The sequence below is a fragment of the Salarias fasciatus genome, chromosome 12, assembly GCF_902148845.1.
Source record: "Salarias fasciatus chromosome 12, fSalaFa1.1, whole genome shotgun sequence".
Classification (NCBI taxonomy): Eukaryota; Metazoa; Chordata; class Actinopteri; order Blenniiformes; family Blenniidae; genus Salarias; species Salarias fasciatus.
The window spans coordinates 13056089-13123667 of record NC_043756.1 but is presented as its reverse complement, the minus strand read 5'-3'; the positions used below and the strand labels follow the sequence as shown (position 1 = coordinate 13123667).

The following is a 67579-nucleotide window of genomic DNA, read 5'->3' as shown; positions in this document are numbered from 1 at the left end:
GCGTCCAGTGCAGGGTTGCAGGGCACAGGAGTCGCTTCCAGCTGAGTACTGTTGAAAACAGAAAATAGCCTGGACAGGTCGCCTCAGATATGTTTTTTGAACTGCGGAAGGAAACCAGAGTTCCCGGAGAAAAGCCACACATGCTCAGGGAGAACATGCCAACTCCACACGAAAAGGACCAACACATTTTAGTGGTTGTAATATTGTTACAACGTATTGACATTATCATTTGCAAATGACCTTACATTGATTTGCTCCATGCTATGTCACATGCAGCTGACAACACTGTCTTTTATACAGCAGGTAATTGTAGATCATGAGGTTTGGTTATATCTGTTGATAGATCATGGAAAGGTTTAACAAGCACTGATTCAAATGTCACAGACATCAGGAGGCCTCGGACCGGTGCTTCAGTTTGAAGTAAATGGCAGCGTTTTTTGATGGGAATTAGATAACCTTCTGATTAAGATAGCCAGAATTACTCCAAGGCAAACCACGACAGCCAAAATATGAATAAGAGAGTAAAATATTATATATTATATATTAATACAACATCAGTGCATCCATGTTGCTGTCAACAGAATTCAGTAGGTTCAGGATCAATCAGGCGCTCCTCCTCCAGTAAATCAGTTTAATGCATTCGGTTGATACTATTGATAAAGCTAAAAGTCCACAACGGCACACAGGAAATGAAAAAAGTAACAGCCCAGCAACTTGGTACAGGTGCGACCAAACCAACGGCCACACCGAAACGCCGTTCACTGTAACCACATCACTCTTCTTCATGATAGTTAAGAGAGTTCTGCGTAAGAACCGACTTGACCCAGTTTCGACATTCAGCAACGCACGTCATGATTCCCAGTCTGAAGTTTCAGTGGCTGCCAAACCTTTGACCTGCATAGCAGCTGCTTTAGCAAATGTGTACGTTTAGAGGGTTACATCTGCACTCTATTTTCTTTTCTTTAGTAAAATATGTGTCCTCCGGTTAAGAGGAAGTGGTTGCACATCATATGATCCGTTTGGGGATGGAGAGACCTGCCTGACTGATTTCATATCCTGTGGCGACTGCAGCAAACTGGAGTCGCTCTGAAGGAAGTCATCAAGTTTACTCAAACTTTTCTGATTTCTGAAAATGTAACAATAACTAAATGTCGCTGTGCACGAGCCTCTGCATGCTCTCACACTGGAAAACATTTACAAAGACACAATTCTGCAGAACAGGGTATCAAGTACCGTAGCTTGATCTTAACCACACTTAAAAACACAAGTACGGTTCTGACAGTATTTTTATTAAGGTGAGTCTGCATGCACAAAAAGAGGAGAAATACAGCACTAAACACTTTATTGCAGACGTTTTTAAACATTATCTTACTGATTTTTTTAGATTACATTTGCAATAGTTGTGTGATGTGGCTCTATGGTGTGAAGGAAGCTGTACGCTATAGCTACTCACCGAGGCACCAAAACACCTAACGAAACCACATCAGAGCCCCCCCGGCTACACCAGAGAAGGTGTTCTTCACTTTGTAAACATTTATTCACAGCCGATACTCTCAGGTTCTCGCCCCGCTTTTCATCATCCGAGACTAGAAATAAAACGGCCTTAGAAAACAGAATACAACAAAGGTCGCTATTCAAGTTTCCAGTGATATTAAAAAAAAAAAAAAAAAAAAAAACACTAAAAGAAAGATGAAGCTGCTGAAGTGCTGTTTATGTCTGTGGGAACAGCCATGTTTGTTGAACTCACCACCAATGGAAAAACATTATTATTATGTTTGACAAAAAGACACAAATCCCATAAAATTCTCTGAGACTCAAACCCTTTTTCAGCTCGGATGGATTACACAGCAATGTAATCAAAATAAATGGGATAAAGAGGACGGAAGGAATGGATGGGAGGACTAGAAGAGGTGAAGGAGTTTAGAAGTGAGTGCAGGCTACACGCAGCAGCAGGGCTGTGATCAGCAGGGCCGGGCTGGAGGCCGCGGCCCCGGCGCTGTTTCGGTGGTGGTTCCCGTGGCTGTGACTCCTGTGGGGCCCGTTGCAGTCGTCGCCGAAGCAGCACTCCATCTTGGCTCCGGAGCTGCCGCCGTGAGCCTTGTCGCAGAAGGCCTTGTAAGAGCAGGACTTCATGACGGTGTCTGAAAGAGGACAAGATGTGAACAAACTGAGATGTGCTGCGACTCGCTGAGCTCAACAAACTCTTTTTTTTTTAAGACACACACACACTGCCGTTCTGTGGTTATCATGAACAGCTGGGACGACATCCAGCAAATGATGAGGGGGTGCACAGCTGGATTCATGATAGAGAGTAAAGGAAAATCCTTTAGACAAACATAATTTGATACCTAAAGTTTGCAGGCTGAATCTCCATCACCTCCCCAGAGCGCCATATAAAGTGAATCAGATACCGGCTGTGCACGTGATAGAAACGAACATACACACATGTCTGGGGTGTTGGAGGTCAAAGTAAACCCATCAGGGAGAAGGAAACAGTCACCCCAAAGAAAATAAAAAAATGACTCATTGTTCTAGATGACAGTGAAGATGACGATGACTTTGTGAGAGACGCCCGTCTGAAGAAGAGAACCAGGGGATCTGTGTGCAGGATTGCAACACAAAAAGAACCAGGTGTGCAGTTCATGATATCTCAGTAAGTCTCTCTCTCTCTCTCTCTCTCTCTCTCTCAACTCTAGCAGTCTTTCTCTGCCACCATGCATGCACACAGACACGCATGCAGACATCACTTCATATCTTTAGAGCTGAAAGTCTTTGATCCAATGCAACGCATCAAAAGTCCTTTCAGAGTGTGAACACAAATTTTTCTTTTACTTAAATCCACAGTATTTTTATTGGCAGTTGTGTAAAGTGTTATCAAAATAACTGAAGTTATACCTCAGTGCAAAGTTTTAGTTCTAAATGCTAAATGGTGGAGTGGTGGGTCGTGCTCTTCTCTCTCTGTGAGAACCTGCATGGTTTGGTTTTAAGAGGGGCTCTTTCTACATGGCATTTGCATATTCTACACTTTTGTGCTTGGGTTTTGTTTGTGGTTTCCTCCCACAGTTCAAAAACATGAATCTGAGGCTAACTGATGCTCTAAACTGAGTTTAACTGTGAATATGGCTGTGTGCCTCTGTGTTTGCCTTGTGATGGACTGGCAGCCTGTCTGGGGGAGTCCCTGCCTTCACCCACAGTCAGCAGAGATCGACTTTGATCACCCATAGCCGTATTTTGTAAAACACAGTCCGTAAGATGGATGACTGTTGTCATCAGAGATGTCCCATCTGTCACAAATAAGTTCTGCAACACAACAGCTGGAAGCAGCTCGTCATCCAGCCGAGAGTCAGGAGGATTAGATTTGCTGTACACCCCTTGATGAGCTTTTGTAGACTTTAAAAGCTGTCTTCATGATTTCTTGAGTAACTTTTTGAAGATTTGAACATATTCAAGCAGCAGGATGTCAGCATTGTGCTGACCTCTAGTGAACAACTCACATTACTGTAATAAAACCAAACCATGCGTGTGTGTGTGTGTGTGTGTGTGTGTGTGTGTGTGTGTGTGTGTGTGTGTGTGTGTGTGTGTGTGTGTGTGTTCTTGTATTTCTATCCTTGTCGGGGCCAAATGTCCCCACAAGGATAGCAAAACGTGGAACGACGTGCCTTGTGGGGACCTTTTTCCGGTCCTAAGTAGGAGAAACAGTGTTTTCTTGACCATGTTGTTGTTACTGAAAAAAGTAAAAGTGCAAAAACATTTCTTTAGGGTTAGGCTTTGTTGTGGTGTGGGTTAGGGTTAGGGTAAGGGTCAGGGTTAGGGGCTAGACATGAATGGGAGTCAATGGACGGTCCCCACAAGGATAGAAATACAAGACTGTGCGTGTGTGTGTGTGTGTGTGTGTGTGTGTGTTTTATACTCACTGGGTCCTGTGATGGTGGAGCATGCATCGGCGTACTGAGGGCAGGAGGTGGAGCCCTGGCGGTTACAGTCGTCCTCATTGGACGCTACGCACGTGTGACACTTGAGTGCGTGGCCTTCACAGACAGAGCAAGACAGAGCATCTGGATTGAGACTAAGCATGCAGGTTCACTGGCTTGTGCGAACATAAAGACGAAACTTGTTTGCTTACATGCACACACACACACACACACACACACACACTCACTGACACTCAATGGCAGGCAGAAGGTTTTCAAGAATTTTATTTCGCAAATTTCAAATCCAATAGTTTACTTTCGTTTACAAATTCTTTCTCCCCACAAGTTAAATGTACAACACTTTCATTGCTGGATATCATCAAAAGAAAGATTTGCCACATTCAGAAGAGATAAATCCCATCATTCATATCATTGATCTAATCCTGTTATCACCTCTGTGTTCAGTCTGTCGTCTCCCACTCGGATAAATGTTACCCTGCTGCCGAAAACACCCACAAATTCCAGAGGAAAGGAGACTTACTGTGGCAGAGCAGAGAGATGAGCAGCAGCAGAGGGAGAGCCGTCTTCATGGCTGTGTCTCTGAGAGTACAGAGGAGTGGATGAGCTGGAGTGAGTTTCTGACGGAGGGGACACCAGCGGCTGAGGTGGAGGTGAAAGAGGAGGAGGAGGAGGTTTAGTCATGGGAAGGTGTCTGAGGGCATTAAAGTCTTATCCTTGTAATCTCCATCTATGCTGCACAGCCAGCACCCTGAAATAATGGACTTAACCGAGCGAGCTTTCACAGAGAGACACAATTATAGGTCAGCGTTACGGAGCTTTCAGTCCGATCAGTCACAGAATTTACAGGGAATTGGTTCGATTTTATCATTTAGACTCAACAACACAGCTATTATACCAAGTGACAGTTTCCGAAGGATGGATGTTGACCGAAATGCGTGTGTAAAAAGTAAGAACTGGTGTAACGCTCAAGCTGAGGCCAGGACACACAAACTGACAGCCCTACGTGCACACATGCCCACGTGGAGCACGCCTGCAGCAGTCAGGACGGTCCCCATGTCAGCCGTGCAACTGTCAAGGTACAAGTCGACGGACACAACGGCATGAGAAATTGTATTCATGTTTATTCAAACAAATGTACACATTCACTCTGCTTCAATACAAGTGTGAGATTTCTAATCCACAAACTTATACAAATGGTTCAAGAATGGGGATAAAGTTACAAAATGATATTTTGTAAAATGAAGACAAAAAACAATAAGTAACATGACATTAAAATGGCACAAATATATGCTGTGGCACATCAGTGGGTCTGTGCTGGAAGCAGATTTACTTTGTGGTAAAGTACATTGTAAACAAAGCATCAACAACAGTGATCCCCTCCACAGAACAGAAAGGTGCAAAACCCCCAAACTACTAACTCCTTCTGTGTCAGATCCTCTACTTAAATATTAACAAATCTGATATATTCTTAAATATTGAGGCAAACTGTAGTTTTTATTATCCTCTGAATACACGTTTATCTGTTCGAGACACTCGGTTTATTTTATTAAAAAAAGAGAAACTTTATCTGATTTAAAAGGCAGCTTTTTAAATGTAAAAAAAAAAAAAATCATAATATTAACATTGGATGAAGCACATTCGAATCATTCCTTATTGGACTTCCTGGTTGTTTTCATGATGATTGAGTCAGTCGTGGCATCCTGAATCTGTAAGAACAGTTTGCTGGTTCAGTACAAGAATGATCAGCTATTTGACGATCGGGAAGCTGAGAGGAAAAACATGGCGGTAAACATGAATGACTCGAGGAATGCCGTGAACACAGGCATGGCACGTGACGCTGCAGACAAAACCTGTAAAAAAACTAAAATAATCTTGGATTCTTTCATGGTGAATGTGGTCAGTGAAAACAAAACTAGAGCAAGCAAATATTTTTAAAATGCCACTGTGCTTCATGACTCCTTAACATTATCTGGGATTTGAAAAGAACAGCGCTTCAGCAGTTTGCCTGTTTTGACCAGATACAAAGTTGTCATCATTGAGATTTTGTAGATCGAACAAACTAGTGCCACACAATATGTACAATCACAGAAAAGTCTTTGATTGTCAGGTTATTCTGCATCTCTGTGATTGATAAACATTCTGCAGCTACTCAAACCGTCCACAATCAAAACGCGTTGTGCAGCAAACCAGATAAAGTCCATCAATGACTGGTTTCGATGTCACTCTTTGACAACCGAAGGCCTTTTAAGGACCGCCGTGATTTCCTCAAATAACCCTAAATCCTTCCCTCCGCCAGCTCTTGTGCAGTTTGGCCTCCTTCTGCCCAAACATCGCCCCTGAGCTTTACTCTTTCAGAATAAAATCTGTTCACTTCATAGAAAAATACATGTATTGGTTGTATTATTGTTATTATTATAAAGTAATTAACGTCTAAAGGCCATCATACCAGAAGCCCTACTGCAACTTCACAGCAAACAATTAAACATGACGTCATCCTACGAGGGGAGTCGTTGGGATTTTAGCGTTTAAGCCGCTGGGAGTCTGAGATGAGTCGCAAGCGGGTTGTTGTTCACCGACAAACAGTCAGGGGCTCCAGATGGCTTCAGAACAGGCACAAAATGTGAGCGAAACAAGGTGAACACGTATAAGTTACAAGCACAGAACCCCGGCGGTTCTGGTCACATGTAGTGCAATTTCACTTGAGAGGGAGTTGCTTCAGACGCGTGTACAGCGGGGGGAGCAGGCGCTGAGATGCAGGGCAGGCACAGGGGACGACGGCGGCTTCTGTTCTGGGGGTCATGCACGGGACGTCACGGCAGGGCAGGAGGCGGGGCCTCAGTCCCATCGAGGAATTCTCAGTCGACTTTCCCCATCTTGGCAATCAGTTCATCACAGATCTTTGTGAGTTCCTCAATCTCTTGATTCTGTTGACACAAAATGCAAATACATGATATTTACACCTCAGTGCCTGTTGTTAAACTGTGATTTTCTCGTGTGGTTGAGTGAGGATGCGTTTGCAGCACGGTCCTGATACCTTCTGCTGCAGGGCTTGTTCCAGAGACTCGTTCTTCATCTGCTCCTTCCTCAGGCTGGCTGTCAGCGCTATGCTCTCCGAGCTCGCCTTGGAACGCACCTGAGCAATCTCCTCATTGGCCCTGAGAGGGAAAACTCTTTTAACACACGATCTCTAATGTTTTCCTTCTCTAGCTCGTTTTAGCAGCTTCAATCGACACGTACTTATCCAGTTTCTCCTCAGCGTGGATTTTCAGTGTCTGGTATCTTTGCTCCTCCTGCTTGACTCTGGCCAGATACTCCTGAGCACACTTCTTCAGCACCTCTTCGTTCTGCACGAGGAAACACATCAGACATCATATCAACATTCTGTACACTCCGTTTTAAACTTCATTAACATCATAATCTATTCTTCATCTAATCTTCTTTAGTTCTTGTGGTTAAAAAAAACCAAACGAATAGTGAAGTTTGTGAAACAAGCTGTTTTATTCAAACGGTTACTTTGTACTTGCTGAGGGAGACGCCAGGATCTGGGAGCAACACATAATCGAGTGACCTTCAATATAAACCCCACTTCCTGTTCTTAGGACCACTGCTCCTAATCGCAGGCCACCATCCACCCTTACTCTGACCTTAATCCTCCTGAAGCTCGCCACTTTCTGCAAGTATCAGCGAATCATTGCAGCATTTGAGATTGACGCGTCGTACAAATAAATACACTCTCTGAATATGAGCTTGCTCTAATGTTTCTTACTTTCTTAAAGCCCTCCAGGGTGCTCTTCATATTCTCATAACGCCGGAACACGTCAGACAGAGAGCGCTCCACAGAGTTCAGGTCGGCCAGCGCCGCCTCCTTCTCCATGGCCAGAGCATGCAAAGCCTTCTGGGAGCTCACGTTGTTGCGCTGCTCATCCTCTGATTAAAGAAGAAGACAATAAGGATAATCAATTCACTTATTGCTTATATTAAGACCAGTGAACGTAAACAGATGGATGCTAAACCGATCGTTTTTTATTGATGGTGATTAATTCAATGTAATCAGCACAATATGAAACAACACAAAGTAACATAAAATAAATTCAGCTACCTCTAAAATGTCTAATTCGTGGATACACGTCTGACAAGATGCTCAATGTCATCAGTAAATCTTTTGTAATCATTTTGATCAAACAGGCCAACTAGTGATTTAGGTCCATGAGAAAAGATATTCTCTGCCACTTTGAGGGAACAATTAAGATCAACACCAAAGAAAATCTGTCACAACATTAAAAAGGCGATTTAACTCCAGAAACATGTTACTATCAACGAGTCTCATATTCCTTTATGTCCCTTTAGCATCTCCAGCCCTTCAGTCTGAATGTATCTGAGTAATTTTCACTCACCGATCATCTGAGCGATCGTCTTCTCATATTCTGTTACAATCTTTCTGTAAAGACATGGCACATAACCTTAAAAGTGGTGGCAACAAATGTGATTTAAAAACAAATGACTTTGCTGTTATAAACTCAACAGTATGACTACTGCCGTCTCGTCTTCATCAAAGCATTTGTCATCATGTTTTCTAACCTCATCTCTTCCACCTCTTGTCTGCACTGCTCATATTTTTTCTTCCAGTCATTGGCTTCGGCCTCTTTAGTGATGATCTGAAAGGAGAGATTTTGTCGTCAACCTTCTCCACATTCTGCACAGATGACATATTCGCTGTTGAATGAGAGTAATATGGATGATTACCTCCTCTCTAATGAGGGTTAGAACAGCCTGCTTCTCTGCTTCACTGATACAGATGGAGTCCAGGACCTGACTTCCTGTTTTCTGCATCTCACTTCCCCCTGAGTTGCTCTTCAATTTGCACGTGTCTTCATACTGTAGAGAGCAGAAGGAAATCACTCATGTCCTCCTTCATATATTTTGTAGTCCAAGCAGCAGCAATAAGAACACAAAAAATTCAACACCTGGTTTATGGCATGCATTCACCACACTTATAATTTATTTATTTATTTTCTTTGTGTGTGTAAATAAGTTTCAGGTGGACAATTGTATCATTATGGAATTAATTTCTGTTCATCACTAAAACAAATCCATGCCTTATAATTATTCCCCCGCTTTATCCAATGCCATTTCTCTGCTCCTGCAGCCATCGCGTCTTTGGCTCACCCTTCTCACACTTTTCTGCTGTTCCTCTGTCTCTCCCCTCTTTCATTTTGTCCTTCCCTGGATTATGACAGTCACTCTGTAATCTCCTGAATGATAATCTAAATCCATCTGTCACCCGAGTCGATGAACATGGTGGCGGACTCTAAGTAGCTCCGGCTGTCCTGCTGCACAGCGCAGTCGTCACATGAGACAAACCATCACACTGATGTTTTATACATGTTCTAATTCCTTGGTAATTTACAGTAACTGGTCTTTGTGATGCATTTTCTTTTTTTTTTAAATTCACTGTGTGAAAATATTGAATTTATGTTTGGAACAGATGGAGGTTTAAAGAACATGAAGATCCCTCCACACTCTGTAAACTGGAACATGTCTGGGCTTGTGAACAGTTTGTTTTGTGCTTGGAGGGTGAAGCTGACCTTTCCCTGATTTAGGAGTGATTCAGCTCCACCTAGTGGTCACTGAGCAGGCATCTCTCTGACAGATGTAGTTACCATTTAGAAGAAACTGTCAATGGCTGTGAAAACGCAGCTTTTCCATGATGAATCTCGGTTGTACACATTAGATGAGAAAAAGCCTCACCGCAGAGCAGCAGTCTGACTCCTCAGGTTTAGACATCACGTGGCCATCTTGGACTGGAAGTAAACAACAAAGTCACCTTTAGAGCGCCTCTGGATAGGGACGTTTTAATGTCATCAGTTTTACCAGCATTATAACATAATAACAGCATCGTACCAGAGCAGGCCTGGGACTGGGACAGCTACTGTGTTCAGAATTAGAGAAATTGAGAAAGACATTCTTGTGATAAGAATTGCAGAAGTGTAACGGAGAGGCAGGTGAAATGTACTAAAAATCGTTACAACATAACCGGGCAATGGAAAAAAAAAACCTGCGTGAAAGGCAGAAGTTCACAGGCCGGACGGACATTTTAAGAACTCATGTACAATTAAGTGAAATCACAACGCAGAGTTAAGAAAAATTCAACCAATCATGACGGTTTTATAATTTATAATATATGAAAGATGAAGAGTGGTATGATGTGTTACAGCAGCAATGTTCAACTTTGTGGGGTTTGAGAGTCGTGCAAATTAGGAGTATAAAAGAGGGGCTAAAACTGCTATTATTTGGTATTCTGGGGGATTTCACAGCAAGCGGAACCACCGATACCCAGGAAGAAAGTGGTTAATTTGAGACAGAAAATCTTCTCTGACAAACAAATACATCATCTTGTTGTTGTGAAACTTCTGATTTGATGATTTCAGCTATTTTTTTCCTCAGAGTTCTCCTAAACTTCCCATTTTGACATTGACTCAGGGGCAATTTTCCCTTCTGGAAGTTAAAGGTTCCTCTCCCCACTCACTCATGAAAGCATCATATATCAAGCTGAAGATGACTGAAGGCATCTTGCGATCGCATCATCTGACTGTTTTGTTTTGCAAAGGTTTACTTCAGGAATGCAGCTTATCTCCAAGCAGCTTCCACAGTGGGACATTATAAAGCAGCACAAAGGCATATGCGGGGTTAATAAATAACACTGTCTGTGTAGCAGCGAGACAAAGATGACCTTATCGCGGTCATGCTATTGATTGTCCATGGCTGACTGTTTGCCCGGAAGGGAACTGAAGCATGCTGACTAAACTGTAACAGTAATCTGCTCTTCGTACAGAGTGTTTCACTGAGAAATGACTGGAACAGTGTGTGTGTCATGACTGGGTGGATGCGAATTACATACGAGCATAAATTATTCATCAACATCATATCTGCCTGTGTACTCACTTTTTTGATCCTTGTCTGGTTTGACACTGACACTGCTTGCCAACTTCTCCTCATCTGTGGCATGGCCGCCATGATGCTCATCCTACAGCAGCAGCAGACGTACTCATCACAAACAGAATCGAAGGAGGCAGATTTTATCAGTTCAAACCACTGTAGAGCTGAAACATTGTCAGGGTGCCTACCTGTGCACTGAAGTCCTTCTGCATCGGCTGGATCTGCTTTGCTCTACACGAGTTCCTGAGGGCGAAGATCAAAAACGTCATCAGTGCGAACACAAACCAGAACATAACCCCGCAAAGATGCCCATGTGAACCGGTGCGATGACGGGAGGAGAACGGAGGAGAGACAGAAAGCCTTACAGATGGATTGCTTAGCCTGACTCTGTGTGCTCAGCTAGCATGCTTTGCTAGAAGTGCAAAATCACGCAGGGGGGAAAAAAAAAGCAGATTAATGAAGGAGGTGTTGGAGGAATTAAAACGAGTCGATGAACATTTTCACAGAGTATTAGCGGGGATTACAGCGTTTCCACCAACACTCGCTCTTCTCAACTTCTCAAATACATCCGTCACTTTTCCCCCACTTTCGCTGTGTGATTGAAGGGGATTTCAGACTGGATGAATGGATTTCTAACAAAAGGAGCTGCAGTACACACACACACACACACACACACACACACACACACACACACACACACACACACACACACACACACACACACACACACACAGAGAGAGACCTGCACTTTTGGTTATGCAGTACTTACAACAGAACACAGAGGAAATGGACTTGCTCGGCAGTCCTGGTGCCACACAGACGGAAGGCAAACAGAATGAAAGGTTTCCACAGATTTAGGGAGGAAAGACACAGGAGAGGATGTGACAGGCCGAACATGAGGCGAGAGCAGGGTTATTATAGTTTAGTAAATTCATATGATCAAAATAACTGAAACTAAAAAAGTGCTGCCAAACTTTGAATAAGTGTATTTAGACTAGATGCACTTAAATCGGCCTGAACCATCATGGAAGGAAGAAAAATATCTTTCTCATTGACAACGGTCCTCTTAGTCAGACATAGGAAGAATCATCTGATATAAAAAGTTATGTCTTGTACCAAATATTGATTGGATTGATGAAATAATTTCTCTATATTTGTAATAGAAATATTACTTTTTCTCTGTCAAGTTAATCTGGGTTATCTCCAGTTTCCAAGCAGTGTTGGATTGCAAAAAGCAATACAATAATAAAAAAAAAGATTAGGCCACAAGAGGGCGTCGTTTATCAGTTTATTATTGTTCATTAATCTACTACTCCTCTAAGATCATTCATACCAAGTAAAAATATAATAAAAACAGATAAAAAATAAAATTAGTTTTAGTGTCAATAATCAACAGATTAAAAAGTCTTGAAAACTGAGAAAAAGTGAGGATAAACACCTGAACTTCTTAAATAAAAACAATGAAAACTATAATAACATTGATGAGGAATGAATGAGTGTCCAGGAGAAAATGAACAGATCAAAAGCCTTCTGAAGATACAAGACAGGCCACCTCAGTCAGATGAGATGAAAATACTTTGCTGGCTTCAGGTTTATTGTGCACAATAGCGAGCATTCACTACTGTTCCCAGCAGCCATTGGAACAGTGACGTGTTTGTTCAGCCTGAAGGTCTGTGAATCATGTTTGTTCATTTTCAGCTGTGTAAATGGAAACGAGGGCGGTCACGTCTGATGACTGGAGAGGACGGGTATCTGCGGAAGAGTATTGATACTCACGTGATAATGGCGTTGCCGGGGTCAGAGGTCAGTCTCGTGTTCAACAGCACAGCGTCAGAGTTCATGTTCCCGTTGAGCAAATCGGGATCCACGCCGCTGTCCCGACTGAAGGTCAAGTTTGAGTCCGGGCTGGAATCGGACGTCACCGGAGCCTGGTCGTCCACCTCCGAAGGATCGGGTTTGTTGAGCGGAGACACGACCGGCAGCGACGGCGGCCTGGCGGCTGGAGGCTGGGGCAGCGGGCCGGACGGCGAGACGCCCTCTCCAGGAACCGGTTTGGCACTCAGGGTCAGATTGAGGTTCTGGTCCACACCGAAGCCGGTGTTGCCGGGTGAGGAAATGGTGAGGTTGTTGAGGGAGTCGACGTCTTCAGATGAGGCTGTGCCAACATCTTGGTTTGAGTTTCTGTCCAAAACCTGGTTGGTAACGTCAGGGAGAACTGTGGAAATAGTGCAGGGGTAGGTAAGTTTATAGCATTTTAAGTGCAGACTGTCACAAATGTTTGACAATTAAAAATCCCAAGAAGCTATAAAAGTGATCACAAAACTGCTGCAGGGAACTCCAAAACGTAATGAGATCAAGATGTGTGAGAGGGACTGAACGGCTGTTACTGCGGGCCGTTTAGAAATGACTGAAGGAATGTTTTGTCAAAACTCAAAAACAAGGAGGTAAGAGAAAACAAGCAGGAGAAAACAGTTTTTTTCAGCAGGAAATACTGTGGAACAAACAAGAGACTTGACATATGGGGTAAATGTCAGTGAGAGGCCCATGGTAACACTGATTCTAATTAAACATTATAAAGGAATAGATATGGAAAGAAAAGCTTCTTCATCAGGGATGAATGCTGAATTCATCAAATTTACAACAAACTTTTAAAAAGCTCTGATGAAAACAATGATTTACAACAATTTAAGCACTACTGACAGAGGCAATAGACATGAATTGCAAACCCATTACATTTCTTTTAGAGTTGGGTTTTTTTTTTCTCATTTCTAACTTTTTTTAACCTTTACAGAATCTGTTCATAGCTGTAAAACATACACATTATAACATTTCCCGATTCTTCAGGTCGTATCAGGAAGGGCGATTGGGCAAAAAAAATCTCATGAACCACTGTGGCGACCCTGAAAGGGAGCAGCCGAAATGCCACCGCATAACATTTCGTTGGTTTCCTGCTAAACGCTTCAACATGTTCACAAGCTGTGTCTGTATACTTCTTGATTACTGCAGCTCTTAAAACTAATATTTAATTTCTATATAAATAATCTTCTATTTTTCAAGATTAAAGTTTGGGAAATTGTTGAAATATAAGTTTCTATATACCACCCAGCCCTATAGCAAACATTTAAAATCTGTCAGACATTTTAACACTATTCCAACATTAGTGTAACAACATCGTTGTCTTGGATCGATCCTCAGACTTTATCTGCTATATGGAAATGTTAAGCTGACGTGAGCGATGAAACAACTCCTCCTCCTATTGAGGAGCTTAAAATGGCTTCTGGTTTCCTCTCAAGAACATTTCCCTTCCTGCATCCTGACACAGTCTCATTAACAAAGAGCTAAAGGCCACAGTGGCAGACCGGGCTCAGCTCAGCCTGACTGCTGCTGAAACACAGGAATCTCTGTCAGGGAACAATATAACCATAAAGAACACACTCAAACCCACACAAGATAGTGAAAAAAAAACTTTTCCTGTATTTCTCTATAATGTTCTCACAATGTATGTGAATGAAGTCGTTATAATATCAGTTTGATGAATAACAGCTACATATGACCAAGTCCTTCCTTATTATATAAAACACTTAAGTCATGTGTATATAATATTGCTTTCCCATGAATCGTAGGTAGTTTTATACCCACGGCATAAACGCCCTTTGGAGACAAGGAACAGATGTAGAGGAACCACACCCAGTCATGCAGAGTACACACCGCCATGTGGCCTAGCAACAAAAACAACATCATTACAGTTTCACAACGCGAAGAAGAAAAGGGGAAAGGACACCGAGGGGGAAGTAGAAGAGAGACTAACCTACAAGTCGACACAGAGCTGTCTAGAGTTTCATCCATGCCATAGTTCAACGCTACATATACTGCAGTTGGAGTCTGGCACGTGAACAAGCAGCTATTGCCCCGAACCATTTCAGTCTGCTAATTATAGGGAGTCTGAGGATCAGTTTCTCCTCACAGTTGATCTTTTATTTATGAAACTAGCCCAGATTTTGTAGCTACCACATGAACGCTTTAGCATAAAAATCAGACAACTGCGGTCTGAAAACTATATTTACCAACAAACACAGGAATCTTCATGGAATTATTTTGTGAAGGCTCCGCCGTACTGCCTTTCATTCTGAATAAAACATGTTTCATTCCCAATAACATCACTAAACCAAGCGAACTGATCTTGTCCAAATACAAATATTGTTAAAGTATCGATGATTGAGAAGAGAAACAGTGAATTACATTTGTTTTTGTATAAATGAAGGCATGCTAAACTTCACAATAGCTCAGGTACGGTACCAACACATTAAAATGTTCTCAATGCAGATTACACAAATACACACTTTGCTGTTCAAACATAATTCACACTTCAATCACGAAGCATTAAGTGTAATCACTGCTGTCATAATGAATGTGTCAGTTCACTGAAAATACAAAAAAAATAAAACCAAAAACACAAACACTAGCCCGCCATCATTAGGAAAAACAATTGATCTCCATGAGTGATTTGTGTATTTATGTGAAATGATGATAACAGTTGGTGTTTTTCTCTTTGTAAACATCTATGAGCTCACTCTCAGTTTCAGTCTTTATCTGAATAAATCAAAATATTTTAGTAACATAAACAAGAAAAGTATTTAGCCAGGCAACAATCTCAGAGTTGTGAGAAATGGGGTTGGGTTTTAAATGTTTCAACAATAGATAGCAGAGATAAGTGACTCCTTGATTGTGCCTGTTATCAATTATAATACATCTAAAAAAGGTTTGTCAATGTTCCAATGATGATTTAGCTAATGTTCATGAAGAGAGGATAGCAGATAAAATAATAACTTGAAGGTTGAACTAGAAGGCAGCGGATGGATTCGTAGACAGTATTCATATATGATCTGTCAATACTGCTACAATTTGCAACACGATCCAGTGCCAAAGTTTATCCACTCGGAGCTGAGTCGCAATGCTGTAATGTATGAACAGAAATAAAACGATGAGCAGGACTCCCTAAAAAAAGAAAGGTTGGGGCATCATTGAAACCATTTAGGTAGGAGAGTGTTTAACTGACTTGAAAGCTCCGGCTGAACTGAATTTCCTCACCTGTGTGGTTTGAGTTGTCCAGTTGGCCGAGCAGCTTGACAACGCCAGGAGACTCAGCCTCCGGGGTTTCAAAGTTTCCCTCAGAGTCTGAACTGTGGGAGAGAGATAAATAAAGTCAATTATTCAGGTTAATTCTAAGAAAATATCGCTATAGATCCTGAGGAGGAGCCTGTTTTTACATCTATGAACAAACCTCGGTCATGTGTTGCTTGTAATGGTCATTCTAACAAACAAGAACCGCCTTTCCAAAATCTATTTTCTTGAAGTGAGGTGAAAACAATACATCTCTGAGTTCAAGGCTGCTAAAAACAAACACAGTGGTTTTATTTTAAAGGAAGTCAGGAAAAGGGAACAGAGAGGAAGTGTGGCCATCCAAGGCCACCTGCATCCTTTGCTTTGCTCCTCACTGTGTGTGTGTGTGTGTGTGTGTGTGTCTTCCTAAACACCCAGCCGTACATCAAAATGTCCGCACCGTAATGAAAAGCAGCACAGAGGACAGAGCTCAGAGTGCCGACACCCGGCCACACTTCGCCTCTGATAACCAGTTCACACTGACACATTCACACACTCTGGGGCCTCTGCACAGCACCACCACACACACAGCTAATCCTAATATACATAACCCGCCCCCCACCGTCCTGCTAACACACAGTGAATCACGTCCCGGTGATGGCCCCAGTGGCTGCAATCTTGGATGGTTACTTAGAAACTAGAAATGAACAGGGAGGGCGATCAAAAGCGCTGGAAACTGTGGCTTCCCCTCCCCCTTCTCCCAACTCTTTTTCCAACTGCCAAAAAGCCTTCACACGCAAACAAACCAGGCCTTGACGGTCACATCCTCGGTGTCTGGCATCTCAAACACACAAGGCGATAAACACAAAGCATCGACTCACAAAACAGAAGTTTGAGCTCCTGTATTTTGACAGTGAATCTGTTTTTAGCCCATGACAGCATCACACAGGCACAGGACAGCCTCGGCGGTATCTAACTACCACCTGTCAGACTGTGAGTAATCAGCGTTGTGCCAACTCCTACACTCGTTATAAATCTGCACGGCGAAGAAGCCTTTTCTGTCCGATTACATCTCCTGTTCAGCGCGTCATGTGTTCACATGATGACACAAAGTCCTCTTACTTGTCCTCTCTGACATTCCTCGCTTCATCCTCCCCATCGTCGTCTGTACCTCCGGTCACTGCTGACCACGTCCATTTGGCCCACTGAACGGGAGACAGCCAGGACATCCCTGCTGCGGCGCGTTAAGTCGTAAACCTGAAGACACCAAACTTCCTTTTTCCTCTGGAGCGGCTTAGATTTCCAGCGCTGTCAGTAAGATTCACTGATCTTCCACAGTTTCAAACAGTTAAAAAAAAAACAAACAAAAAAAAAACGAACGGCTGTCAGATCAGCGGTCTTGTTGATTCTCTTCTTCTGTTCTGGTTCTCGGCGCTGTGTCACTTCCTCCTCCCGCTCAGCCTCTTAGCCCTCTCATCCTGCTCTGGCGAGTTGTTGACGCTCGTCGAGAGCAACGTGTCTCGCGCTGCTGCAGCTGCCTCTGTAGCCGCTTTGCTCTTCACAGCTCTGACTCACACGGTGGCAGATTACTGGAGCATCAGTAGTCACTCCCCCCTCGGCTCCCCTCCTCCGTCGATGTGGACAATCAGCTGGTCTGCAGACGTCGGCCGGCCGCATGCTCCCAGGAGTTTGCTTCTCCCCACCTCAGACGCTTTCAGGGTCTGACAATCGGGAGGGAAGAGAAGGGGGGAGCGGAGACCCCAGGCTTCCTGTTTAAAGAGGCGGCGAGAGGTTGGCGAGTCTGAGTGGAGCAGACGGCTTCAAGACAGAGCAGATGAGGACAAAGCAGAAAGGAGGCAGACGGAGAAAACAACAGTCTGCATATCTGATTTGCGGTGGTGGCGTCCCGAAAGGTGCAGCCAGAAGACAAAGAAAATATCACATCTGATTTCATGTTACATAATAACCATTGCATTACCACATGCTGCAATCTTCCTGTTGTCTCCTTTAGCTGCCTTGCAGTGTAAAAATTCATCGCTGAAGATCACGAATATTTAATGATTACTATAAACTACCATACAGGAAAACCGTGACTATTTACACCAGGCCAGTTTTTCAGATATACGGCCATCTTTATTTTCTTGTTTTAAAACATCCGTGTTCTGTGTTTTTGTCCGACGGCAACTGTTATATATTAGATGAAAAGAGACAATAGCATTTGTATCAAGACAACAGCTGTCATGTTTCATCTGAAGGACAGATGGAATATGGGCTGAGAACTCTGTGGTAAAGCGGGCTATGTGCAGCCAAATGGAAAAAACCCAGGTCAGACAGAAAACTAATCAATACGGTAAACCCAGATTCAGCTGTGATGTGATCGCTTCCCATCAGGCCGCTGGAGATGTTACCAAAATGAAAGATCTCAACACTGTTCACACATGTAAAGCTGGTTATATAACTCTAAGTCCAGGCTTTTCACACTGATACATATCTCTCTCTCTCTCTCTCTCTCTCTCTCTCTCTCTCTCTCTCTCTCTCTCTCTCTCTCTCTCTCTCAGTATCTAGGCCAAATGAAATGTGTTCTTTGAAAAAACACGGACCATGACTAATCTAATAACAGGGAAATGGTTTAGCCGCTGTGAGAAAGGTACACAGGAAAAGGAGGAAAAAAGAATGAGCTTTTTTTAAATTTTCACTTTGAGGTACGCCTCCTGCTGTTTACGGCTCGAACATGAAACACACAAGGAGGCAGAGACAGAAGCCGTATGATCAAAATGAGACACACAGGAAGAGCACACACTCACACATAACGCCACGCGCTGATGAACAAAGAGAATGAGGCCTTGTTCAGTCTTTGCTACACGGAGGGATAAACAGAAGCGGGGCACAGAGAAAGTCCTCATTAAAACAACGGAGAAAGAAATGAAATACCGGTTAAAGTAATTGGAATGGGAAAAAGGAGGAGAGAAAAGAAAAGGGAGATTTTAGCAGGACAAGAATTTCAAACATTCGTTAGTGTTTCTTTTTAGAATTCTTCACATTGTTTCCTTTGACTGCTTTGTTTCTTTATCGGTCTGTTCGACGAGCCGGGAGGACAAACCTGTTTTCCCTGAAGCAAACAAACCCTTCAAACAGAAGCACGGCGTATAATGGACATCCTGCGCTGCACAAACTGTTTGCTCTGCTAAACCTTGCAGTTATAAACTGGCCTCTGGACACAGAAAACGACGGGGAGACGGGACTCTCCATGCTGGAGTGATGAACAGCATTCAGAAAGAAGGAAATACAAAGGGAAAAGAGGCAGCTCTTATGTAATAGCCTCAAACCACAAATAGCACACGCAGCAACAGTGGCAAAACCCACACATACACTCGTGCATTATCCCAGGCTGCCATCTTAGCACGCCGAGCGGCAGATTAAAAGACGCATCGCACGAAGCACCCCTGACCCCGGCTAATAGGAGCGTTCGCTTTCAGTTAATCCCTCGTGAATGCACATCTTTTCTCATCAATTACAGTTTGACTGATAGCAGCATGTGTGGTTGAGGGCTAAAAATAAATCAGCTGTGATAAACATGCCTATGAGCAACAACGAAGGGGACGCAATAATTGCTTGTGTGTGTGTGTGTGTGTGCGTGTGTGTGTGTGTGTGTGTGTAAACTGAGAAGGAATTAGAGAGACATCCAGACTATCACCAACTGCTTTTCGCTGCTCTTCATCTCATGCATGATAGTAGTTAATCTCCCTGAGATTAGACTTCAAAACCAAGCTGTAATAAGTGTCGAAAATTAAAAATGAGTGGATCTATTTTTCCTGACATTTGCATCAAATTTTCTTTGAAGAATCCTGATCGTAACTAATAGCTGCACTAAAGGATTTTTACTGATCTCTATTACAGAAACAATCCCAACTTATAGGCTTGATTCCTCACGACATTCAGTGAGCAGCTTATCATTTGTCTTTGTGGGAAAAAAGGTCAAGATCTTTCACAGGGCATCTGAGATTCTCTCTGTATCTGAGGAAAGTTTCCATAAACAACATGTGAGAATGACAAATGTAATCAATGACAAATAGACTGGTTACTGCACAACATATTACTTCATCTGCATGGTTTTACATTTGCATTTTACACATAATATATATGTGACATAATGTTAGGATGAGTGTTTGTTTCATGATTAAATTAATTTATATTAATCTAAATGTGTTTTTCTTTGTTAAGATCACTGAAATGGCAAAGCACTGGAATTTTTTTCTACCATCCTCATAATAAACTAAACATTTCTATTCTCAGGACTGCTTTAAATAACAAAGCTCTCATTGTGTTTGAAACCCAAAACTTTCAATTTAAAGAGGGAAATCACAGCTTTTGTTTTTTTTTCTTCCATGCTTAGCTTCAGTCTCTTTTAAATTACAGGTTAGATTCAAATCCATGCACACAGTGTTGTTCCTAAATGATCTTCCTTTGATCAGTAATTACCCAGCACAGACACCACAAACAAAATAAACATGTTAAAGTCAGCAATTATAGAGTAGGTAATCCTGGTTACAGGCTCACAGGAGCTTCAGTCCTGGAGGGTTATTCCTCTTCTTGTTTTAGACGTATTTCTACTGCAACTCGCTTAAATCTTATGACAGTTCCTTCATGAAGCCACGTATAGTGTCAGGTACTGACTGCAGAAAGTCAGAAAAACACGTAAGCCAGTGACTCACTCACTACAAACACACACAGCTCTACAATGAGCTAAAGTAACATGGCATAACAAATGTAATAATGTGTGCTATGATTTAAAGAGATTTAATTTTCCTTAAGTGTCCAAAGGTGAGTAAAAGATGTGTTGGAGGTGTGATTCCCTCTGACTGGAACCCCCCCGTGTTACTGTAAAAATAAACACAACTTCAAAGTCATAAATCTGTCTTGTCAGTGGGATACCAGGGAGAACAAACCAGCAGTCTATCCGAACAAGTAATCTCAAGGCAACAATGGCTTGATCATGATGTTGACTTCTGGCATGATGTGGCTCCATCTAGTGGTTTTTCATCAATCTCCATTTCCAAAAGCCAAACAGAGCAGTCGATTCTGTCCCCTCTTCAGGGACAAACATAAAGGCTGGGTGAAAAGTAAAAACAGTAAAGTGCATGAAGAGATGACAGTGAGGCTCAATCCTTCAGGATTTAAACAGAGCTGATGGGATTTATTGTTCTATCATTTCAAATATTTGAGAAGAAGTCATAGGAATGTAACACTGTGACCACATCGATCTGTACTCTACACAGAAGTATGAAGGAAGGTACGAGAGATTTACAACATCTTTCATCCACTTTAAAGTAGTTATGAATTTTTGGGTCAGTGTACATATGAAAAGCAGAGATCTGTTATACAAACAGACTGATACTTTAAACACTTCAGCTTCAGCCACTTCCCTATACCCAGAGCTTCTGTATTTTTATGGAGAACAACCGGCCAGATCTGCAGCCAGAGCTGAAACTAGCAAAGAGTCATTAAGTGTTGCTGTAACACTTTGGAATAAACTGAACTGACAGAGGAATGATCAAACAAGAAGAGAAAGAACGAGGAAAGGAGAGAGGACGAGAAGGGACTTCTAACCGAGAGGAGTCATGTCGTGATACCATCCCAGCTATCGTCCGTCACTTTAACAAGGAGACAAAGGTGCACAAAATCCAGACAATGGTGCATGTACATCAAACACATGAGCAGGCACAGCAGGTAGCTGACACGCCCCCGACTGTTCTACTGTACGTTTGCATTGTCATTCACTTTCTTTGCCTTTTATGTCTGTTCAACTAGCATTTAATTCAAAGTTTCACACACAGCACAGCTCTTTTCATTCAGCTGCAGGCCAAACAATAAAGTGCAATTAAACTTCACAAATTCATCAGCAAGTTTCTCTTTGATGCTGGGAAACGCTGCCACTCAGGGTTTCTGCATCAGTGAGATTTGTGCCCTGCCTTGCTGTATTAACGAATTTGCACTGTAATAGTAAGAGATGAGCTCTGAATGCAGGTCAGCGCTGCTGTGTGGATGTTCTGTGGTTTCTGGAGAGCAGGAAGTCCACGGTACATCCAAGACTGCTCCACTTAAGCTATGAAATGGATGATTAAGCCAACTAAATTTAGACTAAAAGCTGAAGGCTGGAGTCCCACAACACTCTTCGGCTCTCCAGTTTTCCCACTGGGAGGACCCCACCCCCAGCCTTACACAAACACAGATGGATGTTGGAGACTACAGTATGCATTAGGAGTGAACTCTCTCTGTCACTTCCTCAGTTTTACCGTCATTTTTTTTTTCCCACTGCATTACTGCGACGACCGCTGTGGGAACGCAGTCGAATTTAAGAAACGAGAGCCTGAATCGAATTTTCTAAAAATGGAGATGAAAAGCATCACTTGGGGGGGGGGGGCAGCGTGAAAGGATCACTCTCTGCTACAAAGGATCAGAGAACATGAAGAGGGGGGAGGAGGAGTGGTGGTTAAGTGCTTTCAAGCTCTGAGAGACGGAACATCTTTGTTCATCTTCTTCACATTTTGACAACAAGGTTCCACACGGCAACAGTTCAAACATCACCCGGCGCTTTAAGGATGTCACACAAGCACACAACACAAACCAAACAAAAAACAGCGGTACCTGCTCAACCAGAGACAAACCGCTCAGCTTGTATAATTAACATATCACTTTAGAATTAGGGTCAGGGATGCATCATTTATAGCTGGCAGCAGCGATATCTCTTTCTTCTGCTGCGGGAGCTAAAAACTCGATAACTGCCTGCGCTGTAAAAAACAAGGAAAGCTTAGACTGCCTTAATGTCATGAGCATGACCTGCTCAGCTCCTCATTAGACCCTTCAGCCCGTTTCATCAGCTGTGTCACTGCTCTCGCTCTGCAACTTTTCTTCTGATTTGAATACCTAAATATTATTCAAACTAGTACAGAAGAACATGCCCTTGGTTTTTATCTAGTAGGGAAAGTCATTTGCTTATAATCAATTTGACATTCAGTTTTATTTGTCCTGCACCGACTACAACCTGGCCATAATAAAAATAATGTCACATGAGCAAACGTAAGGTGACAGCAGACATAAAAGAAAACCTCACTTCACACAGAAACACAGGAGTCACGTTCAAAGAACAAATTTAACATTCAGAAAACGACATTTATGTCCTTATTTCCCACTCCTGCTTTCCTTCTACACGGGGGCGTTGAGTTCACGAAAGACAACACAATGTAGGAAACCAAACGGTGGAATTGATCGAGTGCCCTTGACCAGCTGCACTCACTGTGCTTCTTTAAGCAAGTTTCCACACACACACACACACACACACAAATGATGGAGAGTCTCATCTTACATGCTGTTCTTCTTTCGAGGCGAGCCAAAGGATCCCTTCCTGTGCTGGCTGAGCGAGCCCCCCATGGCAACCGCAGCGTGTGTGTTGGTTTCAGGTTGATGTTGCGTTCGTCCTCTCCCCGCTCCCAGTGTTCACCTCTGCTTCTCCTCAAAACAGTCCGCCTCAGCATCGGAGCCCCACAGTGCACTACTTACCATGACTGGCTACTTATCACTTAACCAACAAGCCTCTCCTCTCTCCTTGCAGTTTTTTTTTTTTTTTCCTGTCTCACTGTGTGTTGATGCTTGACAAGAGCTCTGCACATGAATGGCTCCAGTGACAGTCCCGCCTCCTTGCTCTACTCCTCAGCCTCCATCATCTCTCTCTCTCTCTCTCTCTCTCTCTCTCTCTCTCTCTCTGTCGCTCTCAAACACAGATTACATCCCCTTGTGGGCCAGAGCTGAGTCTTTCAGATGGAAGAGGAAAGAAAAGGAGGTTGTGCGTGAGAGAGCGAGTGCATGTTTAACACAGGGTAGCACTAAATCTACAGGGTTAAAGGGGGGGTTGTGTGTGTCAGTGTGTCATTGGGCTATCTGGCAGGCTTGGGAGTATTGTTCTAGAGAGAAAGAGTCTCCTCTTTTGTTCGTCAGCTTAATAACAGATCAGAGTTCCCGGGGGAGGGAGAGACGCAGGGAGAGTTGGCGGCATAAAACACAGCTCCACTTGTTGTGCCACATTCCCGCTACCTGCTGTGACCAAAAGCCCAAGCATGTTCCCGTTTCACAGAACTACTTCACGATAACTGCACTGACATGACAAATCATGAGTGACTTGGGGTGGGGAAGTTCCTAAAGGTAAGGCGGAAATAGATGTAAATAGTCTAATCTAAATTGAACTTAATGACAAGTCAGAAGGAAGAGTGAAGGACCCCGGGAAACATGTTTCCAGGGTCACAAACCCCAGCAATCACTACTTCTTCATGACCTCTTACAGTGAAAATAGTCAAAATTAGTTTGTTGAGACTTTAATCATTCCTCTGATGAGCAAAGTGTGGCCCAGATAAATAGACTCATGCATCTGAAAGGGCATCGAACTAGCAAACCAGGCCCATCTACCTGCCTGGTTTGTTAACTTGAATCTGACAAAAACAGTAATGTGATGCTATTACACACAGAAATATGATGCATAAAAACATTTCCGTACTGACTGTCATGACATTCTTGTTTGAAGATGGTTAAGTTGCTTTTCCACTTCTTTCAAAGCTGAACGTTTGACCAATTTTTACTAATTCAACCTGTTCTGAATGAAATCCTTTCAAACCAGATGTGCAATATTCCCCAATAGATACCAATTTCAAGATACCTGAATGCACAATCAGAATTTCAAGCCCTTCTTCTGATTCACAGTACATTCTGGGAAGCCTGCTCTTCAGCAGGGCTTGTAACTCGATACCAGTCTCAGTGGCTGTGCCTGTAGAACTGATCAAATATACCTGACATCGACTCATCCGGACCAAGAGTTCCCATCAGCCTGAAACCTGAGTACTTTTAATATGATGCCGACCATCTTTAAGCTTTGCTCTCTGGTTTACCCTGTTCTGAGTGTCCTGGGTTTTTCTGCCCCTGCACAGCTCTCGACAGCGGTGGCCTTTAAGATAAAGAAGAGAGCTTGTGTTGACAAGTTCAAATCCCAGTGCTGACAGAATACCCCTGAGCAAAGCCCAAGAGCCCCTGCAACTCCCTGGATGCACCACATGGCGTGTAGTTAAGGAGTCATATTACAAAAACAGGTATGAATACACAATTTCTTTGACTAATTCACAAAAACAAGATGTCCAGCATAGTTGATATGATCTGTGATTAGTCCTCACTCATTTCCCACAATACAGCAGGCCTGACAACGTGCTGCAACACTCTGGTGTTTAATGCTCTTAATGACAAAATCAGAAAACTCATACCTCCTGATTCAGGCCTGTCCCCTGCTGCTAGCTTCCTGAGATGGGATGAGAGGCTGAAAGCCTGGCAGAGCTGGAGGCTGAGGCAGCAGGAGCCAGGACAGGGACAGGCCCGCCTTTCAGCTGCTGGGGGACTTCAGCTTCCCATAATGCATATTTCCTCCCACTGAAATGAATCACATGAGGCTCAGTAGCACACGCGACTCAACAAAAGAGTGACAGGAAAAATCTCCACAGTCCAGCAGTTCTGACTCATGACATTAGTATGTAATGTCTTTATGCGCGGCCAGTCTGTTACTCTGGGGACTTGCTAGCTTGCAATTTGTGAAACGAGGACAAATACATGAGCGACGCAACAGAGAAGCATTAATATCAGCAAATAGTTCAAAACTAAACTGACTGAAACTAAATGAAAGCTGGAACTTGCCTCATATTCATTTCCCTGTGATGAAGATGAATTGCTTCTCAGCTGCAGGATTCTGCCAGACGTCGACTGCTCATGCGCAAATTAATCACCATGGCAACAAATTGAAACTCATTAATGGGAGAAATATGTTGATTTACTCAATTATTAAGTGCATTGTTGATATACTCAGCTTGATTCAAAATGTGTTTAAAATAAAGTGAGTGTAGGTGCACGAGAGAGAGATCTGATCCAGTAAACAGCACAAAACACTTGTTAGTAATGTTTTTATTATGGCACAACAAAACATGTAACCACCTTCACATAAAGAGGAGTGCTTGTCTTTTTGGTATGTATCAGCTTATTGTCAGAGGACCAATCAAAAACCTTGAAGTCCTTTCTTGCTTAAATATGACAATGTGTATCGACAATAGGAAAGTTCAAGAGTATGTTGACACTGTGGCTTTGTAGTCAGTGCATTTTAAAGTAAGGAAGTGAACAACCCTAAAAGGTTAATTCATCTTTTGTGCAGATGTTGCGCCCATAGGGTTATGTAGGAGGTCATTCAAAGCTTCAGGGAAGAGGACTCAGCTTCGATGACAGTGCATAACAAAGACATCTTCTATTGGGATAAAGTAATTCACTGTAACACAGGGGTTTCTAATGTGGGTTTTCTGGACCATATATGTATTCTATATGTAGATGTGGTTTAGTTTTAACACCGATATAATAATATCTTGAATTATTTTCAAAACAAAAAAATATTTTTGAAAACAGCTTTCTATATAATTTATAAATCATATTATTTAAATCAGATTCAATATAATTTGGACATGAATATGTTCTTATTGCTGGGTTCCTGAAAACTACAAAGATATTGACATCATATTAGGACCAGAATATGCTGAGAACCTCCGCTCTAACATAAAAAAGAAGTGCATGCAAGCACAAACGGCAAAGGTAATAACACGGCATTGTTACAAAAGAAAAAAGGAGAAACAGGACTGATTTGGCCCCGAAGCTAACGCAAAAATTGGAACTGCTTATGAAGAATGCATATCTGCATAAAAACCAAACATATTTTAGGAGGAACCTTATATCACTAGTATGGACCAGAGTTTTGCAAAATGGTGCGCTTAAGATACAGAAGAGAGAAAAAAAAACAGGAGAATATTAGTGGAAGTGTACCATGGACCTGGAGGAGAAATACTGTACTCAATCATACTTACAGTGCAAATAAACAATGTGGTGAAACAAGTCTCTTTTTTTCTGTTCCTTCATTTCTTTACTTCAGTTGCAACAGAGTTCTTCGCCGGGATTACTTCCGCAATGTACTTGTCTAAGACAATACATACATTAATAATAATGTGAGTCGAACATAAAGACAAGCAAGGACTGTGTGTTCAGTGACAGAAGAGGTATAAACATTGTGGTCAGATTGCACAAACACAGGAGTAGCAGCTTTGGACTTCAAATGGCCTTGAGTCGGGCAGCGAGAACAGAACTGCCCGAAAATGTAAAACAAAACATACATTTATCAGATCAACAGGCAAATGTCTTAGAGACTGAATTTATTCTAAGGGAGAGAGCTTTCTTAGAAGAGGGTTTTGTCATTTAGAGATGTTTTGTAGAACAGTTTAACATCATACCAAAGTATATTTAAACATTAGGATCCCAGGCTTTGCATAGGAAGATGCATCAAAATGTATCAAATATATTCTACTACTTCAATTAGTTTCTACAATTTTAAATTGTGTTTTGGTGCAAATTGCAAAGGAATACCATCTAAATGTAAATTCCAGTTTGATGTGTTATCCAACATGAAAACAAACATTTCCACAAGTGCATTTTCTGTTAATAGCGACTTTTTGAGTGTGTTTTAGCTGCAGGTGAAGGTATGACATGTAAAGAAGTGTCAAAGTGTAAATCTAAGGTAAGGATAAAGAATGACTTGAAAAAAAGTGCAACCAGGAGCCTGACTGTGACGTCTGGGTGGCGTTTAAGCAATGATCCTGTCCAGCAATGAGAGTTTAGGCAAAGCCCACACGGCTACTGCTCTCTCAAGTTAGATGGCCACATGTGAACCAAGATCACCCGACCGAATCCAAAAGGTCTCCCCTCTCAGAAGAAGCTGAATGATGCTAGTCAGGAGACACTCACACAGTAAGGCATTCTGGGAGAGGATTGTGCAGCCTCTGGTTCTGTCCTTCATTTTCAGGTTACCATCACGGATGCAAGTCGACATTCATACGACGTTATGACTGCTGTGGCTGTTCGAAGGGCACGCCGAGCTTGTCGTAAATCTCCTTCAGCAGCAGGAGCGCCGTGTCCTCAGACTCCCTGACAGACGGACAGACAAAAACTTATTTGAAGTAAAAATTTGCACGACATCAACAGAGAAATGAAGACAGCGCGTGAAAAATACATCATATAAAATGAACTGTAATCAGCTCTGTTATGTGCATCTCACCAGTAACAGAGATGGGACTGGATGGCAAACAAGTATTCATTAAAGCTCTCAATTGGCTTTTCTTGAAGCACGTAGTCGATCCGTCTCCCTTCATTCAGCATTCCCATTTTGATCTCCGGCTGCTCCAGCTGCTCCATCTGCTCCGTTGACACTGGGGATTCCGCCTCCTCACACACGTCTGCTGGCAAAACAGGTTGCAGCACATGTAGCTTACTGGGTAGACAACACAACAGTTACAACAGCCAACAGGCACCATTTGGAAAAATAACAAAGGCCGTCAGACAACAAAAGAAAAAAGAAGAGGAGGAAGTTATGAGTGCAGCAGGTGACATTCAGAATGAAAGAGATTCAATAGTTCTTATAGTTAAATATGCCTGAAACATCAGTCCACACAGGGAAGTAACAGGAGTATCTGGAGAAAACCCAAAAACACACTCAGGGAGAACATGCAAACAGACAGAACCTCCGTAAGAGCTCCTCCTAAGCCCACAATCTTTTTTTGACAAACTAAACTGATGGCTGCAGCTGCAGTAATGACTTGTGTCTGGGACTAGGAGCTCGCTTCACTCACCTCTAGGCAACGACTGCATCTACGTGTGCTGGCTTGTAATTAAATTAAATTAATATCATAGGTAGTCACAGTATGCTTCCAGTCTTAGGAAAATTAGCATAGGCTACAGTCAATATAGAGTGAGAAGAAACAGAGCCTGAGATCTAAAATGGTAACTGGTCTAACCACGCAGAGGAGTCAGGAGACCCAAAGGGACAAAGCACTGATATAGGGAAGTTTCCACCTGATGAGCCTGGAGATGTGTCAGCCAGCACTGCTCTTTGGTCTAAACTTGAGCTTTAGTTCTTCTCATGTATTAATAAGTTGCATATAATTTAGATTACATGCAACTGTACTGTACACTTGTACAATCAGTTCAGTTATTAGTGTCCTGTGCCGGATGAGGACAGGGCCTGAGGCAGGTGTCAGGAAGGTAAAATTTGAGTAGAAGACATGAAGTGCTGCAGAGGGTATCGCAGTTTAACATAGGGTGAGGGAAAGCAAGAGTTTTGTAAAGAAACGCCTGTGGCAAGAATCAGTGATATTACATCACATTTGCTCTTTGTACAGGAATGTGCCGAATTGAAATGCGCTAAAAGAACAAACCGTTTCATAAATACTGCACTTACTGCAGGATTTATCTAATACCTGAAAAAAAAAAAAACAGAATTACCACTAAATACAGTCTTTATATTATAAATCATTTTAAAAAAATACAATCATCTTACAGAGCTTTCTTTGAGTCAGAGAGAAAAAAAATCATTAAAACCTCAAAACGGTAATCGAATAGAAAGAGCATATTGTTCATTTTCTGGCTCGATTCCAGTTAAATGACTACTGTAGCTCATCTTTGAAGTAATATTTATAAAAGGCCTCGAGCAAAGCCAGACTTTCAGCCTAAAATTGAGTACAGTCTTCCGTCTTAGTATAAGCACACCCTGCAGCAGAGGCCGGTGTTCAAAGTAAAGAGGTAAGATGAGAGGAAAACTGCAAAAACCATCAGATAGAGGACAAGAAGAGGAGGAGGAGGCTGGTACAAACACACTGGTTTAGACACACTCCTGTGTAAATGTACATGCACATACGAGCACAAACTAGACTTTATGTGTTTTTTTTTTTTGTACCATGTGCTTCCTGAAGGTTTTTCTCAATGGAATTTTCTCCTTCTTCCACTGGAGGTAGTGCAGCCACAGGCATTCTGGCGAAGGACTGCCACGCTGTCCGCAAGGATCCAAGCACGTTGTTCTTCAAATCCATACCCATACGGGTCAAGCTGTCCTTAAGCTCTAAAAGAGAAAATTACGTAAGTAATAAACAGAGGCTCTGGCGGCACTTTTTCCCCCAACAAAGTTGAAGAAAGCGAATAAAAATCCCACCAAGGTGCATCCGCTTGCGGCCTTTATGATGCGGGATGAGCATGGGCTCCAGATCCACGTCTGAAACAATCATGGGTTCTATCCGATATGCAACAGGGTCATACTACACAGAGAAAACATGGGAAAATGAACGCAGCTTTTAAAAAGCAGCCTCTTCTAACATAAACTGGGACAACAATTCAAATATGCAAGATACAAAATGGATCTATGGCAACATAAACTTGATACCATCCTTTTTAGGGCCGAGTGCAGAATGTGATGCAGGGATTACTCACTGGGTGATAGATGTTATAGAAGCTCTTGCAGGTTGGGAAGCTGTAGTTTGGATCAATGTGTTTAAGTCCACGCACAGTCAGGAACATCCCAATTGGAGAGCCAAAAGCAAAAAATGTCTGAGGGTGGAATGCCAGCTGTGGGTAATTGATGGAGACCTGCAAAAGGGAGATGGGCGAGGAGCAAACCATATTAAACACATGGATTTTACTTGGCCTAAGAGTACATGTGGGAAACAATTACATCTATGATCTATGTGGGACAACAACACATTGAAAAGACAAGATTAGGAGAGTGAGGAGGCAGATGAGCAGGAGACTGCGGAGAGGAACACTCATGCAGAAACAAATGTAGTCGTGGTTTGCACAAATAAATAGGACAGACACAGCGTTCAACCACAGCACAATGTGACGTAGCCATGGAAGTTCTGATGCGGATCAGGTAAACACCTATAATATCACTCCAGAATGGCCGCCTTTTGATTTCCTGTCCCTGATCTAAGAGAGGAACGTCTCCAGGAGAGGTGAAATCACAAGACAGCACAGGACGAAGCCCGATGGCGTATGGACACCATGTGAGACACACCTGTCCCTTGGCTATGCCTCCATTGGTCTGTCCACGCAAGCGGAGGAAGGAGAGAAGCAGGAGGGGGGATGCATCAAAGCTTCAACTGCCAAGCGTTAATAAGTATCAGGTATTAGTGCGGGTGTCAGCTACCTGTCCGATGCCGACGTTAAAGTACTCGTAGTCCACGGCGCTGGTGACGCTCTGCGTTCTGTGGAACTGGGACTGCTGTGCGCTCAGTCCTGAAGTCTGGTCCGTATTGTTGTCTGTAGTCTCTTGAGATGGAACTTGCAGCTCCGGAACCTGACGTCCTGCTCCTGTCCTACAGCCCTATGTAGATAAAAAAAAAAAAAAAAAGATTTAAACTTACAATGGTAGCTATACTTCCTGTTATGATCGTTTAGGGTCGTGGGTTCCAGTCCTGAATTTTCTATGTTTTATTTTGAGGTCTGTTTATCAGTGTTGTCAACAGAAAACTTGGTTAAGTTTCAGCTGAATCTGACCTCTGGAAACATCCTCCTCCTGAAGTAGTTCAAAATCTTCTTTCGTGGTCCCAGAGGAATCCCCAACTCTTTTAGATCACTGTCGTGGCAGAGAGCCTGCATGAGGGGAAACATGACGGTTCACATATGTATGGCCATACTCGTATGTGTGTGTTTGTGTGTGTGTGTGTGTGTGTGTGTGTGTGTGTGTGTGTGTGTGTGTTTGTGTGTTTTACCAATGACTCCGAGTCAAGGTTTTCCGCCCGCAGCGTCTCCAGATATTGCTGTAGGCCCAGTCTGGTCAGAGTCTGCTCCAAAGTGTCACAGTTTGCAGGGCAGGGTTCACCCGGTTGCACCTTAAGCAAGAATTAAAAAACGGGGAAATATCTTAATATGTGTCATCAAGAAAATATTCATTATCTAAAAGTATATGCATGTTGTATTTTACTGTACCCCCTCTCTGGTTTCAGATTCATTCCTTTGATTGGTCAGCAGGTCAAACAGGATCAGTGAACCTACAAAAGCGGCAGAGTTTAAAACCAGCACTTTCACCAGTTTGCCTGTCACGGTGTGAGTATTTCAGCGTTTACGGTTTTCTAACCCAGGCTGTGTCCCACAACCGAGAATGTTCCATGAAATTCTGGGTGCCGCCGCTTGAAGAGGGAGTGCAGCCTGTTGATCTCGGAGGCCACCGTGTCCACTATGGTCTGGCAGTAGGTGGGGCTGTTATAGAAAAATAAGTCGAGCAGCGTGTCGTTGGTGAAATGTCGCAGCCTGCTGATGCTGGGGAGAGTGATCCTCTGGATGTCCCTGGTAAGTGAGGAAGAATTGAGACACACAAGTAGGAGTTTGAGGAACTTTCAGTGACGTACCAAGCAGTCATTTCAATTTTATTTCGCACACTGGGTGTCTCTTCACACTTACTCGTCCACACCAGTGGCGTCCCCATGCAGAGCACTGTGCCAGTTGACAGGGAGGAACTCCACTCGGCCCACCTGGCCATCCTGCTGGCCACGCTTATAATGAGATGCCAGAAGGGATAGGGAAGCACTCCTGAAGTCATTTACTGAAGGCAGACAGCATTAAAAGGGAGTCAAAACAGGTAATAAGGAGTATATTAAGAGACGTTGCATGACCGAATAATCCCTACCACACTGTATGATGGATCTGAAGCGCAGGTCACAGGCAGGGCCGATGCCGTGCACCATGAAGACAAGGTGGTCCACTTTTTCTGGCTCCTCTGGAGAGACACGCAAAATGGAAATGCATACCGATGGCAAAGCTTTCCGGCAGCGCTGTGTGTACCTCTCACAGTAAATCAAGACACACACCGTCAGGTATTTCCACAGAGATGCTTTCAACTCCTCTCTTGACAGTTCGCGGCCGGGTCTGTTCTGAGGGGGAGGTGGCCCACTCATCCTGCAATCCTATTGGCTGATACTGCATTATCAGCTGTCAAAGGATCGGTTAGGAGGAAATCAGTTTATTGAAAGGCAAAAACCAAATACTTTTTTAATCTATGTTTTTTTAATCCTAAAAAAATGTCACTGCTGTTTTGAAATTAATTATAAAGATAGAAATGGACTTTTTGTTGGGTGTTTGTTTGCTTTCCCCCACTCAAGACATATCTTGATAACCCATGATGTGTTTTTTTTCTATGTATACTGTGACTTTGTGACATGTCCGGCATGCCTTACCTTTGGATTGTGCAGCATGACAGTCTCTCCTGTGGGGAAGTCCAGTTTCCTTTTCCATTCATCTAAGGTCACGGCTATCATATAGGCTTCCTGAAACCAGAGAGGATGTATATTAGAAAAGCTTCGGTTGGAATTAAAAAGAAAAAGAAAATCAGTAAAAGACAGACTACCTCCAGACGTTGGCTGAAGTCCTCGGGGTAAGGCATGAACCTGGTGTCTTTGTCTCCTTTGTAAAACCAGGTACAGCGGCGGACTTCAGTAGGAGCTTGCTCCCAGTACACAGCATAGCGCTTCCTCTCCTTGACATGTACATCGTATCGCTCTCCATCCACAGCAACCACCAGATCACCTTCCTGACCTTGAACTAAGGAAAGATATACAAAAGAAAATAAATATCAGTGGTTCCCAATCTAATTTACACCACTAATGATACAGTGAGTTAAAGCAGGCCAACACTGAAATGACAGTTTTCACTAATTTTCACATTTGTTGCTGAATATGTGAAGGCATAACTTAACCAAACTCTTATTTTGGTGTTTTAAAGCTACAGTGGTTCTATAAATTTGTGAATAGAAATCTAAGCCTCCTTAGAGTGTCTATACAAAGTGATCTGTAATTACAAAGTTAAATGGGAATCACATCAAGTTATGTTGTCACTTTGGAGCAATTGTTTCTTCAAATTTAATTTCTGCATCATCGTTCTTTTTTTTTGGGGGGGGGGTGTTATAGGTAAGTTACATGGTAGGCAGGAAAGACAAGAACTCACAAGTTATTTAAAGCTGTGAATAAAATTTTAGATTTTCCTCTTAAGGTGGGTGATTAAAAAGTATATACAGAAAATTATTTTTTTCCTACAGAACTATAATAACAAATATTCAATCTTACCAGAGTTGCAGGCATTCTCTAGTCTATCAGAGTCTCCTCTGCTGAAGGGGAGCCAAGACGTGCTGTCATCAGCCCGTCGACAGAAGAACCAGTGAGGCTGAACTTCCTGGTAAGGAGCTGGAACTGAATTCATGTCAAGCATCTCAAAAGACGATGTGGAAGAAGGAGAGGCTTCATCAACTGCAGGAGAAACCTGAGAAAAAACAAAAGCACCATGATCAAGAGCTGAAATCAATATTTCTTCTTCATGTCAGCGGAACTGAGAATATTACCTGATTCATAGTTTCTTTAAAGAGCAGTCTACTGCTATGCTGTGAAGGCAGTGAAGTTAGAAAAGATGAAGGTCTAAACCCAGTCTGTCCTCTTCCAATCAGACAACACAAAGGCCAGTTGTGAAACAAAGGATCAGGACACATCTTGGTCAATAACACAAAGCCCGGTTTTATTCTTCACGCCTCAACAAGCTGTCTCTTGTTTCTCAGTTCCTCAAATGAAACAACTAAAGATTGTGAACAGCTTATTTTCACTGGCTATTTTATCTTTGGCAATACAACATGACTGTGGCAGATTGTTGCAGATACAACTACTCCCACATTATAAGTTGCTGTCCAGTTATTGATCCCACTCTGCAAACAGTAAGAGTACAAATGTGTACATTAGTACAGATGAGTGGTGAGTAAACAGCTCTTAAGGAATGGTTTGTTTGTTTTTTCTATTAGACTTTAATTCATGAAAAATAATCATTTCAGTGTTTACCTGGCTCACAGTTTCAATTAACATACTATACATTTGGTCTGAACATCATTTTGGGTTTGTGTTCCTCTCCAAACAACTTCCTGTGTTTATAAGGTATGTAAACTATAAAGAGGGAACAGGACAGTATGTGCTCTCCCTCCACCTTCCATTTTACACTTCTGTCAATCGGTGAGTCAAGAATACTGCAGCTATTTCTGTCTGGGAGGACAGTAGCATAAACAAACACTTTTAGTTTTTCATTTGTTAATGGGATTTGCTGCGCATAGAGTCAGGCTCACATTACTGTGTACTTTAAATCTACGTCTTACAGCACAAGTCAATATCACTGACAGATTTGAACTGATAGAGTGTGACAACACTGTGGAAAGTGAAGACCTTCAGTCTTTTCGAGAGATTAAGCCTGGGGTTCTATAACCCTGGTCGTGCCTGGTCATGTCTGCTGGGGTTTCGTCTTGACACAGAAACCCCAAAGCAGTTCAACCAGTACTTTCCTCTGGACAACCAAAGCCCTTTGAAAATATCCCATTTGTACACTCACACTTGAGCCCACAGTGACTGTCTCAGTGAAGAGATCTAAGTCAAGTGCTGACACAAACCTGTTGACATTAATGGTGAATTAATGTACATATTAAAAGTATTACTTATAAATCTCCTAAATCCCCCATTAAAGCTACTTCAACAGTTTGTTGAAATACTAGTAATAGTAAACACTCATAGACCCAAATGCCCTTTGGTGACAACAGCAATGCTTTGACATTTACCACATCAGTCAAGCTTAGACATGAAAATAATTCCTAATGTAGACAAGCTGTACTTGAAATCCAGAAGGGGTGAACTCGATGGAACATATGCATACTTACAGCTAAAGAATCAGGTTCTTTATGGGAGAACAACTATGTTCTGACAGCTTTGCAATATTTTAATGTTTTCAAAAAACAATGCCAAAGACAAACTGCCAGTTGAATAAACAATATGCATAGTTTTTGTTGTATTCACATAAAAGTTTGAAAAATTTAATTCTTGAATAAATGAATAAATAATAACAAAATTATTTTACTACTTTCTACTAAATAATAACACAAGAATTGTGAATTAAGGTAAACTCATTATTTAGACCAAGCCACACTCTCACCCTCACCTGATCCTCCTGTGTGGTTCCAGTGGCCACAGCTTGAGAGGGGCTTTCAAACAGGTCTTGGGGGTTGTTGTTGTTGTTTGGGGCAGCCTCAGCCTGAGACAGACCCCCCTCCTCACCCCGGCTGACGGACATTAGCCCAGGCCCCCGATTTTATCTGGAGGTGGATAAATCACCAAGTCAAAGAGTCACTACACCTGTAACATAGACAAGCATAAATGAATGAGGGTAAAAGACTACCTTTACAAGTTTACACGACCATCATCACAAACACGTTTAACCTGTTAATGATTAACTTTGAAGTGACCTGAATGTTGTTATGATTTGATATAACGGTGCATTACAGGTGATGGAACGCAGCGATAAAGCAGCCAGCGGTAAGTTCACCTGCTATTCTCTAATGTTTAACGGTATCGACATCTATGCAGTGACAAACATTGATCAGCATGACAAGTGAAAGTATCCCATTGACAACTGCAAAACTAGACGGAGGCAATGCGATTATTTTATACGGATTTAACCACAGTCACAAAGTCACATGCTAGCTGGTTTACGATGGGACACAAAGTTCGCCATCTTCACACACCGATTAGGTTTTGGGCATGTTGACATTAACGTTTTTGTTTTAAGTGTTGTTAACTTTAACTCACCGACAACCCCGCACAGGCTGAATGCAGGCGGGCTGCAATCGTTGTTTAGCTAGCAGTGGCTAGCTCGGCTAGCCAAGGGCAGCCTCCTCCTGTCAAACGGTGCCAGCATACAGTGCGCTCGGAAAAGCGAGGATTCCTACCCAAGTGTCCATTAATAACCACCGTATCGGCCAAACGACGAGTTTTCAATGGCTACAGTGTTTGTCATAAAGCTTTTCTGCGACGTCCAGATGCTTAAAATGTGACGATCACGCGACGAATACGTCAAATCTGCGCCTCAGAATCAGTGGTAAGTAATTTCTATGAAATTAGCACGCACGACCCTTCCTCGAACACAACAGTCTTCGATGAATGAAGATACTTCAAAATGACGTGAATTCAAAATAGAAAACGGCATCAAAAACTGTAAGAATTTGCGAAAGATACTGAATTTTACGATTAAACTTTAAATTTACGAGGCGCACTTGAAGGCGACATGAAGTCTACGTCCTCAGCAAGGCGCCGCCTCCGAATGTGACGTCGGCGTCAATAATTTATAATGAGCCAGTTTGATTGTGGTACAGCAGGGAAAACGAGTTTTAGAAATAACTACTCCACTAAAGAGCACATACAGCATAGAGAGTAGTGCACAAAGCATAAAGCGCTCGTTTGATACATGTCACGTAGTGTACATACGATAGATAGATAGATAGATAGATAGATAGATAGATAGATAGATAGATAGAGCTTTAATGCCATTCAAAATGCACACCACAGGTGCACACAAGTTTATTGTAAATGGCTCAGATAGCACGCGTGCTTAAAAAATTAAATACAAGTGTCTAACAGCAAACACCGACAATAGCACTGGGCTGGATGTTGCACTGAAATTCTTGAATTGGATTATTGCAATTAATGTCTGTACTGAATTATTGCATCATCCTCAAACCTGACAACACACTAGGCTGTTTCCAGTGCAGAAGTCTTATGGTCTGAAGAATGAAGCTGTTGCGAAGCCTGGCTGTTCTTTGCCTTGGGCTGCATTACCTCCTGTCAAAGGACAGCTGAGAGAATTGACAATGTTTTTTGCTTGCAACAGAGCGTTTGGCACCCATGTTCAAGGAAGAAAAGTCCCGATAATCTACCATCCTCACAAATGCCTCACCAAAGGAAACACAAATTCTACTGCACTTGCTTGAGATGTGGTGTTCAGGTTCCAGGACAGATTATTTGTTTTGTGCACTCTCAGGAACATGATGCTTCCTGCCGCCTCCAATGCTGTGTTGTTAATGATCGGTAGAGATTGGCAGGGTGGGCTCTTCCTGAAGTCAACAATTCAGTTCTTTTGTTTCGTTGACGTTCAGGAGAAGATTGCTCCTCTGGCACCAGTCAGCTAGATGCACGCCTTTTCTCTGTAGGCACGGTCGTCATTGTTCTGAATCAGGCTCAGTACTGTATGATCACCTGCATACTTTATGATGTGGTTAGTAAGAGACCTGGCAACGCAGTCGTGTGTCATCAGTGTGCAGAGTTATGAACTCAGGACGCAGGACTGAGGAGGTATTCTTCCCCACATGCATGGACTGGAGCCTAAGAGGAAGTCCAGGATCCAGTTGCAGAAGGTGCTGCTGAAGCCAGGGGTGCCAGTTTGCTTACCAAATGCTGGGAAATGATGGTGTTGAATGCTAAATTGAAATCAGCATTCGCACAAGTGTTCTTCTCCCGGTGGTCAAGGCTCAGGTGGAGTGCAGATGAAATTGCATCCTCTGAGTGTTTTGGAGGGTAAGCAAGCAGGAACTGGTCGAATGTGGAGGGGAGGTGTGTCATCATAGGAGTCAGCGCTACGGGGCAATAGTCATTCAGGCTGGTCATGGAGGACTTCTTTTAGCACTGGTATGATAGTGGCCTGCATGAAACATGATGATAATCAAACAGGTATGATCATGAACCTTTTAATATTTAGAGAAAATGAATTCTTGATTTTCCTGTCTTTCAGCAGCGGTGCAATTCAAGTTCATGCCCTAACATAGTAAAGATGACTGAGGTTCACTCGATAGCATTCTACTAATGCCTATCAAGTCTCTTGCAAGGCCAAACCCAAAAATCTCAATGCTTGTCAGGACTGAAATACACACAGGTATGTGTAAAATGTGATTGTAGTAAGCGTAGTCCTATTAACCGTGAGAGAACCACATCATACATGGACACACCCATTTGTGCAACCACAAAACTTCGCCAAGCCAAAAGTAGGAACAGAGTCCGGGATGAAATAAAAAATGTATTGACGAAGGAGTTCAGAACACCAAAGAGGAGCGACTCAGAAACAAGAAAAACATGTCTCCAGCTATGCGCAGCCATGCATTGACAGGGAAAGCTTAATAGATACCTCAGTCCTCATGTTCTGAAAATTCATGAGGCTGATCTCCTCTGCAGGTTCAACAAGTTTGCATCCTTGTCAGTTGCGTTTCAACTCTGACGTCACTCAATACACTCATTACCTTTCCTGATCCCTCGACTCCCCACCTGTGTTGAAGGTCTGGCAAGTTAATGAATGTTTGCTCTTTTCAGGCTCAGAACAGGTAAGTTCGAGGCCAAGGTGAGAGTTAACCGTCTTATTCTAAACTCTGGGATAATCAGCTTTTATGCACTTTGCCCCCATGTCTAAGTTCATGAAGTCCTTTCAGAAACCAGATGTTATTACTATGCAATGTGCATTTCCTGCAAAGGAAAATGTGCTGGAACAGCTGCTGATCACACTGGAGTCATCAAGCCAGGTCTTTGCAGAGTTATGCATGTTTGCATAAATTAGTGCAAGCCAAAGCTGAGTTCATACAAGTATTGAATAAGCCACAGTCAAATGTGTGGAAAGGTAGTTGTGAAATTGGATTTTATTTTCTCACTGTAAGGAGGTAAGAGAGCAACAGAGGCTGCACCCATGCCTTGTGTTATAGAGTCCTTGTTAATTTTCTACCCTTAGTAAAGTTAAAACATGTGCAGGCAGATATGCGAACCTGAACTTTTAACATAAGGCAGTATGAAATGTTTAATGTGAGAACCGGTGTGGTTACTCGGGGTCAGAACAACAAACTATGCGCTTAACTCTCATTTTGGCTGCAGGGTTTATAGAGGGAGGAGTGAAACATGCCAGGGGAAGGAAGAGAGAGTAGGGCTACAACACATAGACACACCCAGTCCAACGTAGTGTGTGAGACACACAGAGTAATAATGAGCCTGTGTGGAGCAATAGGAGGGTGTGGCTTTTTACACAGGGAGAACAGATAAGCTAAAGTTTGCTTGTAGAGGGGGGCAGGAGTCAGAGTCCTGGACGGACAGCAGTTTACTTTCGCTCTGCAGGACTCACAGTCCAACCACACATTCTCCCTCTCAGCCGATCTCTCTCTCTCTCTCTCTCTCTCTCTCTCTCTCGTAAAGTCTGCCAGCACTCTGAATCAAGGAAGCAGCCTCCAGCACAGAGAAGCACACATACCAGAAACAGCTCAAGAAGACACTTCTACAGGCAGCCATGAAGGACAAAGTGAGAAGAGGAGGGGGAAGAAGTCAAGCCAAGGCTGGTGGTGAGAAATTCCTTTCATACGTTTCTCTTCTCTGTGTGTCTTCAGCACTTTCCCCTTCTCTTCTTTTTTTTCTGCCTGGTTCCTCCCTTTTTTGGAGAATGTGTGGAGGTTGGGAGACTCAGCACTGCTGCTCTGAACATGGCCGGTTGTTGCTTTTTCCTCTAAACTTCAGCTTCAAAACTTGGACAGATTTCTGTGCGTCTTGCAACCTTTGCACATGTTCTCTTCCAAACACATGGATTGTTTTCGTCAGAGCGCCAGAGAAAAGTGCTGTGGCTACAATGTTATGACATTTGAAGAAGAATAAACGGTTCAGTTCCTGTAAAGCTTAAAATGCTCTACTTTTTTTTTTCCATTACATTCCTTTTGATTGCTTCTGGTTTTGCCAACACTATGAAGTGAGACTCATCACCTAACATTTGCCACTCCCCTTCCATACAGCAGAGTGATTGAATCAAGAGAGAGTCTGCTGGACTGATTCCAGATAAGATCATTTCCATGTGTTTTTTTTTTTGAAAAAATAAAATACATGGAACTGTGGGGACATGGAACATACACAGATCAAGTTGTGGTACAAGCTAAGCCTGTATAATTGTGCCAGTATAAACATGTTAGTGTTGAACACTGTGCGGTTTTCTGTAGTAATGAAACAGTAGCTTCCACTGAGGTGACTTCAAACTTGCAGGGAGGAAGACCGTCTTCCAGCCAATAGCAGACAAGAAAATTCTTGGATGTCTTCCACTGTTAAAGCAATGCCAGGCTAACACTAAGATTTGAAGATTTGCTGTGGGGAGGCAGTTTCCAGAGAGAAGAACAAAAAAAAAAAAAAAAAAAAAAAAAAAAAACGAACAGGCAGCTGACTTTCACATGTACATGTCAGAAGTGTTGTATAAACAGTATGTCCATGCATCCTTGCAGGTAAGCGTGCTCGACGCCGAGCTTCAGGTTTGTTAGTTTGAGTGTCGTAGCGCTGTGCTGTCTCCACATGCCAGTGCTGGGTGTGGTTGTCCCTTCACCCTGAGATGACATGAGGGCCAGTAGGCAAATTCAACAGGTTTAGTCACACTTCAGTTTGTGGAACACGCTGAGTCCTGCTCTCCCTCCAGTTCTGCAAGTGTGTGTTAAAGAGAGAGAGAGAAAAAAAGGTGGACACACCCCACTTTCATTTTTCCTTGCCTTTCAGTTCACGTAAATTCGTTTTCACCCTCAGGCAGTCTCCTCAGCCCAGCTCAGGATCATTTTAGAGGTGATTAGTGTTCTTGTTGGATTCAGCTGGAAGAACAAATGAGGAAACCGTAACATAAAAGACCTGGGCTGTTATTCATTTCTTCTTTTATTCTCTTTTTCATGCTTTTTGAATAAAACAGTGATGCTTTTGAGTTCCTGTCGAGTTAGAAAATGTCTCAACATGTGATAAACACTAATCAGGAAAACATCCCAATTCATTGGATTGTCTTCTGCTGGACTCTGTGATTATCCTCAACTCTCTTGCTCTTATATTCCTCCCAAACAGATGTAATCGGCGTGACTTTTGGAAATGAAGCCCCTGTTATTAAACATGATGAGGACACGTTCCCTGTGAAGATCCAGGGAGCAGGAGTAGAGTCATTTGAACTTCAGGTAGATACACCAGAGTGCTGTTTTCTCTTAGACATTGTTTTCCCTCTTTTTAGAAATACCGACCTTCTTTCATCCATGGGGAGATCATGAAAACCAGCAGTTTCTGCTGAGATTGCATGTTTATGCCATTTCATTATAAGTATCGTGCCTGAGATGTGTCAGTTTTCATCATGGAATCTATTTGAAGTACTTTCACCATCATTACCAGATTCCTTGCTGCGGGTCAATTGATAAGCTTGACACATGACTTGCAGGACTAAAAGATGCTTCTTTGCAGGTCCGTGGATTTTGGCTCGTTCAGGATGCATTAGCGAGCCTGCTTTCGAGGAGTGAGGTGTGTCCACGTTCCAACCTGTCACTTTCCCTCGCTGGCGCAACCCTGGATCCACTTGCTCCACTGCAAAGCCTCAAGGGCCTCAGAGCTGGAGCCATCCTTCGCCTGGTGGAAGGTAGTGTTATTTCTCTGCTGTTCCATCAGTCATGTTTGTTTGGATTTCTTTGTATGAATGCATGAAAGCATTTTTAGTTTAGTGGAATACATGCTAGAAAATCTGTATTTGCAACTTAACTTACGATAATAATTTAAGTGATAATTGTTTTATGTTTTTGGTGAAGGATCAGCTTCATTGGAAGATTTATTCTCTTCACACTATCAGCTCTTCGTTTCCACACACACTTAGCTCAAAGCAAACAGCTGAGTCATCGTTTCTGAGTCACCATAGCAGGATTTATACTCACAGAGATTTACCGGAGCAGAGATTACAGCTATATAACAGCTAATTAGTAGAAGCCTCGTCCTCTGAGTGTTGAAATACCGCAAACTACATTGTAGCATTCCTCATGTGTCTCTGATTTATCAGCTTGACTTCTCACTTTAAGTGCACCGTAACATCCAGACAGAGCAAAGTTTAGAGTATTCTTTGAAAACATTGTTGTGCACTTTCACAAGTGCATCAGACTTTTGTCATGTCGCTATGAGTTTCATAAAGAGCAGAACTCTACATTGTACTTTAACCTGTGTGTGTGTGTGTGTGTGTGTGTGTGTGTGTGTGTGTGTGTGTGTGTGTGTGTGTGTTTCTGCAGAACCCTACGGCTCTCGCTCAGCCAGGCTCCATCTGGCTCGTGTGGTGGAGCTGCTGAGAGCGTCCGGACCTCAGGACGCTCTGAGACAAGGACGCTCGCCCAGCGTACTGGAGACACTCACGCAAGCACAAACTGCAGGTAAACACACACACACACACACACACACACACACACACACACACACACACACACACACACACACACACACACACACTCATGGGGCACTGGAACAGAAAAGCAATGACAAGATGCAAAGCATTTAACACACTGTGATTTTTGTTCAGAAACTGGCGTCGCAAATGGAAAGAACCTGAAACGCTCGTCCGCCAACGCAAAAACAGAATCATCCAGCAGTGATGGCTCTCCGCCTGAGTACCTTCTCCCTGGTTCCTCAGAGAGACCGCTCATGGCTCTGCTACCACACAGCTCTCAACCAGAGGTGCATTAACATCTGCAGATGTACGTGAACATGGAGCTAATTAAGCACAAACACTGACTCTGTTTTCTGTGTCTTCAGGCTCCCAGTTACTTGAAGGACTTGTGTCTCAGCTGCTGGAACCCTCCTCCAGGACACAGGAAGCTGCAGGGAGACTTCATGTACATCACAGTGGTCACTCAAGAGGGGCGCCGCTATGACGTTACATCCTGTCCGAAAGGTTTCTTCCTGAACAGGTAAAGAATTTAATTTTTATTGCGCAATAAGTCATCTCATTGTTGAAGAAAGTACAGTGCACCCTGCTCCTCTAAACCTGAAAATCATTTATTTACTTTTCTTTGTGCTTCATCATTTCAGGTCCACAGAAGATGTCTTTGATCCTCGTCCCGTCCAGTCCTCTCCAGTTTGTCACTGCTTCACTGACCTGCTCTCTCACATCAGCCCTGCGTTCAAACAAGCCTTCACCACACTGAAAAGCAGGTAACGTCATGTTGCAAACAGTCATATGTAGGATTAAGAACAGCTCTGAGTGGCATGAATGTTGGATCAAGTATCTTTTTCTCCTCCATTGTTTAGGCCTCAGCAGTCTCCAGTGGAGGAAAGTCCCACTGCTTACCACACACTGAGCTGGCTCGGGCCGCCCTGTGCCTCACGCATTCACAAAAACACCTTCAGTCGACTGGGAGTGGATGAACAGGCGGCAACACAGGTCATTTATGACAGATTACAACCGTCTCTGCAGTTTGCTGTTGGCAATGATGACGAGTCTAACTATGCTTGCGATTTGTTTGTACCGTTTGTAGGCTCCAGACTGGAATGAGGAGTTACAAGCAGCCAGAGATCTGCCGGAACGAACCCTGGAGGAGAGGCTGCATCGAGACAGAGCACTGCTACAGGTACTGTGAAGGCCATGGCTTTATAGCAGTCCGATGCACAAGGTTATTTGTTCATTATCTATTGTGTGTTTTATTTTTATTGTTATTATTATCATAGTTGCTTAGATCTGAAACAGGTACTGAACATGTTTCACAGCATATTGCACTGCCTCTCTGACAAATAAAGGTCTTGACTTGAAGCTTTACTGTATTTCTTTTTTGAAATAATGTCCTCTTCTTTTTCCACACATGCCTATTTTTTTTTTAGATCAACAGTGCATTTGTGAAGGTTGTCATGCAAGGGGCCGAGACCATCATCGATGGCTTTGTTGAGCCAGTTAATGGAAACCCGGAGGACCCGGCTTTCCTGTGGGGAGGGCTGTATATGAGCCAGGGGGCTGCAGGTGCAGTGTTTGGCGGTGAACGGGGTCGCAGGTGAGACAAACCATTCCGTTTTCTGGGGTGTTGGCAGCTGTGCAAAATGCTCGCACCTCTATTTAGGGATCAGTGTCTTTGTCAGTGTTTGATGCATGGTCAGGTTTCTTCATCTTTTCCCTGCAGGGCTGCTCAGAGGATGGAGCTCACTTGTGTGCAGGCCTACAGTAACTTAGAGGATATGCAGGGGCTCCACACTTTACCGACGGCTGTTGTAGACTACAGAGGGGTGCGTCTGTCAGCTCAGGGTCTCGCCCCTGGTTTGGAGAGCTCAGAACAAGAGGAGGAAGTCACTCCCGCATCGAGGTACACCCCACCGACTCCTTCGATGAAAACACTGTGATGAAGCAGCAAATGTAACCTTTTCTTCCCCTCTGTCTGCAGAGGTTTGCTGTACGGGATAAATGCAGGACCCCAAGAGTCCCCTCAGCGTAGAAAGCTACTTGGATTCTTAGCTTCAGCAGCCAAAGCTCTGTTGCTCCAAAAAAACGTTGTGGTGGCGCCCAGCGGTCACAGAGTGCCGCTCTTCACGTCCGTGGACGCTCAGGGACTGGTGGGCGCCGACGGGAGGCTGTACATACTGGATGTGTTCAGGAGCCTCCCAGCTGATGCGAACTTCTGTCCGGAGGCGGAGACAGAAAGTCCACCAGTTACTGGAGAAGATGAAAACAATCCGAGTAATCAGAGCTGTAAAGATGGCGACGACAAGAAGGAATGTGAAGTTGGAGGTTGGCCTGAGGACTACCTCTCCAACCACGGGCTCCCGAGAAGCTTTCCCCATGGCCTCTGCAGACTGAGGCCTGAGCTGATGAGAGCATTCGTCCAGCACAAGTAAGTTCTAAAGGAGACAAAACGCCTTTTAAATTCAGAGAGCTTTTGTGAGTTTTATATTTTCGTTTGCTTTTTTTAGACACTGCCAGTTCACTCAGTGTGTCAAAGAGAATCTGGATGAACATGGAGGTTTTGAAGAATGTGCAACAGCTGGTGAGAAGCACTTTAGATTATATTCCTGTTGTTTATACATGAAGTGGCTGTTCGGTTTTGCAGAGGGAAACATTTCTCTTCTTCCAGGTGACGCTCGAGCCACCGAGGCAGTGCGAGCGGCGTGTAAGGAAGTGGGCTCCGTCAGTAACATCATCTTCGAGATGCGGTTTAACCCAAACGTATTTTCCCCAGGTACAATAAATGGTGTCCTCACACACACATACTGGAATCTTTTTTGAGATTACATTATGACTGTCTTTGTATTTTTCATTCAGGGGTGACTTTCCCTCCCGCTGAAAGAGAATCAGTAAATCTGCAGGAGAGGTTACTGAAAGAAGCTGCCGCTTTCATCCTCACTCACCAAATACCAGATTTCGTAAGTTTGTGTTTATGATAAAATAAAGTGCGGCCAGCAGATTTTAAGTGAAACCCTCTTTAAAATGTGTGTAACTGAACGTTCGCAGGTGCAGTTTTGCTTGCACAGTAATGAAGCGCCGATGGATGGAAGCACTCTGAAGCAGACACTACACCAGAGAGGCATCAACCTCCGGTACCTGGGCCACCTCATCAAGGCTATCGCTCAGTCAGAACACAGAGAGCGCCTGAGGCATATCATGGTTTGTTCAGGATTATTGTTGAAAAACTCCAAAATCGAAGCACTTTTTGTTGTAGCTGCTCTCTTAACTCTTCGTCTCCACTGCTGTCTTCACCAGAGAGTCGCCATCGGTGAAGTCTTCATCCGCTCAACCAGGAGAGTCTTCAACAGTTTCCTTCAGGTACCTCATAGTATTCATAACAACAACTTTTCTTCATTCTTCATTCCCAAGATCACATAACTCAAGTCATTTCTTCATCACTTCATCAGTGAAGCAGGTGCGGTTGGAGACGTCCCGTATAGAATAAGCTGAAGCCTCCAGTCATTTTCTTTGCAGGGTGTGGATGTGCCGAATGCCTCTGCAGCTGTCAGTCACTTCCTCGGATGCCTATTGGTTCCCCACTTCACACCCCCTCCTGTGGGAGAGGAGGCGAAGAAGAAGTCGAGGCGGCGCGGCGGCCGGGGGGCCGGGGCCGGGGCCGGTGCCGGGGCCGGGGCCCCTGAAAACACGCCCTGGAGTACGCTCACAGGTGCTGAGCTGTGGAACCTGGTCTGTCAGGACGCTGCGGAGACGTACAGCATCTCCGACTGCCTGGGGTGAGTGTTTGTATTAACCTCGGGCTTATATGTTACATAAGAGTTCAGCTTTAGTTCAACTGTCATTTTTCTCCGCGGCAGCTCGGGCCTCAACCACCTGGTGGAACACTACGGCCTCCAGAAGCTCTCCTTGCTCAGGGAGTTCTGCTTAAAGACTGGAGTACAGGTGATAGAAATCTTCAATGTGGTTTCAATCTCTTACTAGCCTGTTCCAATTAATTTCTCTCACTGATGAATTTTTTTTTCATAATACTGTATTATTTGTGTTTATACCCCAGCTGAAACTGAAAGACTACTTCCTCGACAACCAAAGCAAATCCCCCATTAGTCCAGACGACATCCTCAACATCTTCCCTGTTGTCAAACACGTCCATATGCCAATGGTGGACGCTGTGAAGGCGTGCGGCGCTGCACAGACGTCTATTCAGAAGGGTGAGCCAGAAAGAACAAGCCTTCATAATCATTATCGCTGTTCCGTGTTTTTCTACGACTAAATTTTGATGGACAGCAACAAAGTTTTTACAACAAAAATGTTTCGTTTTGCACCTGCAGGTCTGCTGGATCAGGCCCTTGAACGCCTCAAAGAAGCATCCTATCTGTTTGGCAGAGTGTGTGACAACCTGCACCCTGAGGCCTGCTACTGTCACAGCATGATGGCCAAAGTGTCGTACATGCAGAAGAAGACAGCCGAGGTGCGAATTGGCACACCACTTAACAACTTTAACACTGTAATCCCTGTTAGCTGTCAGGCCGTCGTTCATCTGGTGGTTAACAAAAATATGCAATGTAATTGTGTTATAATTATAAAGATTATCATTATTTACCTCATTTTTTTATGACATACTTCAGGTGTTATTAAACAAAAAGGTAGCATAGACTAATAGATTTCGATTTATGGTCTGTCTTTAATGGTATTTTTCTCAATCATTAAAAAATGCAACAGCTAATGCACTTTTGATGAAGCTGTAATCTTTTCGCCTCAAGGCTCGCAGCATCCAGCTGAAAGCCGTGGTCATCAGCGAGAGGGTGCTCGGCTTCGACCACCCCAACACCATCCAGCAATACGTGAGTACAGCGTCGCGTTTGTGTCTCTGTGACTGTAAATTCTTATCTTGCTGTTATAATATGATTCACGGCATTGCTGCGTTGCATGCAGGTCCTCTTGGGCGTGTACATGTTTGCTGGAGGGGAGACGGCCCTGGCTCAGAAGTGCTTCCTCAGAGCTCGCCTGCTCATGTTGACGGTCCACGGAGAAGACCATCCATACATGGCGACGCTGGACGTAGGTTGCAACAACGAAAAACACCAAAACAAGAAATATTTTCTGAGTATCAACTTTAAAAATTCACAATGTACCTGTTGTTTTCTTGCAGAGCTGCCTTGGCCTGGTGATGGCAGAAGACCACAGTGGGAAGTTTCTAAAGAACGCTTTGAGACTCAACACCTCCTTCTTTGGCCCCACACATCCTGCCACTGCTCTCAGGTAAGAGGACACCCATAGTTTGTTCTTGAATTTTCTTTAAAAAGTGAGTTCCTTTTTTCTAAATGACTGACTGTGTGATTGTCATTGCAGTCAGCACCTGTTGGCTCAGTGGCTGTGCAGTAAAGGCGACTACAGAAGCGCCATGACGCATGAGAAAGAAGCCCTCACTGCTTTCACCTCACTGGTCAGTATCTGCGTCAGATCCGTTGACGAAGAATGGAAAATGTTTTTTTTTTTTTTTTTTCATTTTATGTAGGTCATGTTTTACTTTTTTTCTTTTTTTAGTATGGGGAAGAAAACACACAGACAAAAAGCAGCAAAGACTTTCTGAGTGTTATCACCAAGCAAGCAGTGAAGGTGGAACGCACCCTCAGACAGGCAGGAGCCGAGAGCCAAGAGCAAACTGTGGAGGTATTACATGCAGGAGCATCATGATTACTTTTGTTCTGACAGAAAGAAAAAAAACCCCCAAAATAACTAATGTGCCATCTCTGTCCTCAGTGTATAAACCCAACAGCGGACACCATCGTGGAGCAGATGGTTCTGGCCACAGGGATCAGAAGGATTGCACAAAGGTAATTATTCCCCACAACACCCAGCTAATACTCCAGGGATGTGCTAATGTACAAATGACTCTTCCTGAGGCTGCCTCTGATCCTACGCTGTAAAAGAGCACTTCTAAATACATTGTGTTGAGGGCTGCAGTGAGGCTATCACTCGAGCGTCATTGTGGGTTCATTCTGGGTTTGAGTCAGGGCTGGGTCGTTCAGTTTGGGGTCTTCATCTTTGTACTGTGGATTTCTCCCTCAGTCCATAGTTATGCACCTGTGGTTGATTGGTGACTGTAAACTGCCCATAGGTGTGAATGTGAGTGTGTGGAAACTGTTTGTTTCTCTGTGGTGGACTGGGGACGTCTCACTGCTCACGACCATGAGTTGGATGAAATGAGAAAAGTGGGATGAGAGAAGGTTTTTTTCAATAAACAGTATAATTGGAATCATGTCATTATGATACATAGTCATTGAAAATTACTCTAATCAAATCCTCTTTTGTGAAGTAGCTCAGTAATGGGTGTTACATTTTCTTAAGTAACTCATTTGAGGGATTTTTGTTCAGGCATGTTTGGTTGCTTGGGGGCTGATGAGTAATGCATTTTATATTCAAGTAAATGTCTTTTGCCATTCCTTCCACTAGAAAAAACTAAACCATCAAAAAATATATTTTTTTTTTAATTAATATTTAATAATAAATCATACTTTTTTTTTTTATTTTGATTGAAATGCTGTGATCCATGGGCCCAGAGTGGACAATTCATTTTTTTGAGACCACATGAAAAACTAAGCCTACTGTTAAAATGCAGTGTGGCGCAGGGTTTTGATGAGCTCCTGCATCAGTAAAGTATTTGTTTGTGTGTTTGTGATTCTGTAATTCTTCAAAACAAGAAAGATGGGTCAAAACACAATTCAAACAAACTGGAAAAAATGAAGCTGCTTTATTGCGTCATGAATAACAAATTCATAATCTCCCAGGGGGGCCATTTAGAAACAATCAAAGGGCTGCATGTTGCCTGCGGACCACACAATACCCGCTTCTGATGTTTAATTTTAACAAAGGCATGTAATGATTACAAAAACAGACTCTTGCATGTGTTTTTTAAAAAAATCTTTTTTACATGAATTGATTTTCTTGGCATAATTGTTTAATCTTTGATGTAAAACCATTTTTGACTTCATTGTGTTACTTTATAGTGACAAATTCCAAGAGTACAAGCAGAAACATCTGGAAAGAAAAGCTGCGGCGAGGAGGGAGCTGGGAATCGACGACATGAGCAAGCAGGTCGCCCCACAAACTGTAAACGGGGGAGAGGAAAACTCGGAGCAAGAAACAGGATGCGGGAAGGAAGCAGAGGAGGCAGGAAACCCTGTGATGGAGAATACCACCCAGGGCCAAGAGGAGGAACCGCTGGAGGAGACATCTGTGAAGAGTGCCGCCGCAGATTCGACCAGCAGTCACGTGAAGGAGGCGGCTGAGCAAAGCCAGCCCGAGGAGCAGACGGGTGCCGACAGCGAGAGCTCAGCCTCAGAGGTTGAGGCAGTAAACGGAGCAACGTGTGACGAGTTGAAGTCAGAGCCAGGAGAGAAAAACGGTGAAATAAATGGAGAAGCAGAAATCGCGACGAGCCCGCAGGCCCCTAAAAGTCCGCTGACCTGGGCGGATGTCGTCGTCTCAAAGGCGATCGTCACCAACGGAACGGAAGGGAAAGCTGAAGTGGTGAACGGTGGAGAAGACGGAGTCGCTGTCAATGGGACGGCCGAAGAGTGAGCATATAGCAAACATGAAGCGATAGCTGAGTTTACCAGGAATCACTGCTGTAAGGTAAAACTCTCCCAGGAGTCTCGATGTGATATGATCTACTGAACACAGAAGAAAGAGTCAGATTGCAGAAAGGAAGACGATTGCTTTGTGTTGAAGACGTTACATTAATACTGACGCTGGGAGATAGCTGTACTGTTAAACCTTTCTGTTTTTGTTTTTTTTTTTTTTCCCCTCAAATAATAAACTTTGTACTCCTGTGTGTTATATCTGTGGTGGTCTCTGCTTCACAGTCATCTTGTTTTTGGCACTTACAGGAGTGATCATGAGCAGCACATCTGGATAGAGGTTAAAACAGTTTCCTCACAGTAAGAAAAGTTTGGATTTCACCGCATGATGTGGCCTTGAGTTTGCATGTTTTCCCATAATGCAAACAAATGCTTTTTAGTTTATTAGTTGACTACAAGCAGTCTGTGTTTCCTTCAGTATAATCTCCAAATCAGAGCAGTGTTGATACTGTGGTTCGGGAGGATCTGTCCATGTAGACTGCGGGAGTCCTTGCAAACTGCAGGAAGGGAAGCTGATGACCGATGTGTCGCTGAAGACGTCGATCAGACGAGCTGGACAAGGCAGCCGCCTCTCCTCACAGAAGTTGACGGCCTTACTGATGTAGCCGTAGTCTCGTTGTAACTCCCGATCGATCGTCCTGCCGATGTAGCAAACAAACATTACCTCAGCCCATCGCCACATGTTGATCAGCTGTGTCATGATTGTTATGCACAAACCTTTCTCTTATGCCACTGAAGCTGTTTCCAATGATTATCACCATAGAAAGACACTGTGTGCTCCAGTTCTTCCACAGGAGGTTGTTATACAGGGCTTTCCCACAATGCATCAGGTAAAAGAGGGTGGGCTTAGATGCCACACGTTTACCCTCCTGAGCAAAACAGAAAAAAAAAAAGATATAAAGAAGTGGACAAGCTGTACAGACAAAAACACAGTTTTTTTAAGTTTAATTGCTGCAAAATTCCACTAAGTACCAACAATTAGATCGATCAAGTTGTTTTTCACATTTCAGATTCATGATGAAGGCCTGCAAGTAGCAAATTAACAATTTGCAATTCAGTCAGGATTTTGGTGTCAAAATACATTGTAGTAATATGTAACGCTGCTTAAGATATTTGTCTTTTGTGAAGCGTTTTGGGACGTGCATTGCTAAATTGGAATATTTTTTTTTCATTGTTTTTTTCACTATCTTGTTGGTTTTAATTCTACTGTGTAATTACCTCTATGGGTTATTCTGTAATGCAATCTGCAAGTATGTTTTTTCCAGAATGCTATAAAAATAAAGTGATTATTACAAATCGCCAGCCTTCACTGTTACACCTAATAACTGCTTGCATTGGTTTCAAAATCAAGTGATCAAAAAAACTGACCTCATTTTCTGTGAGTACAGTCAGACCCAGCTCTCTCAGGACATCCCTTTCTGCAGAGGAGAATGCAGGATCGTAGACTGAGCAGTCCTTCAGCGCAATCTAAGAGGAAAGATACAGAATTAATCACAAACGGGGTGATCATGAAAGTTAAAACCCATATCTGCTGTTCCTCTGACCTGTCCAGCTTCAAGCAGCAGCAGCAACAAGGCCAGCTGGAAGCGAGCTGACACACAAGAGGAGAAGGAGCCCAGACCATAGCACACACACTCCTCCAGCTGCTCCCAAGGCTTTGAGGCGGATGATGATGCTGCCAGCAGTTCCTCTGGGGAAGAAAAACACACAAAAAGAGTTACTAGACTGAAGGCCGAGCTCAATATTATCAGAGGCAAAAAGTTAAGTAGCAATAATATACTCACTTTTCCACTCCAGCCAGAAGTCCTCACACCTTAACTCAATCCTGCAAATTCAAAATGCAAACGCATCTGCTGGATTTGCTTAAAGAAAGAAAATGCACGAGTGAACCGATCTGTACTTACACCGTATCTTTAATCCGTTTCACAGTTTTATTGATATCCAGATGTTCCTGGCAGAAATTTAAAGCAGAAGACACCTGAGGTGACTTTGACTTCTTCGTCGCTCCTTTTCGTCTCCGAGCCACCTGCCACTCGTCTCCCGTGCCCGACATCTACGCTCAGTCCTTGTTACCACAAACAAACAAATCTTTAACAAAAATTCGCGTGGTTCTCATACAAAACAAGAATTTTATGTTCCAAAAACATGTGGAACCTTTGCAGAGGTGTAACACGTTTTCTGTACCGGGTGATATTTTCTGTACTCTCTGGTCCTTGTGTAAAGTCGTGTGACAGTAGTTGTGCTAGAATTACAATCCACTTAATATTCACACAATTACTTTTTCGCGAAAATATAAAAATAAATATAAACACGTGAATACCTGGAACTATTTCCAAGGGGAACCAAATTCTCTGTTGCACTGCCGACCCCGGAAGTAATTGAAGCCCAGGAAAAACTTTAGCCGCCGGTTTTTGCTGGATTAGCTTTAAAATTCATCCACGAGGAAATGAATTGCTGTTGATCAACAGACAGTGGGATAAAAACGCACCAGGTATGTCAGAGAGACAAAACATCCCAAGTTTAATGATTCTAATTGTTTTTGTTTTCAATCCAGTATTTTATTCGGGTACTAGTTAGCTAGCGCTAGCGGCTAGCAAACGTTTTTTCCTGTCAGTGTTTAACACTCACTGTAGAAGCTGGGAGCTTTCAGAGATCAGCACAGATATACCTAAAATGTAAATACACTGTCTGTTAATTATTATCATAACATCCAGTGTATTTCCTCATTTTTTTCTCCTATCTCCCTAAATCCGATCACATAAGCTATTTGTATGCATTATTATGTGTACTTTTACCTGCATTCAAAAAGAAAAAAATATTTCAACACATAAACTTTAAGAAAAAAACATTAAATTAAGAAATATGTTATGTTTATACTAAATAAGTAGTATTTTCGTTCTTAGGTTCTTTTGCTGAAAAAAATATAAAGGATATTTATTTACATCCTTATGAAATTAATTCATAAATAATATGTTTTCCCATTTACATATGTATATGGTTTGGAAAATTTCCCTTATTTGTCATTAGTTAATTGAAGATTTTTCATATCGCAACAATGTCTACAAATATCAAAAAATTGCAAAATTTCAATGAATTAAAGAATTATGTCAAATATAGTTTGAAGAAGGGCTTTGGGTATTTGCATATCTTTAAAGAAACTTATATCTCGGTATTTCAACTGAAAGTTGAAAGACTTAATGTCACTCTTCTAAACATAACACAAAGATGAAATGTTTTCTTTCTTTTGGTGAAATATATGCAAGTGAAGTGATGAGTCAAGTGTATAACAGAAGACAAAAAATTCACAGAAACTTTGATGTGGCTGGAGGACAGTGGATGCACTTTAACTACACTTGCTGACAGCAGATATTTAACTTTTCAGAAGATCTCTTCATAGATAAAGTCAAATCCTCTGTTACCACGTTGCCCTAAAGCTAGGGTATTAAACTCATATGATGTAGCAATGGTTTGATCCATGTGTCTTTGCTCTCATCAGAAGATAAATTGTGGTTGATCTGTTTTATAAATGTTATTTAACTATGTCTTTTTTATTTTAATTTCAAGAGATGTCCATGTCACACCTGTATGGGCGGAGAGAGGCGGAGGAGGAGGGAGTGGAGGTGGAGAGCTTTGAGGTGACGGACTGGGACCTGGCCAATGAATTCAATCCAGACCGTCGCAGATTCAGGCAGACCAAGGAGCAGGCCACCTATGGCATCTGGGCCGAGAAGGATTCGGATGAAGACGAGAGGCCGAGCTTTGGTGGCAAGAAGTAAGTTTGTTTTTGTTGCTGCTCTAATGCACGGCTAAATTGATAGTCGCAAGCTAAATAGATTGTTTTTGTTTTGCCAGATCGAAAGATTACACAACTCCAGTGAGCTTTGTGAGTGCCGGTCTGCGTAAAACTGCAGCTGAAGAGAAACAACAGCAGCAGCAAAAAGAAGGAGGCTCTGATGACTCTGATGAGGATGTTCCTGCAGCGCCTCCACCGCCTCGTGGCACAGCACCCAAAAAGCTGCAGATGGTGAATTTTGTTGTTTGTGGACATTTGGTGATTATTGTGGTGTTATTTTGAGAATAATAATATGAGAACTCAACCATGCATTGTTTTTCCAGTCAAGTTTCCGTGGGAATCAGTCACAGAGATTTGCTGGTGGTATACAATCCGGGCAAGGCATTGGGAGCTGGGAGAAGCACACGAAAGGAATTGGACAGAAGCTCCTGCAGAAAATGGGATACCAACCAGGAAAAGGCTTGGGCAAGAATGCTCAAGGTGGGTGTAGCTGGAGAGGCTGTGGTTTTGAGATGTTATGTACTCGTGTTTTCATTTCACTAGCAACAATATACAGCTGATATATTTTGAGATGGTACTTTGTCACTTCTGCAGGTATTATTAACCCCATTGAGGCAAAGGTTCGTAAAGGAAAGGGAGCAGTCGGCGCTTACGGAAATGAACGTACCCAGCAGAGTCTTCAGGACTTTCCTGTGGTCGACTCGGAAGAAGAGGAGGAGAAGGTACAATGTCAATTAAACTAGTTTCCAAATACTCCCTGCTTTAATTAAATGGTAGAAGTTATTTAGTTGACACCATTCTCAATGTCTGGGTAGGAGTTTCAGAAGGAGCTCGGCCAGTGGCGTAAGGATCCTGCTGGGTCTGGATTAAAGAAGAAGCCGAAGTACTCCTACAAAACTGCGGACGAGCTGAGAGCGAAAGGAAAATTCACAGGCAGGAGCACAGCAGCTTCGGCTGGAGAGCTGGCGCAAGTCAAGGTACGCTGAGCATTGTTACACCAAAGTTAAAAACAGTGAAAAGTTAGTATTTTGGTCTGGAGGTGTTTTCAGACTTACTGGGAACTTCCGGTTTTTGTTGCATGCACCACAAACACACTTTAATTGCAATCTCCAGAGTTCACTTTAACGAAACCAACACACTGAAGCAGCATCCGGCCACTATATGCTGTAGTGTTGTTTAGCTCACCTGTAGCCCGTACTCTTGTTACAGCTCCAAGTTCAGCAGGTAAACTTTAGAAAACTATACTAAAACATACATAAAATTCATTTTATATTGTGAAAATGAACCTAAAATATAAATGTATTTAAAATTACAGACTTTTTAATATGGAAGAAAATGAAAATTATGAATAACTCACAAAATTGTGTCTTTAACTTATTAAAAAAATTGTTGTATCCCTAGTTTCCCCAAAAAATAACACCCTGGTTTGGCACATGTTTGATTATTGATTGTTTCTGGATGTTGGTTGTCACTTCTGACGTATGCCCTCCTGTGTCCAGGTGATAGACATGACTGGAAAGGAACAAAAGGTCTACTACAGTTACAGTCAAATGTCCAGTAAGCACAGCGTTCCCGACGAAGGTCCGCCCAGCAGGGACCAGAAAGGATCCGGCTTCGCTCTCCCAGAGCTTGAACATAACCTGCAGCTGCTGATAGATTTAACAGAGCAGGACATTTTACAGGTATGAGAACATCCTAAAAATTAACTCAGGCAAGGGTGTGTTAATGCTGCCTCACAACAGCCGTCTGTGTACTAATCTCTAATGTGGTGATTGTTTGCAGTCTGCTCGACGTCTGCAGCACGAACAAGATGTTGTTGTCAACCTGAGCCATGAGTCTCGAGCCCTGCAGAGCAGGCTGGACCTGGAGCAGGACGCCATTCAGAAAATGGAGGCCATACTGGCTTTGGTGGAGCGTTTTCCTTCTGGGGAGACGGCACCGGGGGAGGGGCCCACCCTGCAGGTGCATAAACAGTGAACACCTCAGAATTCTCAACAGTTCTAGTGTTGTTTCCAGTTCTTTACTGCTCTTTGTTTGGGCCTTTAATTCTCATTTTTTGCCGCGTTCCTTCTTTCTTCTCAGGAATGCGCCCGGATCTTTGAAACTTTACAAACTGAATATTATGATGAATACAAGATGATGGGATTGGCAGATCTGGCCGTAGCTGTCGTTCATCCGTTGCTCAAAGAGAAGCTTCGTTCCTGGGACCCTCTGAAGGTACGTTTCAACCTTACGCTTTCATTCTGGTCACTTCGTATTTATCTAATAGGTCCATGATGAAATACTAAGGTATCACAGCTTCGTTTGTACTCTTGACTTTTTCAGGACAATTCTTACTGTTTGGAAGACATCGGTCAGTGGAGAGCAATCCTTGAATCTCGAGACCTTCACACAAGTGGCCCCGACTCGAACATGGATCCTTACCACAGGTAATTTAACACACAAAAACATGCATGTGACTGAATCCCTGTGGCTGCGTGTCACAGTGACCGTTTTTACCGCATGTGTTTGACATGCGGTGTTAATTATTTCTGTGTAGATTGCTGTGGGAGGTCTGGATCCCGGTGATGAGGGTTTGTGTGACGGGCTGGCAGCCCCGTGTGGTCCGACCAATGGTGGACTGCATTGAGGTGTGGGCTCCCCTTCTGCCTGCGTGGATAATGGAGCACATGATGGACCAGCTGATCCTACCCAGACTACAACGAGAGGCAAGATACGGAAACTCATCCCAAAAAAAAAAAAAGAAACGGATTCAAAAGCGTTCTCACTGCATGTAAACCTCCTGCTTTGCTTCTTTACCGGCAGGTGGATAACTGGAACCCTCTAACAGACACAGTGCCGATCCACTCCTGGATACACCCTTGGCTTCCCCTCTTCCACACACGTTTGGAGCCTCTTTACCCACCGATCAGGAGCAAATTGTCCAGCGCCTTGCAGCGGTGGCACCCCAGTGACCCCTCGGCCCGCCTCATCCTGCAGCCGTGGAAGGACGTTTTCACTCCTGGCGCGTGGGAGGCCTTCATGGTGAAAAACATCATCCCGAAACTAGGTACCACTTCATCGCCCCGTAGTCACAGATGGATATTCACCTCCCTGGAGTCACACTGTCATTCTGACTTTGTTTCCATTGTGACAGCGCTGTGTCTGGAGGAGCTGGTCATCAACCCCCACCAGCAGCAGATGGGGCCGTTTAACTGGGTGATGGACTGGGACGGCATGCTGTCGCCCTCCAGCCTCGTGTCCCTGTTGGACAAAAACTTTTTCACAAAGTGGCTGCAGGTCAGTAAACGTTTTTCACATAAAAATATTTACAGTGGACACACCTTTTACAAAGATAGACCACATCTGTAACAGTTAAGACTTTTATTTCATGACAGTCTAATCTGTTTAAGTGTGTGTTCTGTTGATCTTTAGGTCCTGTGTTCATGGCTGAGCAACAGTCCCAACTACGAAGAAATCACTAAGTGGTACCTTGGCTGGAAGAACATGTTTAGCGACGTGTTGTTGGCACAGCCCCTCATTAAAGAGAAATTCAACGAAGCGTTGGACATCATGAACCGAGCCGTGTCTTCAGGCATGGGTATGTTCTACTCACCTGAGGATATGTACACGAAAAATATCATTAATTAAAAATCAACAACATGCCATAATATTAAGTCTTCTTTGTATGCACAGGTGGTTATATGCAGCCCGGCGCCAGAGAGAACATCGCATATCTCACGCAGACGGAGAGACGGAAGGACTTCCAGTACGAAGCCATGCAGGAGCGCAGGGAAGCCGAGAGCGTGGGCCACAGGGGCGTCAGCGCCGGCGTGCCGACTAATTTTAAAGATCTCATCCAGACCAAAGCAGAGGAGAACAACATCGTCTTCATGCCCATAGTGGCTAAAAGGCACGAGGGAAAACAGCTGTACACATTCGGTCGCATTGTTATCTACATCGACAGGGGCGTTGTGTTTGTTCAGGGGGAGAAGACCTGGGTGCCCACGTCTTTGCAGAGTCTGATCGATATGGCAAAGTGAGCAAGGATCACTACATCCTTTGTTTTTCCAAGTTTTTAGTCTGTTAAATCTTCTCCACCAGTCTGTTTGTAAAATATAAAGATGTAAGAATTGTGAATAAATCTTTTGAACATATGTTTTGTGTACTTTTATTTTTTTAAGAGTTGGATTGTAACAACTTTGCACTTATATACAGTAAAGCACGCATTTTGCTTGTTCATATTTTGTGCTGTGCCAATGTAAACAATTCAGTTCAGGATGTGGACAACATCTTTAGATGTTTTACCTAACGTCACAAGTGTGATTTGAGGCTGTTTTATTTAGTCTGACAAGACAATGCTATTTTTGAAAAATAATTTTCAAAAAATTAATTAGTAAAAATTAAATTGTACACATGTGCTTTAGGTTTTTAGTCACTGTACTTATATTGTGAGTTTTGATCATTTTCATTCATCTTTGTGTTTGAGTCAACCTTTCAGTAATGATATTAACATAAAATTGAGTTCTTACATTTTAAAATTCTTTTCTTTTAATGGTGAAGAATTTGTTAAAAATAAAACCCCACCTAGCAACCTTCCTTCTTCTATGTCCTTACCTCAGACTCAAACCTTGGTTTTCATACTGTGTGGCGGCATCTACATAATTGTACTACCTACTGTCCAGCATCTCCTTCTTTACGGTAAGAAATGCAAAGATTAAAAGAATTTTGTCAGGAATAAATGGTATTTTTAATTCCATTCAGGTGAAGGCAGATCCCCTCCGTGCCGCTTGGGGGCGATCAAACGGACGTTTGAGGGTTTTTGACTCGTTGGGGCTTCCGTTGCAATTCGGAACTTTGCTGCTGAGCTTTTCCTTGTGCGTGTTTGTTCGCAATTTTTTTAAGTTGTTCGCAGTAAACGTTGTAAGAAGGTATGCAGATATTTAAATACGCTCCCTGGAAATAGAGAGAAACCAACATTTGTTTTGTTCTGATTATGAATCTGCCTTTAGAATTTGAAAAGCGATCGGATTTTGGTCATTCATTAGCGCTAACGGCTAGCATGCTAACTGTTTAGAACAAGGGTCATTGGTAACTCAACGTTACCCTCAACGTGTTCTTTAGTTTTATTCGGATTAAGTTATTATTTGTTGTTGTACCCAGATACTCATGTCGTCGGACGCCCAGAAGAAACGGAAATCTAAGGTCCTCCGCACTGAAGGAGGAACCCCGGAGATGAAGCGCGGTCGCGGAGAAGGAGACCAGGTAGGCCAGTACGAAGTTACGATTACAGTCCAGGCTGTGTTGTTACTGGACAGCCGCACATACATTTTTTTTGTGTGTGTTTTCAGCAGGATGTGCGTGTGTACAGTGAGGAGGTGGAGCTGGACAGTAGAGACCCTGAGGAGGACTATGTTCAGTACAAAGAGTCGTGTGAGAATCTGGCCACTCTCATGAGTGAGATCCAGGAGCTTAAAGCCAGCGGAGCCAAGGAAGGGGTAAGAGTCATATACTGGCAATTTACACACCAAGTTTCATGGATCTGCATAGTCTAATGATTGTCTGTCATGCAGGTAGAGGGGAGTCAGTCCTCTCCATGACAGTGAAGCTTCATAAGTTGTCTTTTTGGTCTTTACAGAGTGTGGAGATCGAGCAGAGACGTATGCAGAGCTGTATCCACTTCATGAATCTGAAGAAACTCAATCGTTTGGCTCACATGCGACTGAAGAGAGGCAGAGACCAGACTCATGAGGTATCTCCGTCACTGTCAATTTGTGGTGGGGAAAAATGCATTTTCCCACTTTCAGTTCAGTCACCATCTCATCTTAAATATCCTTGCTTTTGAAATGTCATTCTTGGTATCTTATTTTACTTTAGTAATATCATTGTATCTTCAGATTATGTTTACATGCTTGTTTTTTTTTTCAAACTCCTACCAGGCAAAACAGAGAGTCGACGTGCTCCATCTGCAGTTACAAAACCTGCTTTATGAAGTTATGCATCTCCAGAAGGAGATCAGCAAGTGCCTGGAGTTCAAGTGAGATTAAAATATTTCATTCTCTTCTCAGTTCATCATTCAGTTTGTCTAATCTGAAATCTTTAAAATCTTAAGTGAACAAATGTCATTATTACACATAAAATAATTAAAAACAATTTTTCAGAAGGCCCATAAACAAGGATCAGTATCACCACCTCCACTATGTTATTTGTCTCACAGTGTAGTCAGTCATTGAATTGAAAATAAAAACTACACCAAACAAAAACCTTATCCTGTGGTGATACTTGCAAATTTTAAATTTGAGATCCAATTGTTGGTACCTCCTTTTCATCATTCATATTATTACAAATGACATCCTGTCTCAGGTCGAAGCATGAAGAAATAGACTTGGTGAGTGAAGAAGAATTTTACGAGGAAGCACCGCAGGACATCTCCAGGCCTCACCTGACAAAAAATGATCCCCACCAGCTCACGCTGGCTCGGCTGGACTGGGAGCTCGAACAGAGGAAAAGGTACAAAATCTGCACACAGTGTAGCACACCAATGGCATGTAGGGATTTTGAGGGAATGTGGAGCAGTGAAGGATATTTGTTGATGATGATGTTGTTTACAGACTGGCGGAGAAATACAAAGACTCACTGGCATCAAAAGAAACTATTCAGAAAAGCATCGAAGTGAAAAAGGAGCATCTGACAAGCTTGCAGCCAGGATTGAACGCCATCATGCAGGTATAGTTTACTGTTTTTCTTCTTAAACCTTGACTCAGTATTGACAGTGTTTTCAGATATGTGTGGAGCTTGAACAAAATGTCGATTTTAAATACAGGACGGAATGATTTATTTTCTTTAACTTTTTTTATATTCTAAACTTTTTACCATTTCAGTAAAAGTACTAACTAATTTTAAATATGTTAATATTATTATCCATCCAAAAGCTGTAATCAGAGCCTCTCCAGCTTCCTGTTCATAGATATAAACTGCACCATACTCCGTGTCTGTACAGAAATGATCCATTAACCTTCCACCAATTCATCCATCTTCCACACCTACTTTGTCCACTTCATGTTCACAGGGTGCTGGCACAGCACACTCGAGACAGGCTGCCAATCTATCCAGTTTCCTTACGTTGACCGGCCTCTTTTTGCTTTTTTTTTCCGCCACACAGGCTTCTCTACCGGTGCAGGAGTTCCTGTCGATGCCTTTCGAACAGACTCAGAAGCAGACTGAGATTGCCCGCCATCTGCCTCCCCCTCTCTATGTTCTGTTTGTTCAGGCTAATGCATATGGCCAGGCCTGTGGTGAGTACTCATTAAAAACCAACTGACAGCACATGCTGGGACACATGTTCTGTATGTCAGTTGTTGACTTCTGTTACCATTTTCAGACAAGAACCTGAATGTCTCCATCAGTGGGGACGTGGATGAAGCCAAAGCTCTGTCCAAGCCTCCGGAAGATTCGCAGGGTATGAAATGAACACTTGATCTAGCACCAGCCATGACACGTGAAGAGAAGACATGAACTCTACTGCAATGTGTCTCACTGATGTACTTTGTTTTATTAAAATCTACCTCATTATAAATATATTGTGCGTTCTTTTTGTCCAGATGATGAGAGTGACTCAGATGCTGAGGAGGAGCAAGAGAAAACGGTGAGTGGTCTAAATCTTTAAATTCTGACATGACGCCCTCAGACGCTCCGGTATATTAACTCAAATCTGAAATCAGTGACGCATTTCTGCTCTGCACTGCACACACACACAGTCCCTGAATCCCTGGTAGTGTCACGTAGTGGTCTATGTGGGTCCAATAGCAACTGATATTGATCAGCCTCTGCATCCGGACTGCCTGCGTGGGGATTCTGGGAAATATTTTCCAAGAATGGCGACTTGACTGTAACCTGAGTCGACCTTGGATATAAACTCGGCTCCAAACAGGCTTTTGTTGTTTTGTTTCTCTGGTCATAAAGTGAATACATATTGTCTTGAACATAAATTTGAGGTTTTATCATTTTTATATGTGACTGTACTGTCATTGGTTGTTAATCTGCTCATCACAGCTCATGTGAAACACTGAATCTTTCACTGTCTCCAGTTCTTTTTTTGAATGTCCTCCACTTCTTTGTTTTTTTTCTGATGTATTTGATCATCACTCTTTTGCTTCTCGTTTCCTGTTTTAACAGAAGAGAAGACGACCAACCACAGGCGGCCAGCTGGATGACAAAAGGAGGGAGATGCTGAAAAGGCATCCTCTGTCTCTTTGCTTGGACCTGAAGTGCAAAGGTATGGATGCCTACTGCAGGTCTGCACTGACATTTTTCCAGGCTGCATACCCTGTCATTTCACCATGTGTCAGTAGTAACTTGATTCCCGTCAAACAGTCTGTGGGGGAGAAAGTAAGCATGACCTGCTCCGATATGACAACAGTTGACCCTCATGTTCCCTCTGCTGGCGGTTAGAGGAACACAGTGACAAATTATAGGGAGATCTGCATTGCAGGCGTAACTCTAGCTCACAGAGGAGGGGAGGGAGGGGGCTAAGAGAGTCTTTCGCAGCATTGTAGGTCTGCAGCACCTACGATATATCGTAAGCATTTTTTCTCGTTACCAGCCTTTCTTCGACTTTATTTCCAGCACCTCCGGTCTCCCCAGTCGCTCCTGCCAGCTGCAGCACTCCGTTTTAGTGCAGTAAAAGCAAAAAAGTGGACGGCGTAGGTGTGCGTGAGTGACGGCGTGTCACCGGGTTCACTGTGTCTGCAGCGAGTGGAGTGTGAAAGATGACCATCAGCAGAGTGTGTGTGTCCCCTGGGTGCTGCTCTGGGCGTCTGTGACCACTCCCCGCTATTACTGCCAGACGCATTACGGTGCAAAGTGAACTCAGGGGGCATCACTGAGAGGATTAATGAAGAGAGCAGAGTGTAAAGTCATGATAGCAGTAGATTAATTTGTTTCCCACGTGTCGTTTCCACAGACGGCAGCGTCCTGCACCTCTTCTTCTATTACCTGATGAATCTGAACATCATGACGGTCAAGACTAAGGTCTCCACCTCCACCGACCTCAGCACCGCCATCAGTGCAGGGTATGTTTCTAAAGAAGCACTCTCATTGTTTTCAAGTTCTAACAACATCGACTAATCGTGTTTTCCTTTTCAGGGACCTGCTGAAAGCAGACACTCTGCTCAGCTGCCTCTACACCGGCGACCACGGGCGAGAAACGCCCAATCCGGCCAATCGCTACCAGTTTGATAAAGTGGGGTAAGTGTCGTGTTACTGGAGCGTGGTTAGGGTGTACTCGAGAACACAATTTAATTAAAGCTTTTATGGAAGGATTGTTACCTTTGCGGACTACGTGGAGGAGCTGGGCCATCCCTACATGTGGGTTCAGAACCTTGGAGGACTTCATTTTCCCAGTGACTCTTCAGAGGTGAGAGTTAAAGGTTACTTCCACCAGTGCCGCTCCTTCGTGTTGTAGTTTTCTAATGACTGCTGCGATGTGTTTCCAGGGCGTGCAGGTGGGCAGCTCCCTGAGTGCCAGCCACATGGAGAACACCATGAAGTTGCTGAGGGGTCGAGTCCAGTCCCGCCTGGCTCTCCACAAACAGTTTCCCTCTTTAGGTTAAATTTTTTTTTTGTCTTTATAACTGTGTACATTTACTCCTCATGAACTGAATGAGTTTTGACTGAAGCCCTTTCTGTCTCTGCCCTCAGAGCACAGCATCATCCCTGTATCCAGTGAGTCTCAGCATCTCTTTCCTGCCAAGATCCTGTCCCGGTTAGCTCGCTGGATCACCATCAGTCACCAGGAGTACATGGTATAATCATCAGCTAATGCATGTTTTCAGTTTATTGAAATCTCAATAACCTTAAGTAGGATACATTTATAATCTCTCATGTGTCTTCTTTCCCAGGATCTAGCTTATACACGTCATGTGACTGACGCTGGGCTGGCCAAAGAGACTGATTTGTACTTTATGGCCGTGGTTGAAAGAGGAACAGGTAAATCCAATCACAAGCAAATGAAGTGTTTATCTGAGTGAGTTTCTGTGAATAATAGCCTGTCGTCTCCTTCTCAGCTCGCCTCCACGCTGCAGTGGTGCTCAGTCCTCGTTATCCGGAGATCTCTCCCCTCTTCTCCCTCTCTCTGAGCTGGAAGGGAGAGCGCAGCGGACGCACTGACGACAACCTCCGAGTGAGAAAACTTCCAGCAATGTGGCTGCTCCGCTCGGCGGACACTCGATTTCCTCTGCTCTAACTCGTGTTTCACTCGTTCAGGCCATGGAGAGTGAAGTCAATGTGTTCAAGAACGAGCTGCAGGGACCTCGTCCAGGATACCAGCTGCTCACCAACCAGATCGCACGTCTCTGTGTCTGCCTGGACGTGTATCTGGAGACTGAAGGACAGGACGACAGTGTGGAGGGGCCACGAGAGTTTCCCCGTGAAAAGATGTGTTTGCGCACTGTCAGGTAAGAATATCTGAAAAAGTTCAGTCCTCTATTTGAATGTCTGTTGTCAAAAACGCCGTCTAAACTTCTTCATACTTTGCTTTTTCTTTATCTCAGGGGTCCAAATCGTCTGAAGCCCTTCAAGTACAACCATCCGCAGGGTTTCTTCAGTCACCGTTGATGTTTTTATACCAAACTTGTACTGTAGTTTCCAGCTGTAAACCCCTCAAGTCTAGCTTTCTGTCTCTCTGACACATACTATGGTTTTTACGTCTTTGTATTAGTGGGGGAATAAAAGAACGCTTTATTTCTGTGAATGAGTGTGTGTCTGGTTTTCTTTTCCGCTGTGCAGGCTGGGTTGTGTGCTGTAAAGCTTCCTTTTTATTCCCTTACCTTCCTCTCCACCCTCACTTGGTGCTGCGAGAGCTGATCACTATGCCATCGTGATTCAGCGGATGCTGAGTCACTCCCACAATCATGTCCATGGAATATCAAATTTGGCATTTTGTGAAGGTTTAACCTTTGACCTCTTCTTTATGATCCTGCCTTCATTGATGTGGGGGGGAAAGAAAACAGGCTTTTCATTTGGAATACTGATCAATCCCTCTTACTTTCAAAGTTCACAGTGAAAGTCTCTTTCTCCTGTTTTCATCACACTGCAGTATGAATCCGTCAGGATGGGATTGAGGTTCGTTTAAGACCGTTGACGAAGAAGGGCTGTCATTTTAGTCATTACCTCTTTTCAGTAAAATGAGCCCAGAAACAAAGTTAATCAAAACAAAGGCGGTAAACAAGGGTAAAAACAAGTCAGCCGGAACATCGATCTTTCCTGAGCTGCTTATCACAATAATAAGTCATCTATCAGATGCAGAGGTATTAAGTTAAGAGGGCCTGATGCAAGTAAAGCACCTGAAACCACGCCAGCTGAGGAAATCTCAATGTCAGCCAAGCTGTGTCCAGTGTCAGTGTTTTATGTAGGAAAGAGCAAAGGCACCTCAACCGCATTAATTCAGTGGTTGTGTGTTTTTGCAATACATGTGATTTGGCAATGCGGATTACTTTTGGCACGAGTTGCTTCACTCAGTGAATCCTGTGACGAATTTAGCTTCACAACATGTGGCAAATCTAAGAATAGGTCAAAACAACTAAGTTAAAAAAAATAGTATCAGAGGATTTTCTCACTCATGTCAATGTTGAATATAAATCCTGTTTTGTTTTTTGTATTTTCAAACCAATCATCTTCATGAATCTCAGTGATAATGGTTTTGACTGAGAAATGGCTCTCTATCATATTCATTTGAGGTGTAAAAAGACTCACAGGAATGATTCCCTGACGTGTTTGCTGCAAGGCTGAAGTGGAGAAAAGAGTGTAATCTGTGCGAGTGAGCAATGCTGCTCTTGATTTATACATGAAGGTGGTCTGTGAGATGAGAGGAGGGTGCGGCGCGGCGGCTGGTGAGGGAGGGCGCAGCTCCCCCTCCGCTCAGCCGCAATGCAGTGCAGTAACTCGCAGCATTTTACCTTTTGGCCTCACGGCTGGCTGGACTGTTCTCGGCACTTTGCAGATCTTCTCATGTGAGAAAACACAATCTTTTGCTGTGTAAACACATCAAGAGAAACCCCCACAAAGCCATCGCTTGTTTGATTTTCCATTCTTTATTTGCTGTTTCATATTGCATATTCTCAGCAGTTTATACATAGCACAGTCATCATTGTCCTTGCGCTGCAGACTAAAAGAGCGAGACTTCAGCTCACCTGTCAGGAGAAGCTGCATTAAGGTGCACAACAAGCAGAATTCAAGTCTTTCTTAGTGGTGTATCTGTAAATATAATATAGACATTTGTATCTCCTGAAATATACATCTCTATAGGCTATATCAGTCACAATCTCTAGCTTGACATTATTTTGACATCTCTGCCCTTAAAAGGCTTCAGTAGGAACAGCAGGAAGCCGCCATCAACGTCAGCGGGATTCAGTTTAAATGCACTTGTTATTAATGGAGGGCAGTTGTCACATTCAGATAAAGAGCTGAGAGCATTCTGCATTCACTACAGTCGTACATCAAAGCGTCGGGGGGGGTGTAATGGCCATACTTGGGGAGCAGGGGATTATTTGCTACGGAAATCTCTATTGCTTACATACTGTTACCTGCTTTGCTTTGGATGCTGAATGACCCATCAGAACAGCAGGGTCCATTCAGCGCCTTTCTCCTGCTCCTCATACCCTCATTATACCTTTATTTATTTTATTTTTTTTCAACCTCTCTCCCTCACAGGTCTTTGGCATCTCCTCCTCCTCTCCTCTGAATCACAGGACTTCAGTCTTACTTCTTGGCCTTGTCGTCCTTTCCTTCCTTGGACTCGGTGCCAGAGGATTTCTCAGCTTTCTCCATCTTTCCTCCCTCCTTCGCATCTTTGCTGTCTTCCTTGCTGGCCTCTTTTTTCTCCTCGGGCTTCTTCTCCTCTTTCTTGCTGTCTTTCTTCTCGGGCTGGGTTTGAGGTGCAGGCTTCTCCTCTGTCTTCTTCTCCTCCTTTTTGGTGTCTTTTTTCTCTGCCTCTCCTTTAGCAGCTGCTTTAGGCTCGGACTCGCCCTTCTCTGATTTTGGAGCGGGGGGTTTCTCCTCCTTGGCAGAGGGGGGGCTCTCTTTCGGCTCGGTCTTGGGGGCTGGCTTGTCCTCGGCGGGCTTGCCGGGTGCTGCAGGTTTTGAAGACTCGTCCTTTTTCGGTGCTTCATCTGCTTTGCTCTCCTTCTTCGAGTCAGGTTTATCTACCTTCTGCGGTTCTTTCTCCTTCGGCTCCTGCTTCTTCTCCTCTTTCACAGGCTGTT

General features: G+C 43.2%; 7 protein-coding genes and 1 long non-coding RNA gene across 13 annotated transcripts in view; 3 read left to right on the top strand and 5 right to left on the bottom strand.

Annotated features, from left to right (window-relative positions):
* Positions 1-1894: 1894 nt before the first annotated feature.
* Positions 1895-4497, bottom strand: LOC115398193 (uncharacterized). 2 transcript variants are annotated; one of them, XR_003932558.1, is made up of 3 exons: positions 4453-4497; positions 3915-4055; positions 1895-2141 (listed from the first exon to the last, which is right to left on the bottom strand). It is a non-coding gene; the product is annotated as an uncharacterized LOC115398193 (long non-coding RNA). The 2 variants fall into 2 exon arrangements; XR_003932557.1 differs by having other exon boundaries at positions 3915-4028.
* Positions 4498-5033: 536 nt separating this feature from the next.
* Positions 5034-23573, bottom strand: LOC115398192 (transforming acidic coiled-coil-containing protein 1-like). Of its 2 annotated transcripts, none has more exons than XM_030104863.1 (13): positions 23332-23573; positions 15957-16048; positions 12645-13083; positions 11057-11111; positions 10875-10956; positions 9681-9733; positions 8676-8807; positions 8511-8587; positions 8327-8370; positions 7699-7859; positions 7170-7276; positions 6967-7087; positions 5034-6856 (listed from the first exon to the last, which is right to left on the bottom strand). In XM_030104863.1, exons 1-13 carry the CDS (start codon positions 23394-23396, stop codon positions 6788-6790), a joined length of 1497 nt encoding a protein of 498 aa, XP_029960723.1. In that variant the 5' UTR covers positions 23397-23573; the 3' UTR covers positions 5034-6787. The 2 variants fall into 2 exon arrangements, with proteins under 2 accessions (XP_029960723.1, XP_029960722.1); XM_030104862.1 differs by lacking the exon at positions 23332-23573 and adding an exon at positions 17091-17798.
* A 2374-nt stretch (positions 23574-25947) lies between these two features.
* Positions 25948-36912, bottom strand: ddhd2 (DDHD domain containing 2). Its single transcript, XM_030105250.1, has 20 exons — positions 36506-36912; positions 35859-36052; positions 34237-34275; positions 33965-34157; positions 33250-33443; positions 33080-33169; positions 32714-32834; positions 32533-32622; positions 32307-32448; positions 31984-32192; positions 31836-31897; positions 31619-31738; positions 31404-31499; positions 31054-31230; positions 30922-30948; positions 30339-30494; positions 30064-30166; positions 29812-29973; positions 28138-28318; positions 25948-28007 (listed from the first exon to the last, which is right to left on the bottom strand). Exons 2-20 carry the CDS (start codon positions 35988-35990, stop codon positions 27923-27925), a joined length of 2379 nt encoding a protein of 792 aa, XP_029961110.1. The 5' UTR covers positions 35991-36052; positions 36506-36912; the 3' UTR covers positions 25948-27922.
* Positions 36913-39747: 2835 nt separating this feature from the next.
* LOC115398345 (clustered mitochondria protein homolog) lies at positions 39748-50749 on the top strand. Of its 2 annotated transcripts, none has more exons than XM_030105058.1 (28): positions 39748-40059; positions 41573-41679; positions 41957-42128; positions 42763-42900; positions 43047-43201; positions 43280-43434; positions 43556-43678; positions 43775-43907; positions 44002-44094; positions 44342-44508; positions 44635-44814; positions 44893-45339; positions 45419-45492; positions 45580-45684; positions 45768-45868; positions 45957-46109; positions 46206-46268; positions 46425-46684; positions 46766-46850; positions 46963-47116; positions 47237-47376; positions 47669-47749; positions 47841-47966; positions 48058-48167; positions 48258-48351; positions 48453-48578; positions 48669-48742; positions 49916-50749. In XM_030105058.1, exons 1-28 carry the CDS (start codon positions 40008-40010, stop codon positions 50487-50489), a joined length of 4242 nt encoding a protein of 1413 aa, XP_029960918.1. In that variant the 5' UTR covers positions 39748-40007; the 3' UTR covers positions 50490-50749. The 2 variants fall into 2 exon arrangements, with proteins under 2 accessions (XP_029960918.1, XP_029960919.1); XM_030105059.1 differs by having other exon boundaries at positions 40008-40056; positions 49916-50489.
* srrd (SRR1 domain containing) lies at positions 50674-52687 on the bottom strand. Its single transcript, XM_030105060.1, has 6 exons — positions 52453-52687; positions 52333-52373; positions 52093-52238; positions 51917-52015; positions 51266-51417; positions 50674-51186 (listed from the first exon to the last, which is right to left on the bottom strand). The coding sequence occupies exons 1-6, from the start codon at positions 52599-52601 to the stop codon at positions 50925-50927; spliced, it is 849 nt and encodes a 282-aa protein (XP_029960920.1). The 5' UTR covers positions 52602-52687; the 3' UTR covers positions 50674-50924.
* Positions 52688-52909: 222 nt separating this feature from the next.
* On the top strand, positions 52910-58509 carry tfip11 (tuftelin interacting protein 11). 2 transcript variants are annotated; one of them, XM_030105378.1, is made up of 15 exons: positions 52910-53039; positions 54113-54320; positions 54401-54572; positions 54665-54821; positions 54936-55063; positions 55157-55318; positions 55841-56023; positions 56124-56303; positions 56424-56558; positions 56667-56770; positions 56881-57049; positions 57147-57390; positions 57478-57620; positions 57756-57921; positions 58017-58363. In XM_030105378.1, exons 2-15 carry the CDS (start codon positions 54115-54117, stop codon positions 58361-58363), a joined length of 2496 nt encoding a protein of 831 aa, XP_029961238.1. In that variant the 5' UTR covers positions 52910-53039; positions 54113-54114. The 2 variants fall into 2 exon arrangements, with proteins under 2 accessions (XP_029961238.1, XP_029961239.1); XM_030105379.1 differs by lacking the exon at positions 52910-53039 and having other exon boundaries at positions 54115-54320; positions 58017-58509.
* A 647-nt stretch (positions 58510-59156) lies between these two features.
* Positions 59157-65064, top strand: thoc5 (THO complex 5). 2 transcript variants are annotated; one of them, XM_030105490.1, is made up of 20 exons: positions 59157-59251; positions 59484-59585; positions 59675-59818; positions 59959-60072; positions 60260-60357; positions 60684-60830; positions 60932-61046; positions 61483-61615; positions 61702-61779; positions 61922-61965; positions 62496-62595; positions 63283-63391; positions 63465-63566; positions 63639-63735; positions 63815-63926; positions 64020-64123; positions 64220-64307; positions 64385-64500; positions 64584-64774; positions 64871-65064. In XM_030105490.1, exons 2-20 carry the CDS (start codon positions 59490-59492, stop codon positions 64932-64934), a joined length of 2052 nt encoding a protein of 683 aa, XP_029961350.1. In that variant the 5' UTR covers positions 59157-59251; positions 59484-59489; the 3' UTR covers positions 64935-65064. The 2 variants fall into 2 exon arrangements, with proteins under 2 accessions (XP_029961350.1, XP_029961349.1); XM_030105489.1 differs by having other exon boundaries at positions 59672-59818.
* Positions 65065-66564: 1500 nt separating this feature from the next.
* Positions 66565-67579, bottom strand: part of LOC115398375 (neurofilament medium polypeptide) — a 4377-nt gene continuing 3362 nt past the window's right edge. Inside the window, exon 4 of the mRNA XM_030105099.1 lies at positions 66565-67579. This exon is cut by the window's right edge and continues 737 nt beyond it. Within this exon, the coding sequence (XP_029960959.1) occupies positions 67077-67579 (503 nt within the window). The 3' untranslated portion in view covers positions 66565-67076.

Bases quoted from the DNA above. Each gene is read 5' to 3' on its own strand.
- LOC115398192 (XM_030104862.1), bottom strand. From the start codon at position 17,197: ATGTCCTGGCTGTCTCCCGTTCAGTGGGCCAAATGGACGTGGTCAGCA. The intron at 13,084-15,956 runs GTGAGGAAATTC...CTATTTCCACAG, and splicing joins GGACAACTCAAACCACACAG to TTCTCCCTGACGTTACCAAC. The intron at 7,277-7,698 runs GTAAGAAACATT...TTCCTCGTGCAG, and splicing joins CCCTGGAGGGCTTTAAGAAA to AACGAAGAGGTGCTGAAGAA.
- ddhd2 (XM_030105250.1), bottom strand. From the start codon at position 35,990: ATGTCCGTCAGCCGGGGTGAGGAGGGGGGTCTGTCTCAGGCTGAGGCT. The intron at 34,158-34,236 runs GTAATATTCTCA...GTTTTTTCTCAG, and splicing joins TTAAAGAAACTATGAATCAG to GTTTCTCCTGCAGTTGATGA. The intron at 31,898-31,983 runs GTTAGAAAACCG...CCGCTTTTGTAG, and splicing joins GGTTGTGGGACACAGCCTGG to GTTCACTGATCCTGTTTGAC.
- LOC115398345 (XM_030105058.1), top strand. From the start codon at position 40,008: ATGAAGGACAAAGTGAGAAGAGGAGGGGGAAGAAGTCAAGCCAAGGCT. The intron at 43,908-44,001 runs GTCATTTATGAC...TACCGTTTGTAG, and splicing joins ATGAACAGGCGGCAACACAG to GCTCCAGACTGGAATGAGGA. The intron at 46,269-46,424 runs GTACCTCATAGT...TTTTCTTTGCAG, and splicing joins TCTTCAACAGTTTCCTTCAG to GGTGTGGATGTGCCGAATGC.
- srrd (XM_030105060.1), bottom strand. From the start codon at position 52,601: ATGTCGGGCACGGGAGACGAGTGGCAGGTGGCTCGGAGACGAAAAGGA. The intron at 52,374-52,452 runs GTAAGTACAGAT...TTGAATTTGCAG, and splicing joins AAACGGATTAAAGATACGGT to GATTGAGTTAAGGTGTGAGG. The intron at 52,239-52,332 runs GTGAGTATATTA...TTTCTTCCCCAG, and splicing joins CTTCTGGCTGGAGTGGAAAA to AGGAACTGCTGGCAGCATCA.
- tfip11 (XM_030105379.1), top strand. From the start codon at position 54,115: ATGTCCATGTCACACCTGTATGGGCGGAGAGAGGCGGAGGAGGAGGGA. The intron at 57,391-57,477 runs GTACCACTTCAT...CCATTGTGACAG, and splicing joins AAACATCATCCCGAAACTAG to CGCTGTGTCTGGAGGAGCTG. The intron at 57,922-58,016 runs GTATGTTCTACT...TTGTATGCACAG, and splicing joins AGCCGTGTCTTCAGGCATGG to GTGGTTATATGCAGCCCGGC.
- thoc5 (XM_030105489.1), top strand. From the start codon at position 59,490: ATGTCGTCGGACGCCCAGAAGAAACGGAAATCTAAGGTCCTCCGCACT. The intron at 60,073-60,259 runs GTATCTCCGTCA...AACTCCTACCAG, and splicing joins GCAGAGACCAGACTCATGAG to GCAAAACAGAGAGTCGACGT. The intron at 64,308-64,384 runs GTAAATCCAATC...TCTCCTTCTCAG, and splicing joins CGTGGTTGAAAGAGGAACAG to CTCGCCTCCACGCTGCAGTG.